At 33.9% G+C, this 72,089-nt stretch overlaps 3 protein-coding genes, 2 long non-coding RNA genes and 1 pseudogene across 10 annotated transcripts; 4 read left to right on the forward strand and 2 right to left on the reverse strand.

Annotated features, from left to right (window-relative positions):
- The first annotated feature begins 28,908 nt into the window (after positions 1-28,908).
- On the forward strand, positions 28,909-31,064 carry LOC150036731 (uncharacterized). The gene is made up of 3 exons (XR_016529370.1): positions 28,909-29,870; positions 29,955-30,021; positions 30,826-31,064. It is a non-coding gene; the product is annotated as an uncharacterized LOC150036731 (long non-coding RNA).
- A 3,622-nt stretch (positions 31,065-34,686) lies between these two features.
- On the reverse strand, positions 34,687-38,483 carry LOC120075776 (sequence-specific DNA binding transcription factor). Of its 2 annotated transcripts, none has more exons than XM_090313053.1 (2): positions 36,426-38,483; positions 34,687-34,814 (listed from the first exon to the last, which is right to left on the reverse strand). In XM_090313053.1, exon 1 carries the CDS (start codon positions 37,805-37,807, stop codon positions 36,458-36,460), a length of 1,350 nt encoding a protein of 449 aa, XP_090169179.1. In that variant the 5' UTR covers positions 37,808-38,483; the 3' UTR covers positions 34,687-34,814; positions 36,426-36,457. The 2 variants fall into 2 exon arrangements, with proteins under 2 accessions (XP_090169179.1, XP_038885368.1); XM_039029440.2 differs by having other exon boundaries at positions 34,687-34,880; positions 36,426-38,482.
- A 1,675-nt stretch (positions 38,484-40,158) lies between these two features.
- On the forward strand, positions 40,159-42,383 carry LSM3A (Small nuclear ribonucleoprotein family protein). The gene is made up of 3 exons (XM_039030430.2): positions 40,159-40,455; positions 41,214-41,309; positions 41,853-42,383. The coding sequence occupies exons 1-3, from the start codon at positions 40,339-40,341 to the stop codon at positions 41,931-41,933; spliced, it is 294 nt and encodes a 97-aa protein (XP_038886358.1). The 5' UTR covers positions 40,159-40,338; the 3' UTR covers positions 41,934-42,383.
- Positions 42,384-42,533: 150 nt separating this feature from the next.
- Positions 42,534-55,601, reverse strand: LOC120076563 (uncharacterized). Of its 2 annotated transcripts, none has more exons than XR_016529178.1 (3): positions 55,417-55,597; positions 48,784-49,057; positions 42,534-42,944 (listed from the first exon to the last, which is right to left on the reverse strand). It is a non-coding gene; the product is annotated as an uncharacterized LOC120076563 (long non-coding RNA). The 2 variants fall into 2 exon arrangements; XR_005481572.2 differs by lacking the exon at positions 42,534-42,944 and adding an exon at positions 48,444-48,704 and having other exon boundaries at positions 55,417-55,601.
- On the forward strand, positions 43,582-47,894 carry LOC120076561 (protein WHAT'S THIS FACTOR 1 homolog, chloroplastic). Of its 4 annotated transcripts, none has more exons than XM_039030428.2 (3): positions 43,594-43,934; positions 44,028-44,094; positions 46,301-47,894. In XM_039030428.2, the coding sequence occupies exon 3, from the start codon at positions 46,358-46,360 to the stop codon at positions 47,612-47,614; it is 1,257 nt and encodes a 418-aa protein (XP_038886356.1). In that variant the 5' UTR covers positions 43,594-43,934; positions 44,028-44,094; positions 46,301-46,357; the 3' UTR covers positions 47,615-47,894. The 4 variants fall into 4 exon arrangements, with proteins under 4 accessions (XP_038886355.1, XP_038886356.1, XP_090168983.1 ...); XM_090312857.1 differs by having other exon boundaries at positions 43,608-43,934; positions 44,028-44,277; XM_039030427.2 differs by lacking the exon at positions 44,028-44,094 and having other exon boundaries at positions 43,582-43,934.
- On the forward strand, positions 51,679-52,782 carry LOC150036732 (protein WHAT'S THIS FACTOR 1 homolog, chloroplastic-like; annotated as a pseudogene).
- Positions 55,602-72,089: the final 16,488 nt, after the last annotated feature.

Raw genomic sequence — 72,089 nt, forward strand, 5'->3', positions numbered from 1 at the left:
ATGTTACAAAATAGATCAACCATTTTGGAATATATTTTTTGTGTTATAAACTTTCAAAGTATTATATTTTGTGTCAGTTGAACTATGTTCATTTCGACAATGTCATGAGTTGACATATAAATAAAATATTTACAGAACATCACTAGCGTAGACCTAATATTATCCTATTATTGTATCAGCCTCCATATGGAAACTATTTATTTTTTTAGCACTTTATCATCATATACCATTTTTATAGATTAAATAATCGATTTTTCTATCCCACCTATTATTGAGTCGTAGTGCAAATCAAGTGCAAAATTTACAGAGCCATTGAGAAAAATACACTAAGGGTGGGATGAGATGTGAGAGGTGTACAATCTCATATCCTAAGTCAAAATTGTCAGTATAAACCACTTTCTCTTGTAAATGGTTTACAATATATCCAATCATCCATCTCCATCTCATACCTGTTTTCAAAACAATATTTTACTTTTTAAAAAATATATATATTTCTTTAATTAAGAATCATGATAAAAAGAATATAAAAGAAAAGAAAACTTGTATATTATGGTAACAAGTTAAATGATTTTAAGAAATATTCATTTCTGAAATGATAATGGAAAAAAGGTAAGGCTTTTTTAAGAATAACTTTCAGAGAGTTTTTTCTCTTAAAAAAAAAAAAAAAAACTTGTTTTCCCTCCCTCGTCTTGTGATTGATTCTGATGCTAAGGAGGAGATAAATTTGATCAATAATTGCTTGTTGGACTTCACTTCGGACTTTTATTGAGGTGAAGAATATAGTTGATGAGATTAACATTTTAGTAAGAGGTGTATGAAAATGTCGTCTTAAATCTCTCTCTATCTTCGTGTTCAGAATCAGACAGCTCAATGTGTTACTTGTTTTGCTGCCAACTTCTTGAGTTCAGAAGACTTTGGGAGATACTGGGTCTTTGATATTCTTAATTGGATTGGTGATGTAATTAAATGCTAATGTGACTCTCTTGTTGCTCTCTTAGTTTCTCTTAGTTTTTATGTTATTGTATTCTAGCTAAAAAAAAAAAAAAAATTCTTGTTATTTATGTTTTTATTATTATTATTTCTATGAATATATCAATTTAGAGTGTGTTTGATTTAACTTTTCAAGAGTTTAATTTTGAAAATAAATTGTTTTAGAAAAAGTTAAAGTGTTTGTTATCACTCAAAATAGTTTTAGAAACATTTTCAAAACACATTTGAAACAAGTTTTATCAAAATAATTTAAATAAAAAATATTTTTTTAAAATAAACATTTTTTTTCTAGTCATTCTGAACAAGTCCATACATTTTTATGTTAATTATAAGGTTGTTTTCCAATATAAAAAAAATGAACCAAAATATTTAGAAATATAACAAAATGTCATTGTCTATCTATGATAGAACCTAATAAATACCAATGGACTATTACATTTATCAGTAATAGATATTGATGGACACCACCTCGCTAAAGCATTATACCTATAATTGATAGACCGCAATATTTTGTTATCTTTATAAATATTTTTAGTAATTTTATCATTTTAAACAATTTTCTTTAATTACATATCGAGTTAAATCAACCAAAAAAAACTGCCAATAAGCATGTGTAGAACTGTTAGTTTTTATGTGGGATAAGATTTTGTAATTATCTATTAAAATTAAAAAAAGAAAAAAGAAAAAAGAAAAAAGAAAAAAGAGGGAAAGAAAGAAAGAAAGAAGCATGTGTGTAGAATTTTTTTTTCTTTTTCTGGGCACATGTGTTGAACTATTACATGATAGTAATTATGTAACTTATGCGTTAATCATTTTGTTTTTTAAAAAACTAAGTCTATAAACACTATTTTCACCTCCAAATTTATTTATTTGTTATCTAGTTTTTACTAATGGTTCAATAAATCAAGCCAAATTCTGAGAACTAAAAAAAGTTGTTTAAATTTTTTTTTTGTTTTAGAATTTAGCTAAGAATTCAATTATTATACTTAAGAAAAATACAAAATAATATAAGAAATATAGATGAAATAGACTTAATTTTTAAAAACAAAAAACGAAATGGATCTCAATGTTTTCTATTTCAAACCAAACACTATTCAATGGCAAAAAAATCCAACTCCAATCACAAAATAATAATAATTAGAATGAAAAAAATTAAGAAAGATTTATTATGTGACAAACTAAGATGGAATTTTATATATAAAATACACGAAAACAAATATAATTTAAGATGTACAGTTAAGTATTTTTCTTATGAAAATGATGATTAAAAAAAAAAAGAAGATAATTTTCATTTGATGACTTTTACTAGTATCTATTCATTAGTGACAATCGAGAGAGCTGAATTAAAGTTCAGTTTATGTTAAAAACAATTTAAGATATGAATTTGAATTTCTCCCTATCCTTATTTTTGTACATGTAAAATTAATTAATTAGACTCTCTCAAACTCTACACCAGTACCCATGCATGTCTTTCCTAAAAGTACAATATATATATACACACATTTTCTTTAAATTTAAAATTAGTTGGGTTGGCGCTCAGATCTCATTTGCGTTGGGCGTCAGTCCAACCTACTACTTTTCGATTTGATCTCGATTGCTCTCGAGCTAACCAATGTAAGAGATCCTCGCATCGGTGTGGTATCAAACCTGTTGTATTCTAATACTTAAGTTAGTAGAAACAATATTTGGTTCAGATAAGTATTATAGAAGTCAGAACTCTCCTATAAAAATTCTTACTATTCTCCGAGATGATCAAATGGGGTTATTTATAGGCCCTCCTTTTGACACTTGTCTTTGGTTACATGTAACGTCGGTAGTGTTAGGAATGTTTCCGACATTTGAGGTTGCAGAGTACCAATCTGGATTCAGTTTGGTTATCTTTCGATTGATATATGTTCATGCATGGTTGGTGGTCTAAATCTCGAGATATTGACATTTATCTCGAGATATTGACATTTTTCTTTTAGAACAAACGCTTCTTTATGCCTTCTTTCGATATCCTATTGGTTTGGACCCACCTAAGTCTTCCTTGAACAACACTCAACAGGTTATAAAACAAAAAGAATTTCATTGTTTTTGATAATGATTTTAACAAATAACAAATAGTACTGATTGATATGTGTTTCAAATGATGAAGGATTATTTTTTTTTCTGTATTTTACTCCATACAAAGTGTTGACACTGTTTCTTTACTTTATATATAAATTAAATTAATTAATGTTAGATATTGTATGATTCTTTTTTTCTATTTTGTCTCTTGCTTATTATAAATGAGCATATTTAATAATTTATCCAATTTTTACTTTTCTAAACATGATAAATATTCTTAATATTATATATATATATATATATATATATGAATATCTATACTATACGTTAGCGGTAGGGAGAAACCATCCGGACCTTTAATGTTAATATTGTTGTTTTCAAAACTTATTAGAGAAATATTGTTGTTTTGAAACTTATTAGAGAAATATTGTTGTTTTGGGATTTCGAGGCTAGAATTCGAGGGTTGAGATTCGACTAATGTAGAGGTCGAACGTTGAAAACTCGACAAACAGAGAAAAACATGGAAACAATACGTAAATTAGGGTTGTCGAGAGTTGAAGTTTCGACATACATAAGTCGAAGCTTCAACCCTTGACAAGGAAAAGGAAATCTCGCTAATTTTGTAATGAAGATCTTGCTCTAGAAGGGAATCTCGAAGTGAATCTCGCTAATTTTGTATATTAGGTTGTCGAAGGTTGAAGTTCTGGCATACATAAGTCGAAACTTTAACCCTTGACAAGGAAGATAATTGGGTGAAGCAGATTGTAAGAGAGAGCGAGATTGTAGGAGAGAGCGAGATGGAAAGCGAGATTGTAGGAGAGAGTGAGATTGAGAGAGCGAGATTGAAAGCGAGATTGTAGGAGAGAACGAGATTGTAGGAGAGAGTGAGATTGTGAGCGAAAGCAAGATTGAGTCTGCCACATGGATCAAATAGCCAACCAGTCAGCTGACGTGGTCTGCCACATGAAAATCGTCTTCACTTTATTTACTTTCCATAAGTCTGAAAAAGTGCATATATATCACCAAGTTGCCCCTGCTCCGATTTCCCTGCACGATTCCCTGCATGCATTGACGTTATCCAATTCCATGCATTCATTGACGCATTCATGCCCCTCTGCCATAGCCTTAATGCCTTTTCAACCACCCTAAACCCGTGGGTCGAGTGTTCAACACTCGACCTACATCCTTTTAAACCACCATCCTCTTCATTTTTCCTCAATCACTCCCTCGATAATTTTTGAAGACTCACTGCCCTTGATTTTGCTCACTCCTCTCCCCTTGATTTTCTCACTGTCCCTTCATAGCTCACTACCCCCTCACTGCCTTCGAAATAAGCCTTCGAAATCATCTTCCTCTCCTCCCATTTCCATTTCCATTTCTCTTCTTGTATTTCGTTTAATACAAATTATTCTCACACAACTATACTGGTTCGTTACTCTACTAATTTTTTATTTTTTAATAATAATTATAAATTTTATTTTTGTTCTTATATTATTATTTTTTTTTTTTTATAGATTCTAGGTTTTTTTTTTTTAATTATTTGTAATTGTTGTCAGATAACAAATAACAGGAAAAAAGGGCGAACATTGTCACTTTGAAGGAAAAAAGAGAACTACCGTCGAATCTGTGAGTTGAACTTATGATATTTGAAAAGTTTAGTTTATTCTTATGATATTTGATTTATTTAGTATTAACTTTGATGTTTATAGTGTTAAAATGTTTAGTTTATTATTATGTTTAAGAAGTTGATATTTATAGTTTAATACAAAATTATTGTGATAGTTAACAAGTTTAGTATAGTTTCAAAAGTTTAATATAGTTTAAAAATTTTAGTTTATTCATATGATATTTGATTTCTTTAGTATTAACTTTGATGTTTATAGTGTTAAAATGTTTAGTTTATTGTTATGTTTAAGAAGTTGATATTTATAGTTTAATACAAAATTATTGTGATAGTTAACAAGTTTAGTATAGTTTCAAAAGTTTAATATAGTTTGAAAATTTTAGTTTATTCATATGAAAATTATTGTTGTTATGTTTATTGTGATAAGTTGATATTTTCTAGTATTAACTTTGAAAATATAGTTTAAAATAGTTTGAAAAAGTTTAATTTAATTTAATTTTTTATTTTGTATTAAATTTGAAAAAATAGTTTTAAAAAGTTTACCTCATTTTAATTTGAAAAGTTTAATTTGTTGTTATTTTTAAAAATAGTTATAAAAAGTTTAATTTATTGCTATGTTTAAAAATAGTTATAAAAAGTTTAATTTATTGTTATGTTTAAAAAGTTGATGTTCATAAAACTTAAAAAGTTTATGTTTATAAACTAAAAAATTTAATATTTTTTAATATACTTCTTATAAAAAGTATAATACAAAAAATTGATGTTTGTCTTTTTTTTTTTTTAGAAAATGGCAGGAAAATGCTTGGGATTTTTGTTGTTTACAAATGGTAATATGATTGATGGTATTGATGGAGTTGAGTATGACCAACCACCAAGTGGGAGTTTTACCATAAATGTGAATAGTGGAATTGTATTTAAACAATTCATTCAAATGATTTGGATGTTACTTAGTGTAGATATGGGAGCAAATCAGATAGAAATAATATATAGACATCCTAATCTAGAACCAGATCAATAAGATATATGTCATTCCCTATTTCGAATGCACAAGCTATGAACTTGATGTTCTCAATGGCAATGCCAGTGCCAAATGTAGTGCATTTGTATGTAAATGTAATATGATAGGGGTGGATCCTGATACATCATTTAACCAGTTTGAAGATCCAACTCAATGTATCGATCCTGATCCAGAGTCATTTGCATCGCCATGTGATAATGAAGATATGGCGGCTAACAACCTATACAGAGACTTCAAAACAGAAACGGATGACGAATTTGAAGAGTTAGATTTCGATGGTCATGAACATGAGATGCTTTCAGATACATTCAATGATTTGGATATGAATGTATTGGATAGCATTCGGGAACATGACCCAATTGTAGCTCCTGTGGACGTTGACAATATACAATCGTATAAAGGAATGATTTGTCAAGACAAGGAAATGCTACAACACGCGGTCAAATATTTTGCTATAAAGTGTCACGCACCATACGAGGTTGTTGAATCTACACCGATGATTTGGACAATTCGGTGTAAGAAGTGGGAGGAAGGTTGCAAGTGGAGACTTCATGCAATAAAGAAAAAATCGCATGGCTTGTTCGAGATCACTAAGTATGATGAGCAGCATACATGTTTTTATTCAAAATTAAGTCAAAGTCACGTGCAATTGGATTCATTAATGATTACACTAGAGTTCTGTGACACCGTAAGAGAAAAACCATCTATCAGTGTGGCACAACTGCAGTCCGACATCAAATCAAAGTTTGGATATCATGTTTCTTACCATAGGGTATGGGAGGGAAAAAGAAAAGCGTTGGCTAAAGTGTTCGGTGATTGGGATGAGTCTTACAAATTGTTGCCTAGGTGGTTATATATGGTTAAGCAGACCAATCCCGGAACACGAGTAGAGTGGAGAGTTAAAGAAACGCTTATTGAAGGTCATGTTATCCTAACTTCTGTTTTTTTGGGCATTTGGTCCTTGTATAGAAGCTTTTAATAAATGTCAACCGATCATTCAGATAAATGGTACACACTTGTACGACAAATATAGAGGAAAACTGTTGATTGCTACATCAGTTGACTCGAACGACCATCTACTTCCACTTGCATTTGTCATTGTTGATGAAGAGTCCGCAGACTCATGGGGATGGTTCCTGAAACACCTGAGAGAAATTGTAACACACGAAGAGGTTTGTTTAATTTCAGATCGACATGCTGGTATAATTGCAGCAGTGAACAACCCAGTAAATGATTGGACAAGACCGAAATGTCACCATCGTTTCTGCTTACGACATATCGTGAGCAACTTCAATAAAAAGTATAAATTTAATTCATTGAAAAATTATGTTTATCGTGTCGGCTGTCAGTTTCAAATTCGAAAGTTCAACAAAGCAATTGAAGATATCAAAGGAATAAATCGGAGCTGTCTGAGTTTTTTTGACAACATTAGTTTAGAGCAATGGACTCAAGCACATGATGGAGGATTCAGATATAGGTGGATGACGACAAATCTATCAGAGTGCATAAATGGAGTCCTCAAAGGAGCTCGAATGTTGTCTATAAATGCTCTTGCTCAGATAACATTCTTCAAATGCGTGAACTATTTCGAGAAAAGAAGAGAAGAGCTAAGGGATGCATTGGAGCGTCAAGATAAATACACCCGGTAATATTATATATATATATATATATATATATATTATTAATAATTTATTTCAAACATATTTTATAATACTAAGTGGAGTAAAAATCCAGGTATGCACACGACAAAATAAATAAATGGGTTGCACGATCTAGTAAACATGAAGTACAATCATACGATCGGTATGAAGGTGTGTTTCATGTAAAGACCGGACGTCATAGTCTCAATGCCAAAGGAGAAAACGTTCAAATATTGAGGCTAAATAGGTCCGAGCGGTACTGTTCATGTAACAAGTGGCAAGCATTCGGCAATCCATGCTCGCATTTTATGGTCGTTTGCCCACATTTTAACATGAACTACGAAGATTTTATTAAGGACTACTAAAAATTGTCAACGTATGCTGAATGTTACTCTCCTCAATTTCAACCTGTACCGCATGAAGATTACTGGATCATGCACCCTAATATGTCCGTCTTACATCGTAATCCATTGTTGTTTAGAAAATCTGGTAGACCGAAAAGTTCACGTTATCACAACGAGATGGATTGGACAGAACCAGCCACTCGACAACGATGTGGATTTTGTAACCAGTTAGGACATAATCGAAGGAAGTGTCCTTCGTTACTAAGACGGGCTCCAGATAGTTAGGGATTGAAAAATAAATAATTTTGTTATTATATATTCATTTTAGTGTATATTCAATTTTTTAATTATAATTTATTGTATATTCAATTTTTTTATTATAATTTATTGTATATTCAATTTTTTTATAATAATCTATTGTATATTCAATTTTTTTTTATTGTAATCAATAAAGTTTTACATTATTCTTTACCCTCACACTTTTCTCTACTATTCAATTATAGTCAATTTTAATATATATTTTTTTTTCAGATCATGGCTTTAAACCCAGGACCTGTTGATCCCGATGTTTTGTACGACCAGTCCATTCATCGATCATATGTTGTATGGCGAGATCGTACTACTGGAGAAATATCTTGCAGACGTCGAGAGGCAGTTCTCCAGCGCACTATCCCGCTCCACCCTCGAATACTACCGCTACTGCGCACATCTGGATTCTATGGGGTTGCCAGATTAGGATTTATTCAGTTGGACTGGCATCTGATCACAGCCTTGGTCGAGAGATGGAGGCCCGAGACGCATACATTCCATATGTCTGTTGGAGAGTGCACTATCACTCTACAAGACATAGAAGTGTTGTTGGGGTTACCTGTTGACGGTGAGCCGGTCACCGGAGTGATGTACGATGACTGGTTAGAAGTTTGTCAACTGTACCTCGGTGCGACCCTACCTGCCGACAAGATTAAAGGATCGAGGTTAAGTTTAATATGGTTAGGAACACAATTTCGTGAGCTCACAGATGATGCAGACGAGGAAACCGTCATAAGATATGCGCGAGCATATATACTACAAATGATGGGTGGAAGTCTGTTTTCAGATAAATCAAGTCATTTTGTTCACTTGATGTTCCTGCCACTGTTAGCTAACCTCCATGATGCGGGGCGGTATTCGTGGGGTGGAGCATGCTTGGCATGGTTGTATAGACAACTATGCAAAGCAACAAGACCTGAGGTTCGAGAGATAGTTGGGCCTCTCATACTTTTGCAACTATGGGCTTGGGAGCGATTTCCAACAATGGCTCCACAGCTACATCATGTTAATGACGCTCAGTTAGTTGGACGAGCCTACGGTTCTCGGTATGTTGTTTTAATTCAATTTAATTTTTATATCACTGATCTAGTTAATTTAAATTCTAAATTATCAATTTAAAAATTTAGGTGGAGAGACAAATTTTGTGTGACTAGGACAGCCACACATGTAGTCAACCAGTATAGATACATGTTTGATCTGCTTCAACCTGAACAGGTACATTACACTAAACCTAATTGATTATTTTATTCACATTTTTATTGTATTTGTCTTTAATATTCTCTAATATAATATTTTGTGTTTCAGGTTATTTGGGAGCCGTACAAAATTATTGTGCATACTTTGCCTAATTTTTGTACGAATGGTCAAAACATATGGCGGACGATGAGTCCTCTCATATGTTTTCACATTGGTGAGTGGCATCTTCCTGACAGGGTGATGAGACAATTCGGTTTTCAGCAGGATGTCCCATCGCCTTGTAATACTGAACCCGTACTGCATGATATTGACCTAAGGACTGGAGATTGGTCCGAAAAAGTTGCACATTTGGTAGTGCGATGGCACTATCGTGCAAGGTTTATTGCAGTGGGGGTTTCTCTTGAACAGTTTGACACAGATGTCACTCCAGAATATATTCATTGGTATAATAATATCACAAGGCGCTACGTCACTCGTCCGGGAGCAGCTGTGGGTCATCTGGTAAATGAATGAATATTATCTAATTTTTTTAATTTAAATTTATTTTAAATATTGTCTAATTGTTTTATAATTCACAGAGATCGAACAACAGTAGACTCCGTGAGGTTGCGAATGATCCGAACCAGGTTCTTGCTATATGTAGTGACAACCAAAGCTATATGGAGGAAATTCATTATATGTACGATATACCTATTGTTCCTCCACCAGCTCCTAGACGTAGAGGACCTGTTCGAGAAGAGGATGAGTTTGATGAGGTTGCACATAATGTGGAAGAGTTGCCCCCTATGACGCAGACGCAGAGTCAAACTGATTATGTTAGTCCGATGATGATGATGCCAGCATTTGGTTCAGGACATTATGACTCAGAGACTGGTCCTTCGTCTTCATACGTGCATGGACATGGTCGGGGTCGTGGAGAGCATAATGAATATTTATATTATGAAGCGCCTGCAGAGGTACCAGAGCAATATCAAGAAGAACCCGAGCAACCTCAAGTTCGAAGTCGACGACGACAACCAGCTCGAAATCGACAACGTCCGCCTTGTAGTATATAAATGAGATATTTAATTTACATTTTTTTTTATTTTTATGAGTTATTATTTTTTTAACTTATTTTTTTTAGATTTTAAATAAAATAATAAATATTTTTAGAATTTTTTTTTATAAAATGGAAAATTAAAAAAAAAAAAGGATTAAAAAGCAGAAGGTGGAATGTGTAATAATTAAAAAAGAAAAAAAAAGAGATAAATTTGTACGGTATTATCGCTCTCTATCAAAATCTCGCTCTCGCTCTCGCTCACGCTCACGTGCTTGCTCAAAATATCGCTGTCTCTCATAATCTCGCTCTCGAATTTGATTGGGAAGTTCAGTGGCAAAAAGAAGGAGATTCATTAGCTCGTTATTTAGTCAGACTTGCTGAGATGACAGAATCTGTAAAAATTATTCAACAAGCTTTGGAAGGAATTCTAGGGGGACCTTATGAAAATTTAGAAATACGATCTTTTGATAGAGGAAGGTCTCTAGAATGATAATTAAAAAGACTCAATAATAATGTTAGGGAGGGCAAGGTCGAGGGTTCAAAGTTCGACATACAAATGAAAGGATAGTCGAGGGCTGATTGTGTCACTCACCACTTGCAAGCATGGCACCTACAACAGGCGGCATCTGAAAAGCTTCCAGCAGCAGGCGACATCTGAAAAGTTCCCAGAGGTCAGGCAGCCAACCAGGATATGGAATTTAATGCTGACCAGGGCATGGACTTAAATGCAGCTCATCCTCCAAGTGGACGAAACAAATGCCTATAAATACTTGAAGACCCTCCGAAATTAAAAGTTCAGACAATTAGATACTTCATACTCTTTGTAAACTTGTAGACTTAATTTTAGTTGTAGAAGTTGTGCCACGGTGCAAGCCGATCGAATGAGCTGAGAACTACCACCACCACTGACTAGGGAGTGGAGAAAGTCATTCTTGAGATAGATACTTTGTCCACTACTCTTAAAAGTGATTGTACACAAAAAAAATTGAGCCAAAGAGCTACAAGAGATTGTATTCTTTGGCTTGACGTAGTTTTCCTTTGAATATCATTTCCATTTCATCTTGATTGAATATAGTTCTTTGTAAAGACTCATTTGATCCTTTATAAAATTCATATATTTGATCATCAATTTTGCTATTGTTTATCCTCTGTTTATGTTGAATGCATTAATACTTCATGCATAATTCTGTCCTAACGCCTAAATCAACTTGACAACTTGGTGAAAGAATAGCTAAGTTGCATTAAGTAGATAGCCTAGTAGAGATAGACTTACTGGTGTTTCTTGCATTCTAAAGTTAGACACATACATCCTAGAGATAGACTTGTATGTCATTTGCATTGAAAAATGTTAAATGAAGTCTAATGCATGAACAGAAAGATAAGTAAACCATCCCATTCCATCCACATCATTTAAGTTGTGTGCAATTATCTTTAACCGGCGTGTCCACTTACTAAAATTCCATCCTCTCATGAACCATTATTTCCCACTTAACTCTTTTGACTCGTGTTACACAGGCATAGTATGTTAGTGTAAATAATACCTCTTTTGCATTTATTTAGGAAAACCCCATACTGCAAGTACGACGCATTCTCTGTATTTAGTGAACTGAATCCCTGTGTTCGACCCTGGACTTTCCAAGAACCTAGATTAGATTTATACTTGGGTTTAATCTAGGAAGACTTGAATGCCATTTTAAGGAGTTGTGTGCTCTCTGTGTATAATTCTAACGCCCCAACGCGTTGCATATACTTGAACGCATCAAGGGATAATGTAGCACCCATACTTAGACTTTATTCTGCCAATTTGTTTTACTATAAACACTCCTAACGCACCACGCGATAGAAGGCGAATAATTTTTTGGCGCCGTTGCCAGGGATTCAGCAACAAGAACTAACCAGAAATTTCGTTTGTATTTGTTGTAGGGACACTTCAATTAACGGAAGTATTGCAAGCTACGCCTAGACTTGTGAACGTGTATGAACAGGGAGGATACTCCTGAATTCGCATACGACCCTGAGATTGAACGGATCTTCCGACGTCAGAATCGATCCAACCGTCGATGAAGGTTAAGGCAACAATTACTCAGACAACAAGAAGGGGAAAGGGCAATGGCAGAAGAACAACAAAATCGGCAACTGGCTCATACTGCACAGAACCCAATCCTGATGGCAAACAACAACACACGTCCTATGAGAGAATACGCATCCCCTACGCTATATGATTTCTCTCCAGGAACCATGTATCCAATGCCTGATGGAACAAGGCTTAAGATGAAATCTGTGATGCTTCAAATGCTTCAGACTGCTGGACAATTTAGGGGTGGACGTGGCAAAGAACCTCATGCCCATATGAAGCGTTTCCTGGAAACGTGCAACTCCTTTGTGATTCCTGGAATCACACCAGAGACAATCAAGCTCTCCCTGTTTCCCTATTTTTTGCGAAATGACGCAAAGCAATGGGTGAGTTCGTTAGAGCCTGAGGAAATCACTACATGGGAAAAGTTGGTGGAAAAGTTTATGCAGAAATATTTCCCACCCACCACCAACGCAATGAGGCATCGAAAGATCATGAACTTTGAACAGGAAGACACTGAGACTTTGAACGCCACATGGGAGCGTTTCAAGGGCTTGGTCAAGAACTGCCCGAACCACAGACTACCTTTGACAATCCAGATGGAGACATTTTATGGCGGACTGAACAGGGCGTCACAGATGGCAGCAGACATAGCAGCAGCCGGAGGACTCATGGATAAATATATACTGAAGCTAAAGAAATTTTAGACCGCATTGCCAAGTATAACATGGAATGAGTAGATAACTCATATGAAGGAAGAAATGACAGGAGACAAAGATCTCAGAACATTAACTCAGTTGATACAAACGCGATAGCCACACTCTCTGCACAAGTGGTTGCAATGACAAGCCTTCTGTAGAACATGACAATGGGTAACGCGTCAATCCACTAGAAGGTAAATAAAGTGGAGGCATTTGGGCAACCCACGATAACCTGTGTGGGATGCGGAGATCTTCACTCATATGCTGAGTGTCCTCACAACCCTTAGTCAGTATGTTTCATCAAGAGTAACCCATTTTCTAACACTTATAACCCTGGATGGAGAAACCATCCAAATTCTTTTGGGATAGGGGGAAATCAGCAAGAGCACCACCCAGGTGCGAGTAATCAGCAAAAGAATGGGCCGCCGCCTGCCTTTCAACAAACACATCAACAAGTGCATCAACAGCCTTTCAATCGAGGTGGCCACGCATCGACCTCTGAAACTCTGCTGGAAAACCTATTGAAGGAATATATAACCCAAAACGACGCATTGCTGAAAAAGCCAGGCGTCATCAATCAGAAACCTGGAAATCCAGGTGGGGCAGATTGCCAGCGAGTTGAAAAGCAGGCAGCCAGGTGTCTTACCTAATAATACAGAGACACCTGGGAATAATAATGGGAAAGAGAATGTCATGCATTGACGTTGCGGAGTGGAAGAGCCCTTGCTGAAAAAAAGATGAATCCAAGAAACAATAGTCCTTCAGAAGAACGCATTGCATGTCCAACGGATCAAGAGAAAGAACGCAAGAAAATACAAGCCATTATGAACCCAACACGTCCAATGTGGGAAAGTAGGAGGTGCCTCTGAATGCACCATTCCCAGGCGTCTGATGAAAAAGAATGATGAACCTCAGTTTAAGCGCTTTCTCGAGCTCTTAAAGCAGTTGTACATCAATATTCCACTCATTGAAGCTTTAGAGCAGATGTCAACATACGTGAAGTTTTTTAAGGACATCTTGACGAAAAAGAAAAAAGTCAGTGAGAAAGAAGTAATAGCTCTAACGTAGGAATGCAACGCGTTAGTGAGCAACAAGCTACCGCAAAAGCAGAAGGACCCAGGGAGCTTCACAGTTCCTTGTTCAATTGGAGGATTAGACGTGGGTCATGTGTTGTATGACCTAAGAGCGAGCATCAATCTTATGCCCCTCTAAGTTTTTAAGAAGTTGGGGATAGGTGAGGCACAACCTACTTCTGTCACCCATCAACTCGCTGACAGAACAATCAAGTACCCGAAAGGGAAGATCGAAGATGTTTTGGTGAAGGTTGACAATCTCATATTCCCAGCAGACTTCATTATCCTGGATTATGAAGCAGACAGAGAGGTCCCAATCATTCTTGGACGCCCTTTCTTGGCTACTGGGAAAGTGCTAATTGACGTGCATAAAGGTGAGCTAACCATGCGTGTAGATAATGAAAAGGTGAAATTTAATGTGCTCAACGCATTAAAATTCCCAGACAATGATGATTGTCAGCTAAACAATGTTGATTTGACTGAATAAGAGACTCGAGTTTGTGAAGTTCTCGCGTTGGAGGGAACCTTGAAGGAATCTGAGCCGCCAAGTCTGAGTGAGTGGCAGACAAGCTCAACACGTCTTTCACTCGAACAACCACCTAAACTTGAATTAAAACAGCTACCCGGACATTTAAAATACGCTTTTCTTGGAACTAATAATACATTGCATGTTATCATTTCCGCTAATCTCACTAAGCCTAATGAAGATTTACTCTTGCAAATGTTGAAGAAACATAAACACGCAATAGGGTGGACGCTTGCAGATATTGTTGAATAAGTCCATCTTATTGTATGCACAAAATTAGTCTGAAGGAAGGGAAGACGGGGTCAATTGAGCCTCAAAGGAGGCTTAACCCCATTATGAAAGAAGTGGTTAAAAAGAAGATTCTGAAATGGTTGGACGCAGGAGTTATCTATCCAATATTCGACAGTAGTTGGGTTAGTTCAGTTCAATGCGTTCCCAAGAAAGGGGGAACGACTATGATAGTAAACAACAACAATGAACTTTTCTTTCAAGAACTGTCACAGACTAGCGAATAGCATGGATTATCGGAAACTCAACGCAGCAACAAAAAAGGACCATTTCCCTCTTTCTTTCATTGATCAAATGTTGGATAGACTGGTAGGAAAAGAGTACTATTGTTTTCTCGATGGATATTTTGGTTACAACCAGATTTTAATTGATCCGGAAGATCAAGAGAAGACCATTTTCACTTGTCCCTTTGGCACTTTCGCGTTCAGACGCATGCCCTTTGGGCTATGCAACGCGCCAGGGACATTTCAACGCTGCATGATGGCCATCTTCTCTGACTTCCTGGAGAAGATCGTAGAAGTCTTCATGGACGACTTTTCAGTCTTTGGAGACTCCTTCCAGTCATGCCTGGATAACTTAGATGTCGTCCTCGCTTGCTACGAGGAAACAAACCTAGTACTGAATTGGGAAAAATGTCACTTCATGGTGACAGAAGGCATTATTCTGGGGCACAAAATATCCAAGGCTGGACTGGAAGTGGATGGAGCCAAGATCGATGTCATAGTAAAACTTCCACCATCAGCGAATGTTAAAACACTAAGAAGTTTTCTAGGACATGTCAACTTCTACAGACAGTTCGTCAAAGGCTTTTCTCAGATTGCGCGACCTCTGAACGCATTGTTAGAAGCGAACTGGCCCTATGTGTTTAACGAGGACTGCACTGACGCATTCGAGACCTTGAAGTATGCGTTGACAACAGCCCCAGTGTTAATAGCACCGGACTGGATGCAGCACTTCATCTCATCGCCTATGCGTCCAAGACCTTAAACGACTCTCAGGAACACTATATAACTACTGAGAAAGAGATGTTGGCTGTAATATTCGGTATTGAGAAATTTCGTTCTTACCTAGTTGGTGCGCTAGCCACCATTTATACCGACCACTCAGCCATTAAGTTCCTGATGAGCAAGAAGGACGCGAAGCCGAGACTGATAAGATGGGTTCTACTACTACAGGAATTTGAACTTGACATCCAAGACAGAAAGAGGACAGAAAACCAGGTGGCTTACCACCTGTCAAGGCTTGAAAATCAAGAAATGCAAGTCCAGGAAAATGAAATCAATGACGCATTCCCTAATGAGAGCCTATTCAGAATTGAAGGAAGGAAACCATGGTATGCTGATATAGTCAACTACTTAGCCACCAAGCAGTTCCCTAAGAATTTCAATTCCCAACAGAAGAAACGGCTAGTTCATGATAGTAAGTTATATTTCTGGGACGAACCGTTTCTGTACAAACAAGACCTAGACTCTATTTTGCGTCGATGCATCCTAGAGGAGGAAAACAACGTATCCTGGCCGAGTATCACAATTCTCCTTATGGTGGCCATTTTGGTGGGCAAAGGACCGCGGTGAAGGTTCTTCAATGAGGTTACTTTTGGCCCACCCTTTTTAAAGATGCACGAGAGTTTGTCCAAAATTGTGACCCGTTCCAACGCATTAGGAATATTTCTTCAAGGGACGCAATGCCCTTGAATAATATTTTTTAGGTGGAGTTGTTTGATGTCTGGGGCATAGATTTTATGGGCATGTTCCCTCTGTTTTGTGGTCAACAATATATCCTGTTAGTCGTAGAATATATCCAAGTGGGTAGAGGCAGTAGCCTGTGCCAAAAACGATGCGTCCACCGTATCTAAATTTCTTATCAGGAACATTTTCACACGTTATGGAACACTGAGGGCTCTGATCAGCGATGAAGGTACGAATTTTATCAATCGCATCATTTCAAAATTACTTGCAAAATACAATGTCAGGCACAAGATTGCTACCGCCTACCACCCTCAAACAAACGGTCAGGCTGAAATTTCAAATCGAGAAATCAAATTAATTTTGGAAAAAGTCGTCAGCACAACGCGGAAAGATTGGGCGCAGAGGCTGGATGAAGCACTCTGGGCCTATAGGACTGCATACAAAACGCCAATAGGTATGTCTCCTTACTCACTTGTATTTGAAAAAGCATGTCATCTGCCTGTAGAGTTGAAGCAAAAGGCATTTTAGGCACTAAAGAAGTTGAACATGGATCCGGACGTTGTGGGCGTTCAACGCAAGCGAGCTTGAAGAATGGCGAATGAATGCGTATGAAAACAACAAGATATATAAGGAAAAGACAAAGTGTTGGCATGACTAACGCATCAACAAAAAGGTACTTTTTGTAGAGCAAAAAGTCTTATTGTTCAACACACGTTTGCGACTCTTTCTAGGAAAGTTGAAATCAAGATCGTCCGGGCCTTTCATAATCAAGACGATCTTTCCTTATGGTACTGTAGAATTAATGCGAGAAGATGGCATTGATGCATTCAAAGTGAACGACCAGAGGGTTAAGCCGTACTTTGAAGACGAAGTGGAATGCCAAAAGTCATCTTTCGCGCTACGCGAGGCAAATTGAAAGCTCGCGTCGAGGCACCCCTTCGTTTGCAACGCCTCATCTTCCAGGGACGCCTCTCTTAACCCTATTCTTTTGCGTTTTATATTTTAAGCTTTGTTTGAGTTTGTTAGTTTAATTGTTTGAAGGTTTTAAGTTGTTTGTTTGTTTTACCTTTGATAAATTTGGATATTTAATTGGTGTATAATTGAAATTGGAACATTGGACGTGTTAGTCACAAGTCTAACGCAAGGGGAAGAGGAGCAGTTGAAGGGACGCGTCTCGAAAAACACAAAACACTCGAGTGCTTTGGCTAATTGAGGCGATCCTTCAGCTTCACATTAAATGCAAACATTAGGCACCGCCTGACGTCAACCTCGACTGTTCCCCTTCCGCTTATAAAAACGTCATTCGAACCAGCTTTCCTTTCTTCTTTTCCTTCACTGCGCTCGCGAAACTCCCAAAAATTTCTCTGAAAACCCTCGAATTCCAGAACCTCCATTTGCCTTATTCACTCTGTTCTTCCTCCGGTGAGCAATGTCGTCAGGATCCGACTCCCAGAACCAGAGCTACAGTCTCGGTCATGACTCTCTGGTAAGCTCCTTCTTCTCATCTTCATTTTTAAGTTCCCCTCCACCAAGCCCTAAGAAATTTCGCCCCTACCAAGTCAAAAACCATTCACGACGGCGTTACCTCTGTTCAGCGACCAACCGCACTTACACTGTCCTCAAGAACTTTGGCCAAGAGCTCCAAGTAACCTACAAACCCTAAGGCCAAAACCTCTCTCCCTAGGGCCAAGACTCCACAAAAGCCCAAGTCTAACCCTAAACCAAGGGTGAAGACGCCAGCCAAGCCCAGGATGCGTCCATCATCCACGGTCGCGTCCAAGCCTTACACTAAGCATGCACCACCACCATTTATCCCAAATATAACTATGGTGGGTACAACGTATGAACCCCTTCCTACCCTTGCCCATACCGCACCATCTTCAGCAGTGCATCTACCTCCACCTTTATCCATCCAACCTTTAGCCACAATCTACCCGGTGGAGTCAGATGCGTCTAGCCAGCCACCACCTTCACCCATCCTGATATCATCTCCAAGGACGCCTCACACCCCTATGGGCACCTCTCTATTCACCCTACCTATCCCAGCTTCTGACAATCCCGCGTCAGAACGCAACCTTGAAGACTTGGCATAGTTGGTTAAACGCGACGAAGAGGAAGTGTTTGAAGCAATTTTAGCATCGCTAAACCAAGAGGAAGAAGCAACCCAAGTGATGCGTTCAGATCCACCAAACGCATCACTCGAGTTGGATGAAACAGAACGATATGTGGAGATGTTGGAAGAAGAAATTGAGAATGAAGAAAGAGAAGAGATTGAAAAAAGAGAAGAAGAAAGTAGAGAAAGGGGTGTTGGCCTGGACACGGCATAAACACGCCTATCGGACGCGAATGAAGGGCCTAAAAATCCAAACAGAGTATCAAGAAAAAAAAGGTTGATACTGGAGGAGGAAGAAGAAGAAGATGAAAAAGTTGCACCCAGACCTGAGGGTGTAACGCGTAAAGAAAGACACAACGCATTGGAAAGAGAGTTGGAAGATTACGTGTCTGCGAGACAAGGGCGAAAGAAAACTAATCTCTAGAAAAAACTGAAGAATGAGTTGAGAGAATTGGCTAAAGAGGCCAAAGAACACGCGGCTGGGAAACGCAAGGTAACGGAGGCGTTACCTAAAAGAACCAAGGGAAGGAAGCGTCAGTTCAGCGACATCTTAGTAGAGAAGGGCTTCTCCCCTGAACGCCACCCTTTGCCAGTTTATATCAAGGAGACCATCAACGCATTAGGGTGGAGTCAATTTTGCGTTGGGCATGATCGCATCTGGCCCAACCTTGTCCGCGCGTTCTACAGTAGAGAATTCGACATGGAAAGGAACACCGCCCTTGTTGAAGGGGATTTGGTTCGCTTCTCAGCAGAAAAAATTAATGAAGTGTTCAATATAAGCAACAATCCTGACGCAGAGGGGAATCACATCTTGGAACAACCAACGCCTAGTGAGTTAGAAGATGCGTTGAAGGCAGTGGCCAAACCTGGAAGTAAGTGGCAGACATCAAGAAACGGATTCAAGATGCTTGCTTCTAGGAATTTGAATCCAGACGTTAATCTGTGGTGTTACTTAATCAAATGCAGCATCATGCCTACAACTCATGATGAAACATTAACCAGAGAACGCGGCTTGGCCACCTACTGCATAATGCAATGTATCCTATTGGACATTGGAAGGATCATTAGGGATCAGATCAAGGCCATCAAGAACAAGCCTCGAGGGCAACTATATTTTCCATGGCTGATCTGCGCATTATGTGAATGCGGGGGCATCCCTCTAGGGGATGACTATGAAACAGTCGATCGTCTGATAGATATTAAGGCAGTAAGGCGTCTACTTTGAGGATCACAACATCAGCCCGTCTTACTAGCCAAGGAAGTAGCACGAAGACCTCGACCAACAAAACGTGCCCCCAAGAAACGACGCGTCACAGTAGTTGGACACAACGATGAGGCTTCGGAAAATGAAAAAGTTGAAGCTAAGTCAGAAGCCTTAGCTGAGGAAGTGCAACCTGCTCTAGAGTTTTTCCATGATTCGCCACTAGCCCCGCCAACAAGAAGTCCTGAGCAAATGCATCAAGAACACATTTTCATAGATCAAGACTTTTCTCATTCATTTCCTTCGCCCCACCAAATTCCGATTCACACTTTTGTGCCACCTCCAGTAATTTTCGAGCCAACTGGGTTAGGAACCAGTAATATGGCAGCAGTTGAAGACCCAATTGGACGTGAGGAGCCAACACCCCAACGTAGCAGCATAGACTTGGAGGAGTTGAAAACATTCATCATTGATCAACTCCGACCGTTGGCCGCATCAATTGAAGATCTTCAACAACAGAACTGGGTACTAAGGGATTACCTGAGGCAGCAAACAAGACGCATGCAAGACCAGTTCGTATACACAACGCAGTACATCAATCAAGTATTGGTGGGTATGTTTGCCTTGCCTCCATTACCAGCACATCTCAGGAATCCTCTGCGTTTCATGGACGAGAACCCTGAAGAAGAAAAACGCAGAGATGATACGCCAGCGTAGTAATATTTTAGAGCGTTGGGTTAAAAGTTTTTTTTTTTGTAATTTTGAGTTTATTTGTTCTTTTACAACTTTTTGCTATGTTAATGAAACCCATGTTAGAATATGAAAAATGAATGAAGTTATCATTTTGAATCCTTGCGTTTGTCTTCAACATACTTTATTTTTGTTCTTTGATAATTTTCTAAGTCTTGTGCTCAGCATACTCAATGATATCAACTATATGAACTCATAAGCATAAGATAAGCGTTAGGAAAATGACAAAGCTTGAACTTTTCTTAAAAAAGATTAAGTTTACTTTCTAACGCGTGCAAGCTTTAGGTCTTAAACTCCTTTCAATTTCTCAAAGCTTTTTAAAACTTTGTTTCTCTTTTAGCAATGAGGATTTAGCTTGTTTCTAAATTTGGGATGAGTATAGCTCATCTCGAAATTTGGGGATGAGGGAAATCCGAGTGTAGACGTGTTAATGAATATATCATGAAGAAAAAGGGAAACAAAATAAGAAGAATTTCAAATGCAGCTCCTCTGTCATTTCCTCAAAAGAAAAGAATCTTAATTGGCATGAGCTTAGTTGGAACAGGCACTTAGCCGTAGTTGGATATCCGCATGACACCCGTGGGGGCAAGCCAAAACAAAGTTAAGTCGCCTAGACCAACATGTCTCATAAAACTCCTTTATCTAGTCAAAAGAAAGAAACTATACTTTGAAGAAGGAATGAATATTAGATATAAGTTTAGTTGTGAAGGGTTCTCACTCGTAGTTGGATGCTCGCATGACACCCGTAGGGGTAAGCCAAAACGAAAGTGGGATACCTAGAGCAACGCATGAGTAAATAAGTACACAATCATTTTCTTTTTATCCAGTGTTTGTTTTTCAAAAGAAATAGCATCTTACGCATTGCTGGTTTAGAAAAGATTGAAATGTTTTGAGACATGAAAGGAGTTACGATGAAAAGCCTGTTGCACAAGAAACTAAATATGAATCCTTTTAAAGAACGCGTCAATCTAAGTCATATTTTCTCAACTCTTATTTAGCTTTGTGATTGAATATGATGAGAGGTGAAACTTGAGTATCTAAGGCAAAGAAGATAGCAAGGAATTACTTTAGAATCTTAAGGGCAAGCATTTTTCAAATTTGGGGGTGGTTGATAACTTGTAAAAAATACAAGTTATCTTTGCTCTTAAGTTAGGACAATTAGGGTTTTTAATGATAATTTCTCCTCATTTTTTATAAAAACGCATGGATTTACTTGAACAATAGCAAATTCATGTAAAAGAAGTTTTATCACTGATTATCGTGGCGCTAACGCACTGTCTTGCATGAATTGAACGCATAAACTAACATTAACGCATTAAGACAAGTGCCACAGGGAAAACTTAAATGCATGAGCCATCCGTCGGAGGGAATTCAACGCATAAAAGATTCATTGCTCCAGGCTGATTGTGTCACATCACCACTTGCAAGCATGGGCACCTGCAACAGGCGACATCTGAAAAGCTACCAGTCGCAGGCGGCGTCTGAAAAGTTCTCAGAGGTCAAGCGGCCAACCAGGATATGGAATTTAATGCTGACCAGGGCATAGACTTAAATACAGTCCATCCTCCAAGTGGACGAGACTAACGCCTATAAATACTTGAAGACCCTCCGAAATCAAAAGTTCAGACAATTAGATACTCCATACTCTCTGTAAACTTGTAGACATAATTTTAGTTGTAGAAGTTGTGCCACGGTGCATGCCGATCGAAGAAGCTGAGAACCACCACCACCGTTGGCCAGGGAGTGGAGAAAGTCATTCTTGAGAGAGATACTCTGTCCACTACTCTTAAAAGTGATTGTACACAACAAAATTGAGCCAAAGAGCTACAAGAGATTGTATTCTTTGGCTTGACATAGTTTTCCTCTTAATATCATTTCCATTTCATCTTGATTGAATATAGTTCTTTGTAAATACTCATTTGATCCTTTATAAAATTGATATATTTGATCATCACTTTTGCTATTGTTTATCCTTTGTTTATGTTGAACGCATTAATACTTCATGCATAATTTTGTCCTAATGCCTAAACTAACTTGACAACTTGGTGAAAACATCTTTAATTTAGTTGTTTGAAAGAATAACTAAGTTGCATTAAGCGCCTAGTACAGCTAGCATAGACTTACTGGTGTTTCTTGCATTCTAAAGTTAGACGCATACATCCTAGAGATAGACTTGTATGTTATTTGAATTGAGAAATGTTAAATGAAGTCTAACACATGAACAGAAAGATAAGCAAACCATCCCATTCCATCCACATCATTTAAGTTGTGTGCAATTATCTTTAACCGGCGCATCCAATTACTAAAATTCCATCCTCTCATGAACCATTATTTCCTACTTAGCTCTTTTGACTCATGTTGCACAGGCATAGCATGTTAATGTAAATAATACCTCTTTTGCATTTATTTAGGAATACCCCCTACTGCAAGTACGACACATTCTCTGTGTTTAGTGAACTGAATCCCTGTGTTCGACCCTGGACTTGCCAGGAACCTAGATTAGATTTATACTTGGGTTTAATCTAGGAAGACTTGAACGCTATTTTAAGGAGTTGTGTGCTCTCTGTGTATAATTTTAACGCCCCAACGCGTTGCATATACTTGAACGCATCAAGGGATAACGCAACATCTATACTTAGACTTTATTCTGCCAATCTATTTTACTATAAACACTCTTAACGCACCACACGATAGCAAGCGAACACGCAACTTCGGGACGATATGTCTATTGGAAATATGATTTCTTTTGACATTAAGGAGTTTCATTGTATTTATTCCATGTGACCATTTTGCTCATAAGATTTTGAAAGTCAACCTTAAACACTATCAATCCCAGAATGTCATTGTTGAAAACGATGTTCAAAGTAAAAAAAAAAAAAAAAATTAGGAAACATGTATGCGAGCGAAAAAGGTCAGTAACTTGCCGAGGGTGGTCATCAAAAGCTAGTCAAGACGATGGAATTCGAGAAAGGGTTGCTAAACCAACGATCGTAGACATGAGATTTAGAAGGAGAAAAAGAGATTTTGGGGGCGACTAAGTGAAGATAAAAAAAAAATGAGATTTAGGGTTTTTTTGTCATCTTATTTGAATAATAATAAAAGTGATGATAATGACAATGATAATAATATTAATATTAATAATAAACTGAACAATGTTACAAGTATTTAAATATGTTTCTTTTCAAGTACAACAAGTCATTTTTTCGTGTTTCTATATGAAAAATTAAAAACATTAAAAATATGAAGAAAAAAGATCAAATTAATTTGACAACAATATGTATAAAACGATGAAAAAAATATTTAGATACAATTGAATTTGTAACAAACATTTAAACAAATCGACAATTAGTTGGATAAAATCAAATTTGATAGTAAAAGATAAATTCAAATATAAATTGGAGAAAAAATTAGAAAGTTTTTGTTTATTGTGATTAAATCTAGTTTGATAACAAAATATAAATTCAATTATAATTCAGGAGAGAAAAATCGGAAGTTCATTTATTTACAATTACACTGTTTTCATAATTTTCATTTTCATTTAAGCTTCAACAATTATATTGTATTTATAACTCTGTCAACCACAAAACCTAAGAAAGAAGTCTAACTCATTGTAGAGGTATAGCAAAAACAACAAGATTGCAAAAGCCTTTGTTTGTCAAAAAGATAAATTAATGGTATAATAATATAATAAGATGATAATGAATAAAAAAGATTAAAAAATACAGAAAATGATGAAATTTAAATAAAATATACAATTTGTTAGATGATAATATGTATAAAATATTAAGTAAATCCTAATCAGGATAAAAAAAATTTAATCCAAATTTAAAATAATAAAAAAATGAACAAAAAATGTAAAATAAAAGATATATTATAAATTAAAACAATGGTGATAAATAAATTAAACATGAATTAATTCTGAATATTTTTTAAATGTGGTTAAATCAAATAAAACAAATAGCCAATTTGAATCAATTAGAGGGAAAAAATAAGGAAGATGTTGATTTATTTTAAATTAATTCATGAAGTAGTTATCAAAAGCTAATTTGAATAATAAAATTAAATTAAAATTCCAAAAAAGAGTGAAAATTATGGAATGATGTCCATTTTCAGTTTTAAAATTGGATCTGTTAGATTATAATATGATTACTTTGGTTATTAATCAAGTTCTCAATTACATTGTATTTATATCCTAGTTATTAATCAAACTCTCCACTTACAGTGTATTTATATCTTGGTTATTAATAAAACTCTACATTTATAACGTATTTAATATTCAGACAACAACCAACTAAGGGCAAGTTAGGTATTATCAAAATGTCAGCTAAAATAGTGACTAAATATGAAATGTGTACCATTGAATCTAATAACCTATACAAAACAATTTAAACCTTAAAAAATATGAAAAAATGTCGAGTTAATTAATTAAGAATATGTATAAAATAAAGAATAAAAATTCAAATATTTGAATAAATTTAAATTTTGATTAGATAAATGAAATTTGATAATATATAGATATTTAAAATATAAATGTGGTAGAAAATCTGGATATTTAATTCAAGTGAGATTAATTCGAAAAGTGATTAAATATAATCTAAATTAATAATAAAATATGCATTAACTATGTGAGGAAAATCAGAAAGCACGATTATTTTGAGGAAGACATTTATTTTTAGTTTTTGAAATGATTCGATTAGCGAGAAAGTGGAGAACTAAAACATCAACAATTATCCTGTATATAGAACCTCATCATTGTTTATGATTTTACACTTACCATGTATTTATAGTAGCTACCAACTAGACGAAGGATAAAACAATATTTGAAAATTCATAGTCATATGCATGTCATATGAATTTCCATACTAATTTTGTCATTTTTTAAAACGAAACCCTAAAATCTGTTGTACACTCCAATTTCCCATTTTTCTTCATACATTTAGCCTAGAATATCCAATATAAAAAGAGACCACAGTCTTGAAAGTTGATATTAAAAGTTAAAAGAAATACCCCATTAAAATTCTCATATGTTTTCCTTTGATTGAATTCCAAGAATGTGACCTTTCATAAATCAGAAGAGGACAGCCATTACTAAATTGGATTGGATCAAGACGTTCCAACCTTGGTGCTAAAATGACTGAATTCATTTCAATATGCAATAGGACCGAGAAAAATATCAATATATACTCCTAAACTTTAGAATCTTTATCAAATTAAGCTCTAAATTAATAATTGTGTCTATTTAAGTCCTAAATAAAATCTCGTGTGAAATTTATAATGGTATAAATTAAAAATTCTAAACTTTCATAAATAAATTAATTTAGACTTTTGATCAGAATTTTTTTCGAGAATCATTCATGCATTTACTCTAATAGTCTATTTTATAAAATTGACATTTAAAGAAATCTACACATGTTAGAGAATTAATACATGAATGACTTTCAAAGGCAATTATAGTGAAAAGTCTAAATTGATTTGGCTTAAGAAAACTTAGATGTTTAATTGACTCAAATCATAAATTTTACATAACATTGATTGAACAAAATCTGGAAGAGGATGTAAAATTAATACATTTTTAAAGTTTCAAGATTTAAATTGATACAATTATTAGTTCAGGTTTAAATTAAAACAACCTCTAAAATTTAGGAGTATAAATTGATTTTTTTTTTTTTTTTGCCCGAACTATGATTAAAAGAAAAACATTTTGTGCCCATTAAGGTTATTATAGACAAAAAAATAACAGCATTTATTGGCCAGGAATAGTGAAAGAAAGATAAGGGGAAGAAGCGGGGTAGAGAAATTGGTCGACTCATCAGGCCCATGCTCATTGGATCTCGGTTGTTCTTAACAGCGATGGCTATTCATTTAAGTCTTCGGGTAGCACCACTAGATCTTCAACAAGGTGGAAATTCTCGTATTCTGTATGTACATGTTCCTGCGGCTCGGATGAGTATTCTTGTTTATATCGCTACGGCTATCACGAGTTTCATTCCCTTCGCGAGAGTATCAAATTTCGCTATCTTATGCCCGTGCTCTTCTTAACCTGCTAGAAATGCTTGTGGGGGTGGTCCTTGACCCTACCTGAATAAACAGTAAATAAAGCATCAAATGAACCATCCCCAAAGTTTTCCTCCTTTTTGTCCCTTCGCCATTACAATATGACCTGCTTCAATTCACAGGTTACAGTTCAAAATGTTCACCATCACAAGCACAAACAATACCCTGAGGTAAGGCTAATCTTTTATGTAGTTGATACTTTGACCTTTAATATTAATATTGTTGTTTTCAAAACTTATTAGAGAAATATTGTTGTTTTGAAACTTATTAGAGAAATATTGTTATTTTGGGAGTTCGAGACTAGAAGTCGAGGGTTGAGGATTCGACTAATGTAGAGGTCGAACGTTGAGAACTCGACAAACAAACAAAAACTTGGAAACAATACGTAAATTAGGGTTGTCGAGGGTTGAAGTTTCGTCATACATGAAAATCTCGCTAATTTTGTGATGAGGATCTTGCTCTAGAAGGGAATCTCGCTAATTTTGTATAGTCTTGACATACATAAGTCGAAACTTCAACCCATGACAAGGAAGATATGTGGGTGATGCAGATTGTAAGAGAGAGCGAGATTGTAGGAGAGAGCGAGATTAAGAGAGTGAGATTGTAGGAGAGAGCGAGATTGAGAGAGCGAGATTGAAAGCGAGATTGTAGGAGAGAGCGAGATTTATAGAGCGAGATTGTAGGAGAGAGCGAGATTGAAGGAGAGAGCGGCCATGACTAATGCTCTTTACACAATCAGGATAAGCTTAGTCTAATTAATCCTATGCAATCATCTCATATCCTCAACATTTCTCATACATACGTTGTTAAAAGGTTTTAACTAATTTAACCATAAGAACTATCATTAATGGATGCTATGTTATCATTAATTAGTACACTTTGAATTAACTCAAGATGTTACATATCTGTAAGGTAAAATGTTCAAACTTCCATCTTTTATATAATTAAACTAAAAACAAAGGTTTAGTTATGCAAGTTACCACGCTCGAGAATGGACTTTCATCTAACATGATTTACATACAAACAAAATAACCAAAATTCTAAGAAAATAATGATAAATTCTCTCAGTAGGAAACGACTGAGATAAATTCAATGATCTAATAAAATGGCGAAAGATTGATTCTCAGAGATGGGTTTGTATATTACTTCCATTGAAGCTTCCATTCTCAGAGATTATAGGAGAGAGCGAGATTGAGAGAGTGAGATTGTAGGAGAGAGCGAGATTGAAGAAGAGAGCTAGATTGTAGGAGAGAGCGAGATTGAGAGTATCTCGCTGAACATCTCGCTCTCTCCTACAATCTCGCTGAACATCTCGCTCTCTCCTATTGTATATTCAATTTTTTTATATTATAAAGTTGTACATTATTCTTTTAATTAAATTGTACATTATTCTTTTAATTAACTTGTACATTATTCTTTTAATTAACTTGTACATAACTTTTAATTAACTTGTCTTGTACATTATTCTTCTAATTAAGTTGTACATTATTCTTTTAATTAAGTTGTACATTATTCTTCTAATTAAGTTGTACATTATTCTTCTAATTAAGTTAAACATTATTCTTTTAATTAAGTTGTACATTATTCTTCTAATTGAGAAACAAACATTTTTTTAATTGAGAAATAAATATTTTTTTTTTCAGATCATGGCTTTAAACCCAGGACCTGTTGATCCCGATGTTTTGTACAACCAGTCCATTCATCGATCATCTTTTATATGGCGAGATCGTACTACTGGAGAAATATCTTGCAGGCGTCAAGAGGCAGTTCTTCAGCGCACTATCCCACTCCACCCTCAAATACTACTGCTACTACGCACATCTAGATTCTATGGAGTTGTTAGATTAGTATTTATTCAGTTGGACTGGCATCTGATGTAACATCCCGCGCCTTTTTATTTAATAATAATGTAATTGTTCCCTTTTCAGTAATTATCCTTAGTGGAATGGCACGTTTGGAATTTTTGAATTTAAAGTATAAGTGCGAGGATTTAAGTGTTGGCGTGAGAATTATTCAAATTATTTTCAATTGTCAAACTGAATTTGGAAATTTATGGCAAGAAATTATTTTTCTTGGAAAAGGAAAGAAATTTAAATGGTATAAGGTGGAATAAGGAAAGGATTTAATTATAATTGTACTATTTTTCTTTTATTATTATTATTTTAAAAATAAAAAGAATAACCCTCTCCCTCACACCTCACTCTCCTGCGAACCCCCCCTCCCCTTCGTTTTTCTTCTTCCTTCAGTCACCGTTGTTCGTAGGTTCCGGCTAGCCAGATCCCGCCGATCAGACACGCCGCCAGTCGTCTAGCTCTCCAGACTGCCGCCGCCTAAGCCCAAGCTGGTCTCCACCGCCGCTCGCCGTGTAAGCTTCTGCCTAGCCGACTCCTTCATTACACGTTCACCGCTCTCAGCCCGACCAGATTCGAGCCGCCGACGTCCTCCTCCGCCCAGTCATTTGATCCGTGCGACCCACCGTCGAATCCAGCTGACCGCCTCCCTCGCGCCATGCAACGCCGCTCACCATTCGTAGGGTGCAGTCGCGCCACCGTGAGTCACCTAGCCTGTCAACTGCCAGATCTGAGTCGAAGTTCCCCCAAGCACACCGCCCAGCCTTCAATCGCCAACCCGCGCTGGTCTCCATGGGTTGCAGGTCGTCGCCCAAAGTCTCAAGTTCCGCTGTCATTCACGCCCAGATCCAAAGACCCACACCCAGATGGCCACCACTACGCCTCACATTTGAGTCGCTCGTCGTCAATCACGTAAGAGTGCTTCGGATTCGTCGTTTCTCATCGTTTGTGCTGCACAGTAAGGGTCGTCGACACTTGTGGATTTGGGGTAAGTTTGTCCTATTTTAATTGGATTTATTGAGTAATGGTGTTTTGCTTCAATCTATTGACACATATTTGTTTAGGCTTTAAAATCAAGGCTTTGAAGTTAAAAGTGTGTTGTCAAGAGGATTTGGATGTGATTTCGACAAGCTTTTGGGTAAGTTTTGGGGTCTTTGTTGATCTTTTTTTTTTAATTCTCACTAAGTAATAGCTTATTTATTGATTCAGTGGTGATATAAAAGATTGGAATTGAAGGTTCAAAGCAGCTGTCCATCGAGAGTAAAGGTTAGATTTGTGACCAGAGTTGTTGGGTTGTTTTTATTTTGTAGCATGGGGTGATGTTCGAAACAACACACTTTGGGTAAGATTATTGGGGAATTATTTGGTTAATTTGGTTATTGGAACTAAGTTTTTTTTATTAATTGTAAATTTGGATTATATTTAGGCCTGATTCAAGATTCATCTAAGCTAGGAGGAAGATTATTTTGCTTGTCGCTTAGACATAATTTTGAGTAAGTAATCTTACTACTGGAACTGCCCACGGGCCAGGCTTTAGTTGTATGCTAGCATGATAAGCGTATGTTATGGTAAATGTTAGCATATTGATTGACAGTATGACTTGAATCAAAGTATGTTCTGGCACGAATTCTGATTTGTTTACATACACACCTAAGTACTTGATCGTTAGTATGTGATAGTATGTGTTTTCATATGTCGATATCTGATCTGCTGGTGTTGAGGCATACTTGCATGTTGTGGATTTATGATGTAAGTTATACATGGATAATGTATAATATGTTATTAAGAAATATGTGTATGTGATGAAGCCATGGTATCTAAGAATTTTTATGTATGTTTTAGAACCGTACAATGTTGAATCTTAGCACATTAAGACTGTGTGAATATCTTCATTGATTAGTTAGATGCTCACCAGTTTGTATTTCCTTTGGGATTCACCAGTTTGTGTTTCCTTCGGGATTCACCAGTTTTTGTTTCCTTCGGGATTCACCAGTTTTTGTTTCCTTCGGGATTCACCAGTTTTGTGTTTCTTTCGGGATTCACCAGTTTTGTGTTTCCTTCGGGATTCACCAGTTTGTGTTTCTTTCGAGATTCACAAGTTTTGTGTTTCTTTCGGGATTCACCAGTTTTGTGGGCATACTTAACTACAATAGGATAGGACTCAGTCTCTTATTTGTTACATGTATTTATGTGCCATAGGCGGGGTATCTAGAGGACATAGATGCCTAGCCTGACCCCAGTGGTGGGGTTACTTAATGAGTATTTCATACTCATTCTTTCTTATGTTGATGTTTCAGGTAAGGGTAGAGATGCACCAGCGATGGCGTAGCGGAATTTATGATCGAGCCACTGGGACTAGTTTTTACGCTTCCACATCATGAGATTTAGAGTTCTTTTCATGTTTCCCTTAATGTTTAGTTTTGATGTTTGAAACTTATTATTAAGAATTGTTTTTCTTATGTATTTATTAACCTTTAGGATTTATGGGTACCCTATTATTGTTTTTAACAATTGCATTTAATAAATATCTTTTGAACTTCTCTTGTTTTAATTAGCATTTATTTCAAATAACTAAGCGTCGTTTTAAATTCTTTGCATTCATTTATTTTAGTAACGGCCTTACCTAGGTCCTAGGGGGTCGGGTCGATACATCTGATCACAGCCTTGGTCGAGAGATGGAGGCCCGAGACGCATACATTCCATATGTCTGTTGGAGAGTGCACTAATACTCTACAAGACATAGAAGTGTTGTTGGGGTTACCTGTTGACGGTGAGCCGGTCACCGGAGTGATGTACGATAACTAGTTAGAAGTTTGTCAACTGTACCTCGGTGCGACCTCACCTGCAGACAAGATTAAAGGATCGAGGTTAAGTTTAATATGGTTTGGAACACAATTTCGTGAGCTCACAGATGATGCAGACGAGGAAACCATCATAAGATATCGCGAGCATAATACTGCAAATGATGGGTGGAAGTTTGTTTTCAGATAAATCAAGTCATTTTGTTCACTTGATGTTCCTGCCACTGTTAGCTAACCTCTATGATGCGGGGCGGTATTCGTGGGGTGGAGCATGCTTGGCATGGTTGTATAGACAACTATGCAAAGCAACAAGACCTGAGGTTCGAGAGATAGTTGGGCCTCTCATACTTTTGCAACTATGGGCTTGGGAGCGATTTCTAACAATAGCTCCACAGTTACATGTTAATGACACTCAGTTAGTTGGACGAGCCTACGGTTCTCGGTATGTTGTTTTAATTCAATTTAATTTTTATATCAATGATCTAGTTAATTTAAATTCTAAATTATCAATTTAAAAATTTAGGTGGAGAGACAAATTTTGTGTGACTAGGACAGCCACACATGTAGTCAGCCAGTATAGATACATGTTTGATCTGCTTCAACCTGAACAGGTACATTACACTAAACCTAATTGATTATTTTATACACATTTTTATTGTGTTTGTCTTTAATATTCTCTAATATAATATTTTGTGTTTCAGGTTATTTGGGAGCTGTACAATTTTTGTACGAATGGTCAAAACATATGGCGGACGATGAATCCTTTCATATGTTTTCACATTGGTGAGTGGCATCTTCCTGAAAGGGTGATGGTAATTTGGTTTTCAGCAGGATGTCCCATCGCCTTGTAATACTGAACCCGTACTGCATGATATTGACCTAAGGACTGGAGATTGGTCCGAAAAAGTTGCACATTTAGTAGTGCGATGACACTACGTGCAAGGTTTATTGCAGCGAGGGTTTCTCTTGAACAGTTTGACACAAATGTCACTCAAGAATATATTCATTGGTATAATAATATCACAAGGCGCTACGTCACTTGTCCGGGAGCAGCTGTGGGTCATCTGGTAAATGAATATTATCTAATTATTTTTAATTTAAATTTATTTTAAATATTGTCTAATTGTTTTATAATTCATAGAGATCGAACAACCCTAGACTCCGTGAGGTTGCGAATGATCTGAACCAGGTTCTTGCTATATGTAGTGACAACTAAAGCTATATGGAGAAAATTCATTATATGTACGATATACCTATTGTTCCTCCACCAGCTCCTAAACATAGAGGATCTGTTCGGGAAGAGGATGAGTTTGATGAGGTTGCACATAATGTGGAAGAGTTGCCCCTATGATGCAAACGCAGAGTCAACCTGATTATGTTAGTCCGATGATGATGATGTCAGCATTTGGTTCAGGACATTATGACTCAGAGGCTGGTCTTTCGTCTTCATACATGCATGGACATGACCGGGGTCGTGGAGATCATAATGAATATTTATATTATGAAGCACCTGCAGAGGTACCAGAGCAACATTAAGAAGAACTCGAGCAACCTCAAGTTCGAAGTCGACGACGAAAACCAGCTCGAAATCGACGACGTCCGCCTTGTGGGACACATTGATTTTTGTAATTATTTTTATATAAATGAGATATTTAATTTACATTTTTTTATTTATATGAGATATTATTTTTTTTAATTTATTCTTTTTTATATATTATGAATAGTAATTATTTTGATATAGAAGATTTTAAATGTCACTGACATAAATAATAACATCAGATAGTCTAAATCTAAAAAGTTAGGTAAAAAAAACTTCAATATTCAAATTTACATATTTTAGATAATAATTTGGGGACATAATAAATCAAATCAACACTCAAAATCTTCACATGCAAGTCTATAAATAAGACTAATTGATATAAAGAACAGAAATTTTAATCACAGTAGTAAAGTCAATAGTTTAAAAAATTTTACAATAATGATCTTGGATTCCTTTTGTACATTTGGTACCAAGTTCTTCTTTTTTAAAAAAAAAAAAATATTTTTAGAAATTGTTTTTATAAAATGAAAAATTTTAAAAAACTGAAAAAAAAAAAAAAAAAAAAAAAAAGAAAGAAAGAAAGAAAGAAGAAGGTGGAATGGGGAATTAAATAAAGAAGAAAAAAAAAGGAAATTTTGTACGGATATCTCACTCTCGCTAACATCTCTCTCTCGTTCTTAGGATCTCGCTCTCGCTCTCAAGATCTTGCTCTCGTTCTCAAGATCTCGCTCTCTCTCAAATCTCGCTCTCTCTTATTCTTCCCTCTTTCATTCTCTCCCAATACAAAATTATTTATAACACATTAAATAATTATGAGTGTTATGAGGAAGGTTTTTCGTTCTCTCCATATCAAATCACTTGAGATGAAAAAACTACCATTCATAAAGTTTCCAAAAAAAATTAGACCAAAAAAGAAAAAAACTGGAAACTCCCAAGTTAAGAAGCTTCGTGCCAGATATGCACCAATGAATGGGTTAGAAAAAATAACATATCAAGCTGGAAACTCCAAAGTTAAAAAAAGAAAAAAACTGGAAACTCTCGCTCTCTCAGATCTCGCTCTCTCTCAATATATCGCTCTCTCAGCTCTCTCTCAATATCTCGCTCTCTCAGCTCTCTCTCAATATCTCGCTCTCTTACTCTTCCCTCTTTCATTCTCTCCCAATACAAAATTATTTTTAACACATCAAATAATTATGAGTGTTATGAGGAAGGTCTCCGAAATGAGGAAGGTCTTTCATTCTCTCCACATCAAATAATTACGAGGAAGGTCTCCAGAATGATAATTAAACAGACTCAATAATAATGTTAGGACAAGGTCGAGGGTTCAACGTTCGACATACAAAAAATACGAAAGGGAAAGGTCGAGGGTTCAAAATTCGACCTATGTAGGTCGAATTTTCAACCTTGGACTTATTTAAAAAAAATAAAAAACAACAATATTTTTACAAATAGTTTGAAAACAACAATATTTTCCTAAATAGTTTCTAAAAGGACAATATCCTTTTAATTTTCCCGTTGATACTTCTTTTAACTCATAATTTTCAATCACAGTCATCAAGGTTTAGTAAACTATGCGACTTTTAGGTGGTTAGACTTGTTCGAACTCCACGGTGTTTGTTTTTAACAGTTCCATACCGTAAACTTCAGCGTTTGCACTTGTAACTGTTGAATCGATGAAGTCTGGTTCATCCAAGATTCCAGTCCTTCCATGTCAATTCATCATTTCATGATTGTCATATGGATGCTGCATCAAACAGTGCCAAGAAAGGAAACACTGAACTACACTAATTGTTGGGATTTTCGTATGGATATCATAATTCGGGCCAAAAAGGATTGAATAAATAAATAAATCTCCATAAGAACATTCTTTTTTCATAAGAATATAAGAATACAAACAGTTGTTTCCTAGGCAAGAATCCCCAGAGCGATCGAGCGAGCTCGAACCCTTCAAGAAGCAGGGAGTTCGGTTATTCTATCAGAATTGCTGATCATCGACATTTGCACAGGTATGCTAGAAGTAACAATGTTTGTAGGATCAGTATACACAAAGGGGAAAAAACAACCCCAGAGTCAGAGATGTTGCAACTTCAAATATAAGATACCTTTTTATCTACAAAATGAAATTCATTGCACAAACTAAGTAACCATCAATGCCCCTCTTTATTAGTTGAAACACCTTCTGATTGATTATAAATCTCAGACTGAGTTACGAAAAGTTTTTTATGACAGGAACATCAGAGTCCTCACAGATTCCAACAGTCTAATTCTCCTATCCAAAATAATAGTATTAACAATAATAATTCTGCAGATGTCTACCAATGTTTCGACTAAAAGCACAAAACTGTGACTAAAAAGTCATCACAGATTATCAGAGAATGTTTCAAGCCAATGCCTCTCTAATTTGTGGGCTTTTGATCCAGTAATTGGTTTTGGACTGTGTTATGAGATGAACATAAACTGATAACTCACTCTCAAACTAAGGGGAAAAAAAGGTAGGTTTTTTTTTTTTTTTTTTTTTTTTTTTTCTCTTCTCTTCTTTCTGGGAGGGGAGTAAGAATTTAGTCCTATGGTTTGTAATTAGAATTTAGTCCCTATGATTTGATGAAACCTCATAAATTGTCCCTATGGCAGGAACAATTTATAAGGTTTCATGAAACTATAAGGACTAAATTCAACTTTCTCCATATCATAGGGACCAAAGTTGTAATTTAATCTATTTTCAAAGTAGAATTTAGTCCCCATGGTTTGTAATTAGAATTTAGTCCCTATGGTTTGATGAAATTTCATAAATTGTCCCTATGGTAGGGACTATTTATGAGGTTTCATAAAACCATAAGGACTAAATTCAAGTTTCTCCATATCATAGGGACCAAAGTTGTAATTTAATCTATTTTCAAAGTAATTTAACTAAAAATTCAATTTTTTTTTTAAACAAAAGGCGGATGAAAATGGGAAGGAAAGAAACATAATTTCAAAGAAAACTAAAATAGAAATTCTTATCAAATGGAGCCTTAAAAACAAAAACTTTTGCTTCTTGGAGCTTGAAGCCTCTCTATGAATTAGAGAAGATGACCCACAAACATAATGCAGACTGGTGCTCCAAATATTTTATAACAAAAAAATGATAAAATGTAAAATGAAGGAAGAAAGCACCACTAAGTCCACAACATTGAGAAATAATAGTATGCAATTCTCCACTGAATGAGCTCAATAATCCAGTAGTACATATACTCATCTGTATGCTAAGTTCGCTAATTTGAATGTGTGACCAAAACTGTAGAATTAGTTCAGAGAAATGGCATCAATTTGACACAAAATATCCGACCATTTTTCAGGTTACTCAACCAAGATAGATTCCACATAAATAAAGGGAAAACAGTGAAAAGCAGCAATTTGTATTGTCACCTTTCTAACTTTACATGCTAGATGTAAGCAATGTAAAAAATAAAAGTACTCGAATAGAACTCTAACTCATTACTCGCATAACCAGAAATATATAAACAACAGCAGCTTTACGATTCAAAGTAGTGGCTTAATTAAAAGCAAATCTTCCAACCTGATAGAATTAGTTCAGATCATAGCAGCCAATTAATGAAATCCTGATCCAATTTGCTTTTGCTTTAAGTCAAGTGCAAGGCGCTTGTTTTCAAGCTTCATCCTCTCATTTACCATCCTCATTGTTTCCAACTCACGGTCCTTTTTCTTGTTAAATCTATCCCACTTGAACTTCTGTTTCTCCAGTTCCAACATTTCAACTTGAATTTGAAGCTTCTGCTCTTCCAATTGAAGTAAGCGAAGCTCCATCCACTGCTTTTGCGATGTAGAAGCTTTCATACTTTCAGTTTCTAAATGAGCTGTATCAGCTTGAGCAAATGGTGCTTGTGAGTGACCATGAGAACTTTTGTTGCAATCAAGAGAACTCAAGGAATTACCACAGGCATGAGCATCATCATGGTCTTGGCCTCGTTTTAGCCTCTTCACTGACCCTCCTAATACCCCAAGTGATCGCCTATTGTCCGTATGGGGTAAAAAATTTTCCTCAAAATCATCATGTTCATCAGTTTCACCATGTTCTTGTTCATCAAAATCATCATTTTGATGTCTCCTTGGCTCGTCATTATCATGATCATCCCTTGCTCTAAAAGCCAGCTGCAAAGAACGCTGCAAAGCAGGATCATGGGGCAGATGAAGTCGATTTGAATTATGATAAGAACACATCTCCTCATAGAACAGTTGCTTTGAGTTTAAAATTTTCCTCACATCATCCTTCTCTTTGTCTGTCAAATAATCAATGACATCAAGAAGGGCAGGGTTCTCAACAACCTGACAAGAAGTGCCTCTCCCAATTATATCATTGAGCCTCTTATATCTCTTATTAAGATCATTAAATTTATCCTCACATTGCTGGGGTGAAACTTGATAACCCCTTTCAGCAATGACCTTTGATATCAGTTTCCATTTACCTTTCTTCTGTATAATTTGGCATTTCTTTCTTCCACCCCCATCAAGATCTGACCCAATATCATCTCCTATATAAGACACTGCTGTAATCAGAAGCTTCACCATTTTATCTGTCCATTTCACGCGATGCCACATTGATCCCTTCTTCCCCTTACTATTCTCGTTATGACCATCAACACCATCCTCAGTAAAACTCGGCTCTTCGTCACTAGCGGAGTTTTTACACCTTTCTCCCTTGTTATACTCTACCAAAGGCATGGTATGGTCACAATTTCCTACAACTCCCATGGAAAGTGAAAATCCCTCCTGAATGGAAGGATTAGCTGAAGATCCCTGACGAGTATGAGGATGATGATGCTGATGTAAGGCATGAGAGTGCTGTCCCTGATTATGAACCTTAAACGGTCCTTGCAAATCAAGACCTCCATAAGAAGTCCCTCCTGGAATCAACCCTCCTTGTGATAAATTCCCTTCCATATATGTCAAAAGAACATTTCACCTCATACTTAAAAACACATACCCCAGAATCCCATCTTCCATATGATCTTTAAACTATTAAATCACCAAATACTCATCCCTAAGATTACAAGACGGAAAAATCAAGCAAACCCACGTCGAAATTTCTCAACTAGACAATAGGAAATTTCTTTCAAACAAACCCCATTTGCCCAGAAACCGAAAGAACCAAGAGAAACCCTTCAAACATTTGATAAGAGCGATTAAACTGGAAAAGGGGGAAGATAAGAGAAAAAACCCTTCAAAGCAAAACACAATCAACAATCAACGAAGAAGCAAAATCACTTATCTGAGCAAAACCCGCCAAGAGCTGAAGACCCAGAAAGGAGGAAACAGATCCAGGCGCTTATTGGCTGTATGTGGCGATCGAGAAGGGAAAAAGGGAAGGAAGGGATGTGGGTTTTATTGTATTTTAAGAAGGAAAAATGGAAAAATGTCAAATGGGTGGGCGAAAGAACCGATCAGAGAGGCCAATACGAATGTGTAGGTTAAGTTTTTATGGAGGTTCGATGAAAGAATGGGAGGATCATTTAAAATTTGACGTCACAAATGCTGACAAAAACTACTTGTGTTAATCGTATCAAATATGCCATGTTTGAGCAGCATCTCCTCAATATGTATTGACGTCCGTTTCTTTGATTATGGCATCTTCAACTTCAAGACTTTGATTCCCAAATTTTTCATCTTTTTTACACTCTCTAGACTCAACTGCGTATTGAAAAGCGATTCCTTTTTAGGAGTAAAGTTCTGTTTTTCCATTCTTGTTCTCAAGAGGGAAAAAGAACTTGTCTTTTTTGAGTTAAAAGGGTTTTTGTATTTGTTTATTTCACCATCACGTTGTTATGGATTTTTTATTATAATAAAAACGAGTTATTTGGAGTTATATTCAATAAAAAAAAAAAAAAAAAACATAGTTTAACCGACACAAAATTTATATTATCAACTTTGAGATTAGATTCGATTCTCTACATATTTTGTCAAAAAACTGCAAAAATCTCTTACAGTCATTGATTTTGTGGAATTTGTTGAAGTTGTTGCTGTCTACCAGGTGGTGTCATTATAATTGAGGAAGTTACATTTATCCCTTTTGAGTCCGGACAAATTCTTTGGCTCTTAAATCTACTTGAATTGAAGGCCTTGATGATATACTAGCTTTCTATAGCCGAAAATTCATTATGGAATTCTTTTTTAGTTTTCAGAGTGATAATTCAATTAGTCACGGTCAAATATGTCATGCTTGAAAGAACAATCTCTCGAGTGTATGGATTGAAAGAACACACTCCATGAGTAGGTGCCAGTATGTCTCGTGACATGTCAAATTCTTTAATTATGATTTTTGTCACTCTTTAGTTATGATTTTTGTTTTAGTTAAAGAAAAAAGAAAAGAAAAAAAGCAATATATATGTATGTGTGTGAATATATATAATTGAGAAATAAATAATTTCGAGCAAAAATAAAGTATTATAGGCATAGTTTAAAATTTCAATTTTCCCTCAATTTCTTGAAATTTCAAAAGTTCTATCGATGTTTTAACATTTCCATGAAAATTTCAAAATTTCAAGGTTTGGTTTTTGTTTTTGTTTTTGTTTCTTTTAGCAATATTCTATTTTAGCTCAAGGAAAGGGCAAAATAATTTTTTTTTCTCTTTTACTATACAAAATCTTTATTTTTAAGAAACCATATATTTTCATCAATTATTTTCCATTTAATTTTCACATCATTTCTCCTCAAACTCAATTAATGTGAGTACTCTAATATTCCTCTCATTTTCTCTCAAGTTATATCTACTTGTAGAGTTTTCTTTTTCTTTTTCATTTTATTGTGTTAATTTTTCTATTATTATTATGTTAGGTTAGGTCAGGTCAACCCTATGATTATTTATTTTTGTATCAATTTCATTTTATAATAGATAATTTACAATTATTTTATATACACATATTTCATGTCCTTTAATTTTGTAATTAAATTCCAACATTTGATATTATTTTGTAATCAATCATTTTTTAAAAATTTATACTATCGCAACTATATTTACACAGATAATTTACAATATACATCTAAATGTTGAAATACTTTATAGAAATAATGATTACAAATGTTCTATTATAATATAATCTAACCGTAATCAAAGTTTCATTAAATAATTATAACAATTTCCAAATATTTCTATAAAGTTCCCTAGAATTCCTATTCATATGGATGTTTGATATTTCCATAAAATCAGGATGTGAATATTTTTATTATTTTGAAACTTGATTATAGGAATAATAAGATTCTTTTTTTAAATAATAATAATAATAATAATAAGGTCCTTGGAAACATACGTAGGTCGGGTCGGGTCGGGTCTAGAAAGAGAGTATTGGGCCATCGGCGTTGGCATTTGATTTTGGACCGTAATTCGATTTCGACCCCAAAACCGATGACTGTGGGGATCGGAAACTCATAAACCCCACTCTTCAGTTTGCGATTTCAGAGCTTCCAACGCACCCAAAATGGCGACCGAAGAAGAAAGCACTGTCAAGGAGCCATTGGATCTCATCAGGTTGAGTCTTGACGAGCGTATTTACGTCAAGCTTCGCTCTGACCGCGAACTCCGCGGCAAACTCCATGTACATCCTCCGAAATTACTTCTTCTTTTTCCCTTTTTTTTCTCTTTATCTTCACTGTTTCTTTTCTCTAATTAATGTCGTCTCTCTATCTCTCTACCCCCTTCAATCGAATGCCCCCAATTGTTGGTTTTTGTTTAATGTCTTGGAGAATTAGGGTTTTGTTTTCGCTTGAGTTTCTTGATGGGGTTCCCTTGAAATTTGTTTACACTCATTTTGTTGAAAATGACGATACTTTAGTTGCTTCCAGTTAGCCATTAATATATCTTCAATTGAGTTTTTGCGTTCGGGATGGGGTGGAGGTTGGTTTGAGCTTTCTCTATTCTTGGGGAAATGGAATTGGATGAACCCGGAAGAAGTGCCCTAATGTTGGTGAAAAGTATCAAAGTTATAGCAGAGGCTTTCCCATATAAATCTGTGGTCTTACCCATTGGAGATTAAGTAGAAAGACGACTATTTTATCATGATCTGCTTCTTATTATCTATAGAGACGTTCCGTTATGAATGTGTTTCTTTTCAACAGAGATTCCTAATATGACAAATATTTAACTAATATGGTCAATTGTTCTAGGTTTAAGATGTTGATTATGATTAGTAGCTGGTCTGTCCATTGCATTTCTTTTAGTTTCAAGATGCTACTGTGAATGCAAAATTTTCAGCTTGGATTGAAATATGTCTCTTTCATTTTTATCATCGATTACCGAGATTTTCCTTTCCTGGAGTTTTAACTGCTTTCTGTTGCTGGCTATCATGTTTGGCAGGCTTATGATCAGCATCTTAATATGATTCTAGGTGATGTTGAAGAAATTGTTACTACAGTAGAAATTGATGATGAGACTTATGAAGAAATTGTTCGGGTACGCTCGTTTTCTTCATTAGGGTTGTTTGTAACTTTGTACTGTTCTTGGTCTTTAAGTCAAATGTAGTAGTAGAAGAGTTAAATAAATGTCCTATGAGAATAGTCGAAATTGAAATGCACGCAAGTTGGTTGGAAGTCTTGGTATTTAACCTGAAGCATTCATCTCCATGCTATAAAACAAATATGTACCACATACTGTAGTCCATTCCATATGCACTTAATTTACTACCATGACTAGAAACAACTACCATGCAGAAGATAGTTTTGAATACTCTAAGTTTGTCTCATTTTCAAGTAAATCAGGTGAGTTTACAAAAGTGAACACTGGATTACAAGTGTACATTGAGTTTTTAAAGGAAATAAATACATATTGCTTAAAAGTTTGATCTTTAGTACCAAACGAATGAAAGAAAAGATGATACCCTGTGGCCCTCAAGCTGGTTCATTGAGTCTATATCCCATACTTGATATGTTAACTCCAAAATTTCTCTTGTATATGCTTAAATTGAGATTTCACGTATTTTTCAATATTCCTTTCCAGACATCCAGGCGTACCGTTCCGTTTCTTTTTGTTAGAGGAGATGGTGTCATATTGGTTTCACCTCCACTCAGGACCGTTTAACTAAACTATCAGACATTTGCGTGCATTCTTAATGGGAACTTCTTATTCGTCTTCTCTACCAAATTGACTGGAGCTGGAATACTGTCAAGTACTCAACCCCATTCATAGACTAGGCTTTATCCTTTAGTTGTTATGCATATGTTGTTATATTGCATAAACTAGTTGTTTTGATATATTCAAGTTGTAACTGTAGTTTTTGACATTTTAATTGGCTGCACAGTTTGTTGCCTTCAGATTTTGAATGCAAGGCCAAGTAAACGAAACTTGAAATTGTGCATCTAAGCCATAGAGAATCAAGCATCGCTTGTTTTCTTATCCATTTTTATTTGTCTTCATCCTCATCGAAAAGCTTGTTTTGTTGGATTGATGGATTCTTGAACTCGTTCATTTTCTCAAGTAGTTGAAGAAATTTGCTGTATTTGTTAATGAATATCATGAATTGATCTCAAATGAGCTCTGGAACTGTTATCATTATCTTATCTTCATTGTATACCGGTTTCTTTGTGTCGATTTGTTTCAGCACAATGACATGAAATTATTATCCTTTTTCTTTATTCCCATCACATCTTGATCTTCCTTACCTTGGTGAAATTTATGGAATGGTAGACGTAATGAAATGTACATCTTAAAACTGTGTGCTTGAATAGCTTTTCAAACCATCCAGATTTTCTTTTTTCCAACGCACAGGAATTGATTTATTCATCTCTACTACACATTAAATTCAGGATGATATAACGCAAAAGTAAATGGCCTAACCTGAAAAACTTGCTCAACTTCCATATTATTATTCCCATAGTTTTCTCGTTATATCACAATTTTCTCTGCGGCACTTCAAAACAACTTTCAAAACAGCTTCAATTTGCTCACGACGGGGAAGACAATTCAGATACAATACAACTCCATTGGCTTCTACTTCACTGATGCCGAACTCATTGCTTTGAACAGCTTCTTAAACCAAATACTCCACTCCCCCAAACTTCAGCCAAATCATTAGTTGATACATTCCATATCCTGCATTGCCAAAATTCAGGTCAGACGGCTCTTGTAGTCATTTTTATCTAACATTCGATGTTAAACAGCAATTCATTATACAACTTGAACAAAAAATTTGGTGTTTACTAAAGATCTGGTCAGATCGAACCCAAAATCGAATCGAACTCTACTATTTATACATACACACACATGATACACGTTATATGTAAAACTGAAAACTTAACTGAATATTTGTAGTTGTACAGCCTATCAATACCATATTTACCTTTTTCCTAATTGGAGTAAGAAACTAAACTTTCACTAGAAAAAGAAGGAAATAACGTACAAATGCAGACAAAAGAACGAGTACACGAAAAGAGTCTTCAATTTAGGGTTGGCAAAAAATACCCACAAGGACTCGCCCCGTTCGGGTCGGGGATTCCCCGGTTTGACCAGGGATGGGATCAAATCGGGGAATTTATTTGGGGCCCTATTCGGGAACGGGGACAGTATCCCCGCCCCAACCCCGAATTTATATATATATTTTTATAAATAAATATATATATATAAATGTTATAAAATTATTATAAATATATATAAAAAAATCCAAAATGAAAAAGCCCAAAAGCCCAAAAACACAAAATTAATAAAAGCCCAAAAATATTTTCTTCTCCTCTTTCCTTTTTCCAAAATATTAAAATTAATAAATCTTTTCTTTTGCTTCTCCTAGGCCAAGACAAGACAACCCACAACCGCCAAAATCCCTAATTCCTAATCCAGCAGCCCCGCCGCAGCTCTTCTGCTCCGTCCGGCGTCCCTCACCCTCTGGTCTGCTCCGTCCGGCGTCCACCAGCGTCCCTCTGCGTCTGCTGACCGTGACCACCAACGTCCACTGACCGTGACCACCGGCGTCCGCTCCAGTTCCAGCCGAGCGTCCCTTCCACTTCCGATTTTCAGTTCCAGCCAAACATATTCAAAGCAGCGATTTGACGTTTCCTCAACCCAGCCTCAACCATTTCAGATTTTCAGGTAAACATTCAACGCCGTCCGTGTTGTTTTTTTATATATTTTGACTGTTCCAACTCTATGTTGTTTTTTTTTTTTTTTTTTTGAAAAAAACAGATTTGTGCTATTTCGATAGACGAGACCTATTTCGTTCAACTTTCAAGATTTTAAAGTTCAAGCCGGTGTCAGTAAAAATTTCCTTTCGTTCTCTTGTTTAACCGTTTGATATTTTTGAAAATTATGCTTGAAATTAGTATGTTTGTGAATGCTTGAAAATTATGCTTGACATTAGTATGTTTGGCCGGTAAAAATTTCCGGCGACAGAAGCAAAACCAACTACCCTACTTCTACGATTCTACTCATACAGGTACATACAAACCAGAATTTCTGGTTCTTCTTGCCCTTTTTCTATCAGACGCTTTAATTTTTACTTGGAACTTTCATTTCCACGAGCTTTCTCAAGCTGCTTAATCTTTTACTTTTCTGAGTTTTTAATTATAGTTGTCATCTTTGACTTTGACACGTGCATATCGAATATCTTTTGCTAGAATTAATATTTACACTGATCTTTGATTATGTGTATGTTCCTTTGGGGGATTCTCGAACTCTGTTATACTGTCTTGTTTTAAGTGTGTCGGCTCTGGGTTTGAGTTTTCGGTGTCTCTTTTTCCCTTGTATTTGACTGTCATTATATGTTGAACTTCATCATTTGCCTTATATTTTGTTACGTACTGAATATTCTTGATGGGGTTGTGATTATTTTTGCAAATGTGGTTGATATTCTTTGCTTTTCATCCCGATTAACTTAAATATAGTTCAACTGGTTAAGACATAACTTTCAACCAATAAGATTAGAAGTTTGGATCCCGACAAAGTATAGATATCTTTGTGGGAGAAGTTGAGAGTTGAAGTAATAACTGATTACTAAATATAATTTTCTTTTCCAGATTATAATTTTCAAAAGTGATCCGTGAAATTCTATGGATATCATTTCTTTATGCAGGTTAGAATTTTCAAAAAGAAAGCCATGAAATTCTATGGGTGCTTTGTCCCATTTTGACTACCATTGTGTAGTGCAAAAAGAAAGAAACATATAACTATTTGTAGTTGTACGATTAGGAAGAGAAAAATCTAGAAGAATGGACTATGTCAGACCAGGATATAACAATCATTTAGGGAGTGTTTGATTCAAGAACTAGATTTGTACAATTTATGATTAAGAAACTTGAGTTTGCTCCATTGGCTGCATAAACTCAAGCTTATAAAATTTACATTATAAACTGCAAGCTAACTTTTATGAACACATTACCAAACATAGATTTCATAAACTAGGTTTCTGAAATACATTTCTTTTACAATGCAAACAGACTATGTGAACCCAAACTCGTGTTACGAGGCTTTTTAAATAAAAAACGAGTTGTAAGGGAAATATTCTCTTAAGAGTTCTTCAAGTCTTTGTAGATAGTTAAACTCTTAAATAAATTCTTCTTTCATACCGAGCTGATATTCATATCCACTGTTTCACATAAAGTTTCAGAACTGGATTAACTTGCATGAAATCCATTTTTTGGTTTGCTTGAATGTTCTGTTAGCTGTAATTATTATTTATTCCTTTCAATTTCACCATATTGGAATGTTTCAGTCACTACTGCACTAATACAGAAATGTTAGTTCTTTTAACTTTTTGTGTAACGTCTCGTGTTTTCAGATAAACTAATTTAATTGTTTGAACATATTTAAGATTTTATCTTATCTAATTAAATTGGAGTTGATTGGATTAACTAGAATTGTAACTTGGAGTTCAATTTGAGAAAGTAGATTCGAGTGAGTTACATCTTGAATTAATTAAACTTGAAAATTTAATTGATGAGAAATTTTTAATTACGTCTCAAATTCATTATTTTGGAAATTTAATCATTGGTTGGATTTTTTATCAAGTTTGGAAAGTTCAAATTTTATCGAGTTTTTTCTTAAGATCTTGCTCAGATAATTTTGGAGCTTTTGATTTGAATTTGGAAAGGAAGGGGGTAGAAAACAAAACAGGCAAACTCTTTCAAACGGTCACTTAACAAAGCATTGATATGACTTGCTTTCATTATCACCTGTAATATAACTTTGTGGCACGTCCTATCATTGAATTTTTTGGTGTACTTGATCTTGAACCATTTGACTTGCCATTTTTATCGCTAATTTGATCTTTGGGATAAGAAAAATTAATGTTTTCAGTTCTTGATGACTAAAACTGATGGTAGTGTGCCAGGTTTTTATTCTCTCCATGATGCATACCCTACTTAACACAACATATGATCATTTGTTTATTTGCTTTTGTTTACTTCTTTTCATTTAGATTCTTTTAATTTGTTTTGTTCATTTCAATCATCTTCCCACAGATTTGTCTCTACTAAGAGAGTCGAGACATACGATGGTATTCAAACCATAGAAAAGGGATGTCTTATAAAGTACTGCAGAAGTTGAGGTATTGGGATCCAAGGTTCTCTTCTCCTTATGTCCTCAAATACTTCCTTAGGAACTTTTCTCTATGGTCAATGAAGAAAGATCCAGACCTTGAATCAGCTCTATCTCGTAATCGTCGATGGATTGCCAATAACCAAATCAAGAATATTATCCTTCGTTGTCCTGATCAGGCAACACCTGTAAAATTTCTCCAAAAGAAGTTCAAAACCCTCGACCTTCAAGGAAAAGCCCTTAATTGGCTGAAAAAGTATCCTTGCTGCTTTGAAGTTTATCTCCACAATGATGAGCGCTACTTTCGGCTAACAAAGAGGATGATGGCTTTGGTTGAAGAGGAAGAAGCTGTCAAAGATATGCAGGAGCCTGTTGTTGTCAAACGGTTGGCAAAGTTGCTGATGATGGCTTCAAATCAGAGACTAAATGTCGTAAAACTCGGTGAATTAAAGCAGAATTTTGGGCTCTCGGATGACTACTTGATAAGAATTGTACCCAAATATTCAGATATGTTTCGAATTGTAAACTATACTGGGAAAAAGAATTCAATGGAAATAGAATTGATCTCTTGGAAACCCGAGCTAGCAATTTCCAACATAGAATCTTCAGCTTGCAAGCATGGGGTTGAGCCAGCTTTCTCTTGCTCACTGCCAACAACTTGGGTAAATTCATGGGAAAAGTTCCATGAATTTAATGCTTCTCCATATGTGTCACCATACGAAAATCCTGCAGGCTTGGTGCAAGGTACAAAAGAGATGGAAAAAAGAATAGTGGGATTGATTCATGAGATATTGTCATTGACATTATGGAAGAAAGCATCAATTATAAAGCTTGGACATTTCAGCAGGGAATTTGGTCTGCCATTGAAGTTGAATGCATTGCTGCTTAAGCACCCTGGCATATTCTATGTCTCAAACAAGTATCAGATTTACACTGTTGTTCTTAGAGAAGGGTATAATGGATCAAAATTAATTGAGAAAGATCCACTAGTGGTTGTAAAAGAGAAGTTTGGAGAATTGATGCAGGAAGGACTTCATGAATATAACAAGCGACATCATTTGATGAATTTAGAAAAGAAGAGAATGAAGGGAATGCTTTTGGGTAGATCAGAAAAGAACAAGAGGAAAGATTTTGAACCAGATGATCCTGATGGTCAAGGAAACAATCTAGGAGGTTTACTTGAGCCAGAGGAAAGGAAAAGATTCTACCAGTCTCTCTTTGATGATGGTCTTGCATAACTTGTAGGTGCTCGCTAGAACTTCATATGGTTCTAAACATTCAACCGTTTGGTAATTATTTGGTTTTTTATTTTTGTTTTTGAAAATTAAGCCTAGACATTACTTCCACCCTCTAAATTTCTTCTTTAATTATCTACATTTGATACTAAAAAAAATAACTTTTAAAAAATTGTTTTTGCTTTTGGAATTTAGCTAAGAATTCAACTATTGTATTTGATAAAGATGCAAATCATTATAAGAAATGAGGAAGAAATATGCTTAATTTAAAAAAAGAACAAAATAGTTATCAAACGGAATCAAAATTCCAAGAAGAGATGTTTAAAAACAAAGATAAAATAGTCATTAGGATTCCAATTAATCAATTATTATTATTATTATCATCAATCGGCCCTCATATTTTTGAACAAGGGTACTTTCTAGTTACTTGTAATTGAAGTAGGGTTGGCAGGGTCAGGGCGCGATGGGGGGCGTCCCCTGTCCCCAGTCCCATGGGGGAAATTGTCCCCCATCCTCGCCATTTGAAGGTGGGGATGAGGGCAGGGATTCCCCATCGGGGAAACGGGGTCCCCGCGGGTTCCATTCTTCGTTTTTCCGCGGGGATTCCCCATTTTTTTAGTTAAAATTTGATTAGTTCATGAAAAATCTATTAAAAAAGTTTATCGAATTTCTCATTTTTTAATTCAAGTGATTTTATTTGAAATTTGACTAATGCACAACAAATGAACAGAAAACAATAGACTATTTTAATTGACAAACAATTTAAAAGCTAACAAATCCATTAAATAATTTTATAACTTAAAATTCAATAAAGTTTGAATAAGAAAGTTAATTCAAGGCAAACGTTTTATGCATTCAAATAAGTATATAACTTAAAATTCAACAAAACTTGTCCTCTCTTCAACGATTTTACAATCAAATCTTTCACTTTTCTTAGTATCATCCCATCCTTAGTATTCATTCTTACGTTTAAAATGTAATAAACAAATAATTCCTTGAGTATATCTTAATCACCACGCCATCTTCAATAGAATTGTCTGCATCTTCTAAAACGGTTGCTAAATGTGTAACAATTTCTTTTTCGTGCTAGTACCTTACATTGTCAAATATTTGTAATAAATGAAAATATTTATTAATATATTAAATGATAGAAAGATATTAAACAAACTAACCTGTCAAAACTTCCGTTGCGATCCAATTTTGAGCGCACATCAAAGCCTTTATCGTCTATATCTTTGGATGAAGTTTGTTACGATGTGGGCTTACAATCGTACTAAAAGCAGACTCTGATGCGGGATGGCTAAGATGTCTCTTGCAATTTTTTGTAAAATTGGATACTTGACACCATTCAATTTCCACCAACTCAAAATGTCATAATCAGATGTTCAAGGTGAGGTTCATCGAAATATGCATCAAACTGTTGCTTCTGATTCACATTATTGGAATCTGATACAAAAAGGCATAATCATTAAAATCACCAAATTCGATATTCTGTGAGGTTCCATTATTCAAATTTCTAACGTGATAATTATCACTTTCACCTTCATGCTTTATATTCTATTTCCAAATCTGAACAAATTTTTTTAATCCTTTCCACTTCAAGAAAAAATTATCTTCATAAATTATATGAAAGTAAAATTCAATCAACTTTAATTTGTAACATGGTTCTAAAAGTCTCTGATCTCTTGAATGCCAGAATTAGTCCACTCAGAAATAGCCAATTTCAATTTACAAATTTTTGGGAAAAAAAGATTGTAGGATATTTGAATCAAGAAAATATTTCAGTTACGTGATGAAATATTTTCAATTTCTCACATATTTCTTTTGCTAATACCCAATCTTGATCCAAAGGCAAATACTTGTACTTTGGTTCTCGTTGTTTTAATCGATAAAAAATAGCTTTGTACTTTAATGCAGTGGCTAACATAAAATAGGTGGAATTTCACCTAGTACAACAATCAAGACTCAATATCTGACCATCATAAACATTCAACTATCGAGCAGTTTCCTCAAATTTCTCTTTCTTTTTTTGTGTATGCACCCAAAAAGACACACTACTACGTACTCTTTCGATCCCATCTCCTATCACTACTAACCCATCTTTCACAATCAAGTTTGGAATATGTGCACAACACCGCATATGAAATAAACTCCCATCCAATATTAAGTTTCCACACAAACTAACAACAAGCATATTAACCATAGAGTCATTGGTACTACAATTATCTATAGTTACTGATGACAATTTTCGATCAATATTCCAATTTAACAGACATTCCATTATTTCTTCAAGAAGCATCTCAGAAGTGTGTAGAGAAGGGACATATATAAACCTGATTATTTTGTTTTGCAAAACCCAACTATCATCAACAAAATGAACAACCATATAACCTTTTGTTTGGTGGTTGGAAGTTCACATATCCATTGTCAGGGCAATCTTTCCTTTGATCTCATTCAACAATGCCATGGTTTTCAAGTTTTTAGTCTCCTAAATTTTCAAAATCTCCTTTATTGTGTTTCTTGACACTATCTTAAATAATGGTTGGATAACATTACAAAATTCCCTAAAACCTTCATGCTCAACCATTGAGAGAGAATATTCATGTCTTATTATCATCCTAGCTAATGTTTTTTTTGTAGTTTCCCGATCAAAGTTATATAAACTCAATGTATTGTTCTTCTCTCTATTAGGATTCAATAAGGATTGTCGTATGTCCTTTTGTCCTTTATATGGGCATATCTTAATATGATCATGCAAATGTTTGATTTTATTTTTACTTTCACCCCCTAATTTTCGTTTGCAGTAATTACAAACTGCCTTGACTACTCCATCTATTTTTTGTTTTTTAAAATGATTCCAAACAACCGATGTCAATCTCCTCTTTAAAGATCCCTTCTCAATATCCTCATCAAGAATAACACAATTATCAACATTCAAATTATCATCATTCGATGAGCATGGAGTTAAATTTGGGGTTGAATTTTAGGTTAAATCTGGGGTTGGATCTGGGATTGGACTTGGAATTTGACTTGAAGAATCTTGATTTGTAGAAGGTGATGAAAACATTGTTTTCACCCTATTCAAAGCATTCAAACATTTAATTTAAAAACCTCTCTTTAGACTTGGACTTCATTTTCAAAATATTCAAACATATTCAAAGCATTCAACGATTCAACCCCAAAATTGAAAGCATTCAAATTTCAAACATATTTTTCAAACATATTAAGCCTACAATCCAAAACATTCAAATACCAAATATACACGGACATATTTTTCAAACATATTCAAGCTTAAAATTCAAAACATTCAAATATCAAACATACACAAACATAATTTTTACCGACCAAACATACAATTTCAAACATACATAAACATACTAATTTCAAGCATAATTTTCAAAAATATCAAACAGCCAAACAAGAGAATGAAAGAAAATTTGGTGGTCACGGTCAGTAGACGCAGAGGGTAAGGACGCAGAGGGTGGTCACGATCAACAGACGCAGAAGGACGTTGGTGGATGCTGAAAAATCGGAAGTGGAAGGAAACCAGCAGAGGGACGCTGGTGGACGCCGGACGGAGCAAACGCAGAGGGTGAGGGACGCTGGACGGAGCAGAAGAGCTGCGGCGGGGCTGCTGGATTAGGAATTAGGGATTTTGGGTTGTCTTGTCGTGGCCCAGGAGAAGCAAAAGAAAAGATTTAATTTTAATATTTTGGAAAAAGGAAAGAGGAGAGGAAAATATTTTTGGTTTTTTTTTTTTTTTTTTTTTTTTTTTTTTTTTTTTTTTAATTTTGGGTTTTTGGGCTTTTGGACTTTTTCATTTTGGATTTTTTTTATATATATTTATAATAAGTTTATAACATTTATTTATATATATATATAAATATATATAAATTCGGGGTCGGGATTAATCGGGGTCGGGGTCGGGGCGGGGATACTATCTCCATCCCCGGATGGGGCCCCGAATAAATTTCCTAGTTTGACCCCATCCCCGGTTAAATCGGGGAATCCCTGACACGAACGGGGCGGGTCCCCGCTAAGAGAGTTGAGACATACTATAGAAAAGGATGTCATATAAAGTACCACAGAAGTTGAGGTATTGGGATCCAAGGCTCTCTTCTCCTTATGCCCTCAAATAATTTCGTAGGAACTTTTCTCTATGGTCAATGAAGAAAGATCCAGACCTTGAATCAGCTCTATCTCGTAATTGTTGATGGATTGTCAATAACCAAATCAAGAATATTATCCTTCGTTGCCCTGATCAGGCAACATTTGTTAAATTTCTCCGAAGGAAGTTCAAAACCCTCGACCTTCAAGGAAAAGCCCTTAACTGGCTGAAAGGGTATCCTTGCTGCTTTGAAGTTTATCTCCACAATGATGAACACTACTTTCGGCTAACAAAGAAGATGATGGCTTTGGTTGAAGAGGAAGAAGCTGTCAAAGATATGCAGGAGCCTGTTGTTGTCAAACGGTTGGCAAAGTTGCTAATGAAGACTAAATGTCATAAAACTTTGTGAATTAAGGCAGAATTTTAGGCTCTCGGATGACTACTTGATAAGAATCGTTCCCAAATATTTAGATATGTTTCGAATTGTAAACTATACTGGGAAAAAGAATTCAATGGAAATAGAACTGATCTCTTGGAAACCCGAGCTAGCAATTTCCAGCATAGAATCTTCAGCTTGCAAGCATGGGGTTGAGCCAACTTTCTCATATTCAATGCCAACAACTTGGGTAAATTCATGGGAAAAGTTCCATGAATTTAATGCCTCTCCATATGTGTCACCATACGAAAATCCTACAGACTTGGTGCAAGGTACAAAAGAGATGGAAAAAAGAACAATGGGGTTGATTAATGAGATATTGTCATTGACATTATGGAAGAAAACATAAATTATAAAGCTTGGACATTTCAGCAGGGAATTTGGTCTGCCATTGAAGTTGAATGCATTGCTGCTTAAGCACCCTGGCATATTCTATGTCTCAAACAAGTATCAGATTTACACTGTTGTTCTTAGAGAAGGGTATAATGGATCAAAATTAATTGAGAAAGATCCACTAGTGGTTGTAAAAGAGAAGTTTGGAGAATTGATGCAGGAAGGACTTCATGAATATAACAAGCGACATCATTTGATGAATTTAGAAAAGAAGAAATGCTTTTGGGTAGATAAAAAAAGAACAAGAGGAAAGATTTTGAACCAGATGATCCTGATTGTCAACGAAACAATCTAGGAGGTTTTCCGAGTTTTAATTCACCGAGAGCCCAAAATTCCGCCTTAATTCACCGAGTTTTACGACATTTAGTTTCTGATTTGAAGCCATCATCAACAACTTTGCCAACCGTTTGACAACAGTAGGCTTCTGCATATCTTTGACAGTTTCTTCCTCTTCAACCAAAGCCATCATCCTCTTTGTTAGCCGAAAGTAGTGCTCATCATTGTGGAGATAAACTTCAAAGTAGCAAGGATACTTTTTCAGCCAGTTAAGGGCTTTTCCTTGAAGGTAGAGGGTTTTGAACTTCTTTTGGAGAAATTTTACAGGTGTTGCCTGATCAGGGCAACAAAGGATAATATTCTTGATTTGGTTATTGACAATCCATCGATGATTACGAGATAGAGCTGATTCAAGGTCTGGATCTTTCTTCATTGACCATAGAGAAAATCTCCTAAGGAAGTATTTGAGGGCATAAGGAGAAGAGAACCTTGGATCCCAATACCACAACTTCTGCGGTACTTTATACGACATCCCTTTTCTATGGTTTGAATACCATCATATGTCTTGACTCTCTTAGTAGAGACAAATCTTTTGGAAGATGATTGAAATGAACAAAACAAAAGAATCTAAATGAAAAGAAGTAAACAAAAGCAAATAAACAGATGATCATATGTTGTGTTAAGTAGGGTATGCATCATGGAGAGAATAAAAACCTGGCACACTACCATCGGTTTTAGTCATCAAGAACTGAAAAACATTAATTTTCCTTATCTCAAAGATCAAATTAGCGATAAAAATGGCAAGTCAAATGGTTCAAGATCAAGTACACCAAAAAATTCAATGATAGGACGTGCCACAAAGTTATATTACAGGTGATAATGAAAGTAAGCCATATCAATGCTTTGTTAAGTGACCATTTGAAAGAGTTTGCCTGTTTTGTTTTCTACCCCATTCCTTTCCCAATTCAAATCAAAAGCTCCAAAATTATTTGGGCAAGATTTTAAGGAAAAACTCGATAAAATGTGAACTTTCCAAACTTGATAGAAAATCCAACCAATGATTAAATTTCCAAAATAATGAATTTGAGGCGTAATTAAAAATTTCTCATCAATTAAATTTTCAAGTTTAATTAATTCAAAATGTAACTCACTCGAATCTACTTTCTCAAATTGAACTCCAAGTTACAATTCTAGTTAATCAAATCAACTCTAATTTAATTAGACAAGATAAAATCCTAAATATGCTCAAACAATTAAATTAGTTTATCTGAAAACACGAGACGTTACACAAAAAGTTAAAAGAACTAACGTTTTCGTATAAGTGCAGTGGTGACTGAAACATTCCAATATGGTGAAATTGAAAGGAATAAATAATAATTACAGCTAACAGAACATTCAAGCAAACCAAAAGGTGGATTTCAGCAAGTTAATCCAGTTCTAAAACTCTATGTGAAACAGTGGATATGAGTATCAGCTCTGTATGAAAGAAGATTTTATTTAAGAGTTTTACTATCTACAAAGACTTGAAGAACTCTTAAGGGGATATTTCCCTTGCAACTTGTTTTTTATTTAACAAGCCTCGTAACACGAGTTTGGGTTCACATAGTCTGTTTGCATTGTAAAAGAAATGGATTTCAGAAACCTAGTTTGTGAAATCTATGTTTGGTAATGTGTTCATAAAAGTTAGCTTGTAGTGTATAATGTAAATTTTATAAGCCTGAGTTTATGCAGCCAATGGAGAAAACTCAAGTTTCTTAATCATAGATTATACAAATCTAGTTCTTGAATCAAACACTCCCTAAAGGATTGTTATATCCTGGTCTGACATAGTCCATTCTTCTAGATTTTTCTCTTCCTAATCGTACAACTACAAATAGTTATATGTTTCTTTCTTTTTGCACTACACAATGGTAGTCAAAATGGGACAAAGCACCCATAGAATTTCACGACTTTCTTTTTGAAAATTCTAACCTGCATAAAGAAATGATATTCATAGAATTTCATGGATCACTTTTGAAAATTATAATCTGGAAAAGAAAATTATATTTAGTAATAAGTTATTACTTCAACTCTCAACTTCTCCCACAAAGATATCTATACTTTTTCGGGATCCGAACTTCTAACCTTATTGGTTGAAAGTTATGTCTTAACCAATTGAATTATATTTAAATTGATCGAGATGAAAAGCAAACAATATCAACCATATTTGCAAAAATAATCAAAACCTCATCAAGAATATTCAGTACGTAACAAAATATAAGGCAAATGATGAAGTTCAACATATAATGACAGTCAAATACAAGGGAAAAGGAGACACCGGAAACTCAAATCCAGAGCCGACACACTTAAAACAAGACAGTAAAACAGGGTTCGGGAATCCCTCAAAGGAACATACACATAATCTAAGAAATCAGTGTAAATATTAATTCTAGCAAAAGATATTCGAAATGCACGTGTCAAAGTCAAAGATGACAACTATAATTAAAAACCCAGAAGCTTGAGAAAGTTCGTGGAAAGGAAAGTTCCAAGTAGAAATTAAAGCGTTCGATAGAAAAAGGGCAAGAAGAACCAGAAATTCTGGTTTGTATGTACCTGTATGAGTAGAATCGTAGAAGTGGGGTAGTTGGTTTTGCTTCTGTCACTGGAAATGGCGATCGCTTTGAATCGGACCGGCGTCGTTGGTGATCGAAGCTGCGTTTTAGGCGAAGGAAGGAGAAAAGCCTTGTGCCCAATTTCGGCCCACCAAGTATTTGATCCAATTTCATTCAAACCCATTTAAGACAAATTCAATCTTCAAAATAATAATAATAATTATAAAAATAAAATAAATAAATAAATGTACTTAGAAAAAAATAAGGGCTAAAATTCATGAATATAGTGGGTTTTCAAACTATGACAAACATGCGATAGATGGGAAATGATTTTAAAAAATAGGTGGGAATGGAAAGTGTTACAATAATCATGTACCCAGTACACGATTAGCTTTTAATCTAATCAGCATCATGTTATAGCACCATGTTAGCAATGGTGGATTGGCCAAAGGCATACTCGTGTACTGGGTCTACGATTTACTTTTGTTTTTTTTTTAAATTCTGATTTTTTACGGTTTTTTTTTTAATTTTTAACTAACAAATTTCTTCATTACTAAACTTATTTATATATTTAATTTGCAATGAAAACTTAATTAGTCTGCACCCATATTAAAAAAAATTTTTTGACTTGACTAAGTAGTACATCTCTCTACAAATATATATAAAAAAAGATCTCATGTATATGGTAGAGTCTTATTTAGAAAAAGAGAAATTAGTTCTTTAATTTTAAAATAGAAGTTTATATGAAATTTAAAGATGACCCTCCTGGTGTTTACCCCATAGGGGGTTGTTTTTATGTGCCGCTAAATTGGCTTTGCCTTGTTGTCGTTGTCGTCGAATACATCTTTGATCAGTGTCAGCAACATTGAGTCGTCTTGTTTGTTGAATAATACTTTCGACGACGTTAACCAATATTTGGTTACACATTAAACCCAACTCTGGTAAATTGTATTGTACTTAATATTGTTGTATCTCTTTGATAAAATTATTTTGTACGATGAAAAAGTTAATATTAAATAATATTCATATCATATATTTGGGAAATGTAAGATTATAAATCTCTTACCATGCAATAATAGTAATCGTCTTCAAGTGTGATAAATCGCCTCATGATTGAATCGTACTAGGAAAAATAGTCATCTAATACAGTTGTCCATTTGTTATTTCTCCCTATGCACAATGATCATGAGGTGCATGCCAGTAGGATATATATTCTGCATGAATTCGACGCCAGTCTTGGTCGTGCTTACCTCTCAAATCAATCTGGTGTAGTGTCGGGAGTGTATAGCACAACGAAGGCACCATTTTTCGCAGACTGAACAGTCTCAACACACGATTTGGATGATGCCACTCTACTATATGGAAACATATAAGAAGGAAAACGGTCAATCAGATGTCTTGACCATCACAATAGTAATCAGGTAGTGATGACCAAATAACTTGCATGTATGGCATCCAATTAATTTGACAAAAAAATTATTATATACACACAAAAAATTTAAATATTAATTTACATATACATTTATTACCTGATTGTGTATCAGTCTATCAAATATTTGTAGGTATACTAGCAACATATTTGTTGATTGTTCAGAGATAGCTAGCTAATACACCACTCCATCTAAAATTATAAAAACATATCATTAATTTATATTATTACATAAAATAATAATGAAATAAATATATAAATGAAATAATACCGACATTGAGTGGATTATGACCTAGGGCCTCTAACTAGACTTTGGTGCTATAATTAGCTATTTCCAACGCTTATATATTAGTACCAAAAAATTCCTCTATAAAGCCATACAAGACAGGCACCATTCCACAAGTACGTACCAGCATGCTCGAAATCAGACAGTAAAAGGAGAAACATAAGATGTACCAGAATGTTTGACTCGTTAGCGAATAAAAATCTTCTAATAAGCTGCATAATGTATGCTCGTGTATACTTACGTATGCTGATGTCATCGACATTGGGAAGAAATTCTGAAAATTGGGACGCTAACCACAGGATACTTAATCTTGAACCTTTTGGTAGAATGCCTAAGGGCTCATCACAAACATTTTTTCAATCATAATGTAATGAACCTGTCAAATGTTTTCTGTCCACTCGTAACCCAAACTGAATAGCAACATATGGCAACGTAATTGTACATTCCCCACAAGGCAAGTGAAATGTGTGGGTTTTTGGTCTCCAATGCTCTACTAAAACAGTAATGAGGTGTCAATCAAGTTTGATAAATCTAATTTGTGCAACCCCAAGAAAACTAGCTTGTTGAACGTAAGAAGTAATGGATCAAACGGAATAATATGTTGTACAGAAGTCTCTCTTCTCTGATAACTCAAAACTACGGTAGAAAAACTATCTAATATCTCTATTTTTATGAACAAACTCATATATTGAATAAATAAACAAAACTTTACCTAAGGCGGACGGTAGATCGGCGGGAAAAAAGATAGCATGTGGTAGATCGGCTCATGTCGGCAGTAGCAAGAAGATCGAAGACGGCGGTAACTGATCGGTGGACAGCGACAGAGTAGGCGATCGATGTGAGAGAGGAAGAAAGTTCAAAAGCTTCGGATGGGAGGAAAGGGAAGGGGTCGTGGGGTTTATGAGACCACTAAGTCGTGTACCCGGTAAACAACTTAGAGTAATCATGGATCCCATGCACGATTACCTGGTCCACAATACATGTCTGTCCATATGGCAGCCTGCGTGTGTCAAGTCACTGCCACTTCATATGCTCTGAAGGAAGTCAGGTACCAGGTACACGATTTTAAGACCTATTTTTGACAATAGTTTCAACCCAACCTTATTTTTGTTAATAATTATTAAAATAACATTATTTTAAAGAAAATAAAGAATAAGAGTTATTTTCAAATATAGAAAAATGAGCCAACTTATTTATAAATATAGTAAAATGTCACATTCTATTACTGACACTGATAGATATATATCATTATTATTTATTATTGATAGATAGTGAGATTTATCATATTTAAAAATATTTCTAACAATTTTATCATTTAAAATAATTATCCAATAAATAAAACAAAATATTTGGTTTGATATGATAACCATTTCATATTATTTTATCTTACTATCTACAAAGGAGCTAGAAAAAGAATCTTTACCTACACATTTTATCTTTTATTTTTTCATATGTGTCTATTTTACCTTCAACTTAATAATTGGTTATTAACATTTCATTTTAAAATAGTTGCGAATTTCTAAACCAACTTAAATATGTAAAAGTTACATAGATTTTATAGTATGTATTGGCTTCTAAACAACATGTAGTTCGAATTTCACACCTCCTATTATATTAAAAAGGTAATTGCAATAGGTAGTACTTCTGGGATAATAATTAAGTATACAATAATATTTTTAAATAATTACAAATATAATAAAATCTATTAGTGATAAATTCCATCATCAATATTTTGGCAAAATCTATATATTTTTTTACATATTTACGTTTGTTTAGAAATTCAAAAAGGCAATTGCAATGGATAATACTTCTAAAGATAATAATTAAGTGTATAACAACATCTTTAAAGAATTACAAATATAGTAAAATCTATTAGTGGTAGACTCCTATTAATAATAAACTCTTATCACTAATAGACTCTGAGCTAGATCTAAATTTTGTTATATCTGTAAATTCTTTTGTATTGTGCAATATCTGCTAATAATTTGGATTAATTACTATATTTGCAACTGCGCTATTTTATTATTTAGACTAAAAAATTATCTTTACCAAAATAAGTAAAATATAGTTATAAATGACTATTTACAGATTACTCTAAATTTTATCTTATAGATGTACCTAAATTGCTTAAATAAATCTAAAATGAGCAAAACAAGTAGGGATAACAATACATAACACCTTAATAAAGGTCCTATATTTCAATTATGTTAACCTTTTCTATTATTTTCACAAATGTCCGAGTGGATTGGTTAATTATATAAAAATTAGGATCCAATTACCTTTTAATCCCAACCTACGATTATTTCTTGTTGTGGGTGATTGGAGAGAGAAAAGGCATTTATGATATATTTTCTATATTTACAAAACATCTTTGTAGAGAGAAAATGCATTTAATACATTTAGATGTATCAAGCAACTAGTTTTCTGACAGATTCATAGTTATTTTAAATATATCTTAGAATATTGTTTTAGATGTTGCAAATGTTTTAGCCAATATATGAAACATACCATAGTATATAAATTATAAATTGACTCAATGTTTGACATAAATTTCAGTATATGTCATAAATTTCTTTGGTATCATAATGTATATAATTCTAATAAATTAAAATTTAATAATAGCTCCCTAACAGAAATGTAATTCAAAATTAATTTAACAATTTCAATATACCACAGTATATAAATCACTCAACGTTCAACATAAAACATACTATATATCATAAATTTTCATTTATATCATAGTATATATCATAAATTCCATTTAAGTAGTCAGAAATTCACATAAATTTCATTTATATTATATATTATTAATTAATGAGATTTTTTCCCATTTGAAGTTAATGTGATTTTTTGTCCCCAAGTTTGACTTCAAACATAAAAATTTATATATGCTCTGATATATATATTCATATATATCTTTGTTTATTTGAAAATATGAAATGTATGATATATATTATGATATAAATAGAATTTATGATATACCGTGGTAAATTGAAGTTATTAAATTAATTTTGAATTGCACTTCTGTTAAGAGGTTGTTGTTAAATTTTGATTTATTGGAATTATATATACTGTGATATAAAAGAAATTTATGATATATACTGAGATTAATGTTGAACATTGAGTTAATTTCTGATTTATATATTATGGTATATTTCATACATTGGTAAAAACATTTGCAAACATCTAAAACAATGTCCTAAGATATATTTAAAATAACCATGATTTCGTTAGAAAATCAGTTGCTTTATACGTTAAATGCATTAAATGAAAAATAGAATCATATATATTAAACGTATTTTTATTTTCTCTCTCCAAATGAAAATGGAAAGAAATATCAAATAATTAATAAAATATAATAAATACATTCTCTCATATTTCTTAGATATGGAAAAGTATATATTAAACGCACACTCCTCTTCAAATTTCTCTCTCCCACTGCCCACCACAAGGAGTATTTTTGTCCAAAATAGCATAAATTTCTTATATGAAAATATCCAAGTCTTTAGATATTTATTAAAATAAGTTTTTAAAATGGATTAAATCTATAATAATCCCAAGCAAGTAACTAATATTAGACTTATATCCCAAACCTTTTAGTTTTGCAAAAATAGCAAAATACAAGCCTAACCCATGATTTAAAACAAGAAATGTTAAAAGCATACGGATACACTTAATACACACTTGATACCTCTCGATATACTACTGATGTACACTTGATATTTATAAGTTACTAAATAAATATTGATTGTTGTTAGGTACAATGTTTTAGTTCCTAATACACTTCAAGTATTTTATATTCTTGCTCATTGATATTTAATAGTGTGTTGAAGGACTAGAGATTTAATATGTTTACTAATTGATTGTACTTGTCGAAAAATTAATATGTTATCCGATTGATCTTTTTTTAAGTACAACAATGGTAGAGATGGGAGATCGAACCTCCCACTTCTAAGATGGAAGATCACGACAATTACCGCTAATCTAAGCTCACTTTAACTTGTTGGTTGATATATAATAGAAAAATTGATAGGTTAGAAAATTAAAGAAGAAAAAAAGATTGAAAAACTAAAACTTGCTGGTGAAGAAATAGATGCGTAGAAGAGAAAATAGTAAAGAATTCTATTAGAAGTTTATATATAGAGAGAGAGAATAAAAGAAAAAAATTGTTCAAAATAATGAAACAAAATTTAATAATACTTTTGCTATATTAGAAAATATGAAAAAAAAAAAAAAAAAAAAAAAAGGCCAACAAATTTGAAAACAGGCCTTTCACACGCTACCAAGGAGGGTAAGTGAAGTGCTGCATATATGTTGCTTTTTTAAAACCAAAAAGATAATCTGAAGCCATATTGAGATAAAAATTTGATGTATTTTTGCCATAGAAGCAAAATTAAAAAGTTGGAACCATGATTGCAAATACATAAATATATTTTGCTACCCAATATAATTTCCCTAAATCTTAAAACCATATATCTACTAGTACAATTTATAAAACTTTTCTCTCTATTTTGTCATTTTCTTTTTAATTTATTTATGATAATTCCCTTTAAAAAATATATTTAAATAATAAAACTTGATGAATTAAATTTAATTCATTTAAGAGTATGAGAGGAGTTTAATTTTCATTAAAAATAAGTACCCAAATGTTCTTGCGTAATTCTATAAGTTAAAATAATTTCGAAGATTAGGATTTGGTTCAAATTTAATTTTTAAAAATTTGTAACTTAGACTTTTTCAATAAAATAAAAATAAAAATCAAGTGAAATCTTGAAGATTATCAAATGAGACTTGTTTGAAGACTTAAAATAAATATATTACAACAGAAAGAATAAGTTTTTTTTTTTTTTTTAATTATTATTATTACTTACAAAATATATAGAATCACTCATTTGTTTGTTTTCCCCTAACATGAACACAATAAAATAATAAATAAATGGAAAATGGCAGTGGGTGGCAAATCTAATTAATGGACTTGCAAGTATAGCTTGGGTTTCTTATTTTTGCAGAAATAGCAAAATCCTCACCCACATCCTTTATATGCGGACTCCCTCCCTTCTTAGTCTTCTTTCTAACTCTCACGACGAAAAGGACGGAGTAGAATTGAAGTTGGCGAGGACATTCAAGGACGACAATAAGAAGCCAGTTGTGCTTTACAATGTTGGGCCATTGGATTTGAACCCACCTTTAGTTTTTGAAAGTAGGGTTGAGGAAGGGGCAAGAGCATTCACGGACGACGAGAAGAAAACGATTGTCGTCGCTATTAAGTTCTTTGTGAGTTTTTTTTCTCTCTCTCCTCTCTTCTTCTCTGCAGCCCCTCCCCTTTCCAACATAAAGGGCCCATATTTAAAAAAGATCTATTTAATTACAAAATTATCAAAAGTCTTTTATCTACATAAATGCCCTTCAATTTAGAACATTAAAAATAACTAAGCATTTTCCACCATATATCAATAGTATATCAAACATATCATGTGTCTATCAATAGTTTAATAAGTGTATATTAGCTGTGTATCAAATGGTTATTATTCGAATTTGATCCACTTTTATGTCTCCACATATAGTTCAAGTATTCATGATATAGCTAGAGGTTTTTAGTTTATTGGATTTTGGAGTTTTAAGTGCAATTCACATATTCAGTAACAAATTTACTGAATAAACCTCAATAACAACTTTATTGGAAAATAGTTTATTGTTTAAAAACCACGAGTTTTAGGATATAAAACTCAACATTTATGTTGTGAGGATTGATTCATTGAATGTTAAATTTGTAAATCCGCTCTTTTAGAGAGTTTGTCGAGTGTGCTATTTAGTTTTCCAAACTATTGTAAGTATTACTCTTGATCCCAAAAAAATAGTCGTTGTAATGGTGTGATCCTCAATAATGGAAAGTATCGGTTTTGTTAGTGCGCCCGAAAAAAGAATGTTGTACAATTCGATTCTAACCCATGGAAAGAGTCAAGTTCGTAATGACATATCCAAAAGGAGCTTAGGAAGTGGTGGCAAGCTAGTTGTATCAAACCAGTCAATTTTTCTATACATCTCCTAATTAATTTTGCAATTAATTTATTATTATATTTTATTGCTCGAAATTAATTACAATTTTTTTCTTGAAATGAATTACTCATATTGGATTATTTTGATTGGTTGTTCTTGAACTTCTATATCCATTATCAATCTTGTTATTAAAATTAAATTGGTTGCTTAAAAGTATTAATTTTAATTACTTGGATGTTTTGGGTTGAATTTATTTGCATGAATTTACTATTTAAAGTACTTGTTAGCAAAATGTTTGTTAATTTATTTAATTGGGCCCACATTTAGGAAAAAGTTTTCATTAGTTTAATAAACCCTATTCACCCCGTCTAGGGTTGCCATATCAATTCTACAATTGGTATTAGAGCTGGTTCTCTTGTTTGTGATAAAAATTTTCATAAATCATTTTAGTTTGACGCCCATTATTTGAGTTTCTGACTCTTTCAATTGGTATCAGAGAGAGATTGTTCTTATTTTTATTCAAAATTTTTTATCAAAAGCTATTTTATTTGACACTTATTGTTGAGTTATTTACTCTAACAATTGATATTAAATAAGTTGCTCTTTTGATAAAATTGTTTTTCAAATATTGTTTTGATACTTGAAATATCTTATTAATATTTTAAAAAATTATTTGAAAAGCTTAATTGCTAGAGTTATGGCAACTTTAAATGGTGATTGTGTAGATAGACCTCCTTTCTTTGATGGTATTTATTTAAACTGAATTTGAATAATGAGTTGTTCACTTTCAGTGTTAAAGCCATAAATATCATCTATTGTGCATTAGATAGAAAAATATGTGATAAAATTTTACATTTTGAATATGCACATGATATTTTGAATTTTCTGGATAATTATAGTATAGAAAATTCTCCTTGTACTACTAATAATTTATTTGATGTGAAGGAAGAATAAAAATTCTCAAAATCAAGGAAAAATTCATAAAGTATAAAAAGAAAATGTGATGGATCCTCATTGTATTTAATGACTTGTTTGAAAAAAGATTCTGGAGATGAAAATGACAAAAATGAGGTAAATAAAAAATCTCTTTCTTATGATGAATTGTATGATGCTTTTGAAAATATTCAATTTGATTTATAAAAAGTTAGTTCTAGATATATGAAATTATCAAAGAACTTAAGGCATTGTCTATTGAGAACAAATCTTTGATAGATGAAAGTTCTTATTTAAATAGGGCAAATAACACATTGTTGCATAATTCTTATTGTGATGAGAAAATTGACTTGAATAATAAAATTATTTTTCTTGAAAATGAAAATGATGAATTTAAATCTTTATCATGTAACTTGAAACTCGAAGTGTGACTTCAGAGATGAAAATGAAAAACTTAGATCTTTCTCTTTGGAATTAAGTGATGAAATTGCTAGTTTGAAAAATAGAATTATTGAGTTGAAAATTAGCAATACTTCTTTAGAAAAAGAAAAAGTTTCTTTTGTGAACAAAATTAAATTTCTTGAATGTGATATTGATGAGAAAAATAATCTTTTGCTTACGCTTAAAGAGAAAGAATTGCTTGTTACTAAAAAGCTTGAAATTGCAAAAGAATCCATTAAAAAGTCGATTATTACTGCAAAAAAATTAGATAAGATTATTGATATGGGTAAACTTTTTAATGACAAAAAGGGACGAAACTATGTGAATGGAAATTCTTCATCTAGTTTTAAGACTACTGCTTTTAAAACTACCCCTTGTATGTCTCATAATGTTTTATCCTATATGTCTAATTTTGTTAAATCAAAAGTTGTGCATAAACAAAATCACACTAGACCAAAATATGTTCATAATGTGGATTTTATCTCTAAGCATGAAAAAGGTAGATCTTTGCATGAAAAATCAAATTTTATGCCTAAACATTTTCATGAAAAATCTTAGTGTATGCATAGTGCTAAATTTGTACCTAAACATGTAAATGCTCGAGAATTGCATGTAAAATCAAAATTTGTGCCTACTTGTCATTTTTGTGGAGTTGAAGGTCATATTAGACCAACTTGTTTTAAATTGAAAACTGCTCCTAAAAAGAATTTCTTGAATAAAAATAAGGTGTAAAATCAATTAGTTAAAAATAAAATTTTACCTAATGTTGTATGTTATTCTTGTGGCAAAATTGGTCATAAAATTGATGCTTGTTATTTGCCAAGAATGAATTCTAATAATGTCGGAACTAAATTTAAATGGATTCCAAAATCTTTGTTAACTAATGAAGGACCCAATAAATGGGCACCAAAATCTTTTAGATGAGCTTTCTTTATAGGTGTGATTGAAACAATTGTTACTTAGACTTCAAATGAGGAATTAATTTACTTGGAGCAACTTTTATGGCTTGCTTGAATCTAACAAAGGAAATAGTTTTTTTGTAACTTTATATTTTTTTATTATTGAGATAATTATTTTTCTAGTATCTTTATGAAAATTAGATTTCTTGAATGTTTTTTTTTTAAGATTGAATTTAATGAAATGAGAATTTAATGTATATCTGTCTATTTAACATTTGTCTTTATTGCTTATAGTTTTGGCATTTTAGTCAATTAGTTGCTTGATCTATCCTTGTGTTATTCTTGAAAAGTATTTAAACAAAAGAATATTAAGTCGCGCGAGAGATTGTCATTGTTTTGATGATTAAGATATGTTTATTTTTTGATTGAAATTGATTTTATTAAATGCCTCTCAAGCATGAAGTTATACATATATTCTATGGCTTACTTTGTTAAATTATAATCATTGTGAGCATGTTATATGTCCTATATTGAGAACAATTGATCTTTTGAGCATGTTGTTATCGAAGAATTGTTAAATTCTTTTTCATAGGGAGAGTATTATGGAATTGTTTTGTATTATGAAAATCATTTGAAGTTTTTGTTTAAAATTGGTACAAAGTTATTTGCTATGCTACTATGCTTGATAATATGTTCTCTCTTTAGGTGGCACTGAATTTGGTAACGTGACTTTGATATTATTTTGTATCATTATCTATTTTTCAACTATTGGTGTTTACTTTCTAATATTTGATATTTTAGTATCTCATTTGTCTTGAATTTTTACTTAATTTTATCTTCTTGGTATCTTATCTTTTTTTTCCCCTTATTTGAAGGAGAATGCTTGATTTTAGCCGGAGTTATATACTTTTATGTATAAATTTCATGTTCGAATGAAATTGATTCTTGTGTTTATTTATTGTTGTGTACTCCTCTTATGTATATTGTTTATCCTTTGGGGAGTTATTGTATTTGGAGTAAAATTATGTTTTGAAAATTTATTTGATATTTCTACCCACAAGTTGATATTAAATGCCTTTTTGTCCCTTATTAAAGGAGGGTGTTCAATTGATTTCAAAAGGGGGAAACATTTGTGAAATTGGTCAAAATAGAATTAGCTTTGAGTTTGGTTGATTTTTTGTGACGCCTCTTGAATTTGCATGTTGTTTATTATGTCATGTTGATAGGAGAAGAAATATGCAAATTATGTGTTCATATTTTTTAAGAACTCTCATGTCTTTATGTTATTTTTCATAATTTTTGTTCTTGAAATGAATTGCTCATATTGGATTATTTTGATTGGTTGTTCTTGAATTTATGTATCCATTATCAATCTTGTTATTAAAATTAAATTGGGTGCTTAAAAGTGTTAGTTTTAATTACTTGACTATTTTTTGTTGAATTTATTTACATGAATTTATTGTTTAAATTACTTGTTAATAAAAAATTTGTTAATTTATTTAATTAGGCTGGAAAAAGTCTCCATTAGTTTAATAACTATTCACCCCTTCTACCATATCGATCCTACAAATTGAATTATGATCTTTTTATCAAAGTTCAATAGGCTTAACTTAATTTATAGAAATTAAAAATTAAAAGTAAAAAACAATGTAGATGATTGTCTAATAGACCTACCTTATAAATTTACTCTCAAATTTCATTGATGGTACTTTCTTTTTTCCTTGGATGCATGTCACTAATATCATGAATAAATAATATTGGGTGTAACGTATTTATTGAGTTATTTAGATTTGTGGAGGGGGGAGGGGGTGGGATTTTGAACTTATTAATTTATTTTATTTGGTAAATTGATATATTTTTGTTATTTAACAAAGAATTAAGTTTTTGATAATTTTTACTGATTTTTTTAATGTTTATTTGTTTACTGTGACTATTATATTGAAGAAAAGTTCTTGTAAAGCCCGAACCCTAATTACTTTAAGTAAAAGTAAGTAATGAGATGCCTTCTAATGAGTTAAATGAAGCCATGATTTAGGAGGGTTAGAGGTTGGAAACAAGAAGAAATAAGCTCTTGTATAGCTAAGTGTAAACCTCGAATTCAAAGTGTCCTAAACAAGCATGTTTGGCTAAAGGAATATATATTAAATATCATATAAGTGAAAATCCATGTTATTTAAAGAAGTTGTAGAGAAAGGAAAAGAAAAACACAAAATAAAGAAACTTACTTATTAGCTTGGGTTGGAGGCATTAAATATGAGTTGACGTGGCGGTTACTCCTTGAATTCGGGAAGCGGCAGGAAGGTTAAAAGGAAGAAGAATTTCGAAAGTTTGGTTTCGGCAATTTACATGAGCAAATTTAGTGAAACTGGTGCCATTTGAAAGTTGGGAGAATCTAGTTTTCAAGGTTGTCTTACTGAAGAAAGATTGCAGAAGAAGAAGAATAGAAAGTGATGAAATTATAAAAGAGACACAATCTCGGGTTAATCAGGGCTCAAGGTGGAGATTAGAAGCTCTAGGCCAAACTATAAGGAATTTTTGGCTGAAATTTTAAAGTAAGAAAGTAACTCAATTCTAAACATGTTTGTAGAAGAAAGTTTCTTCAAAAGAGGTTTGGAATTTGAGTTATGAATTTTTAAAATTGTAACAGAGAACCTGTGTATAAGCAGACAACTGCTTGGGAAGAACAAGCAAACAGCTCACCGTGGAGATTATAGCAAGATTTTGTGAAGAGGATCTCACTAATAAAAGAGATCTCGCTAATTTTGTGAAGAGGATCTCGCTAATGAAGGAGATCTTGCTAGAAATTAGGCTGGTATCGCTGGCATCACTAGTAAGTCAGTATCGTGGGTATCGCTGGTAATGAGTCTCGCTGGTGTTGCTCGTGGTGATCTTGCTGGTGTCGCTCTAGGGGATCTCGCCAATAGAGCCGTCTGGATAAAATTCCTTTAATAGATGAATTAATTGAGGTATTCTACTAAGAATTCTAAGTAGTTTAACCGGGAAATATGTCCTTTCAGGCCAAGAAGAGCTAGGAGAAGCATATACCCCCATTAAGAGGCCAACAAGCTGTGAGAGACTATGTGATGAATTAATGTTTTTAATGATTTAGAAACTATGGTTTCCTTGCAGTTATTTCTCATGCTAAGTGTTGGAAATTATGATTTCTTTGAAGTTATTCTCATGCTAATTGTTTAGATGAAGTGCCAAGCAACGTAATTGTGGAATTGTCTCTCATGCTAAGTAAAGCATGTTTTCCATGGAATTGATATGATTTGAATATGTTATCTTTTCCAAATGCTTTCAGCATGTTTAAGTAACTTCATTTTTATGATAAACTAGTATGATGGATGAATTAGAATGATGATTTGAGCACTAAGCCTTAGTGTTCAACTAAATGTTTATGACTAGTTTTACTTAAAACGAGGTACCGAAGGACACTTGAGAAGGTACCTAGCCAATTTGATATCAAAGGACTTTTGAGAAGGTATCTGGCCAATTTGATACCGAAGGAAATATGAGAAGGTATCTTAGAAGCTCGATACTGAAGGATAAATTTGAGAAGGTATCTGAGCAAAAGTACCTAAGGATACTGAAGGACAATGAGAAGGTATCCTAGTCAGGTACATAAGATACGACGGTACTCAGTTATAACCACGTACACGTAGATAATACGACGTCGAGGGATTGAGCAAAAGAGTTTTCCCCGACTAAGATTGATGTTGAGGGTTAGAACTATTAGTTCACTCTCAACTAAGGATAAAGGTAGTCATATATTTAGGCTAAAATGATAGTTTGAAATTTCTAATGCTTGTAAATGTTTATCAACGCATGATGTTTACTGATGTATGAGTTTTCCAAGTATGTTTTCCATGTCTAACGCATGCTAGTGGTTTTACAAGCTAGTTCAATATGTTTTAAGACAACTTATTTCACAAAATATGAAGCATGCGTTAGGGTTAAAGCTAAGGTTGAATGAAGCTTGATGTACTATGTTTTAAAAACCTAAGGTTGCCAAAGTACATGTGTTGGTATTTCTAAACATAATGAGTAGGGATATTGGTAGGGAAGATATCTGAATAAATGTACCCAAGGTGGTGACGGTACATAGCAAACTCTATGTGTATGTAGGCGGTCTGAATGAGAGGCCGAAGTATGGGTCTCTTGGCCGATAATAGACGTCGGGAGCTAGAACGGTGTATGCTCGTTCTCAACTAGGATGTAATGATGATTATTGATGTATAAGAGTTGTTATCAACGTTTATGTCTTAAGGATGTTGCTTGAGATGCCATTAGTATATTTAAAGTGATCGACGTAGGGATCTCTTCTAGCCATAGTTTAATGTGCACAGGTCGAGGTAGAGGTCTCATCTGGCCATAGTTTGACGTTGGGAATTAGAGCAGTGAATGTTCGTGCTCAACTAAGATTCAAGTTCCAGATACAGTGGTTTTAAAGGTTTTTATGTACACGTTTGCTTGGTATACTCTAGTTTTAGTATTATGTTTGCAGGCTTAAGGTTTTAAGCATGAGATTTTTTTTTTGTTAAGTCACCCACTGGGCTTCTAGCTCACGTTTTCGAATGTTTTTCTTTTTTAGTTAGCGGTCAATCTCCAAAAGACTATTCTGCTGCTACTCTGCCACTCAAGACACAGGTTGAAGCAAGCGTAATTGAAGGCCTGTATTAGTTAGTACACATGCGTCTGTCTAGTGACTAGTATTCTTGATGGGGGCTCACTAGGTTGTGTTATCCATGTAAGAACAATGCTGCGAAACCTTGTAATGTAAATGTGTTAAGCTTTGTGTTATTATGTATGTATTCAGGGTTTGAATATTATTTTAAGGTAAAATAGGCAGTAAGTGCCAGTAGAAGGGTTGGTAACTGCTGTAGTCACCATTCCATCCAGGTTAGGAGGGTAATGGGGTGTGACAGTTCTACAAACCATTATTCAAAGTTTTTTTTGGTAAGGTGCAATATTTTTATTTTAATAAGTTTATATATTTTTATAGTGGGTTATCATAAGGGAGAATTACATGTGATTAACATTATGCTACATATGTTAGGGATAAGTATTAAAAATAACTCTAATAAATATAACAAACTTCAATGTCGTCTGCTTTACTGCTGGTTGGTATGTCTTCTTTGGTTTTTATCTACTCCTTTAAAAATAATTACCTTGCAATTTTATTACTACTTTGGTAGTGTTTTTTGGAGGATGAACAATTTTATTGAGGTGATTTTAAATGGAATCAAACAAAAATAGCTACCAAATCAACAACGAAAATGTCAAAATTAATTTATGTGGAAAGAAACTTTGAAGATAAAATACAACATCTAAAATGACATGAAAAATCTTCCTAACATGTGTATGTTCATCCTAAATTATTTTAAATATGCATATAAATGTAGATCACTTCCTATATTTTGCAAGAAGCAAATTAAAATAAACCAACCTATTGTTCCTGGGAAAAAATTGTAAACAACTCACACTTTGTTCTAAAAGAAGTATAAATTTTCTAACCAAATTTATCCAAATTTAATCGCTTACAATGGTTGAAGTTTGAAAAAGAATTCAACGTGAGTCTTCGTATGCTTCGTTATTATCGTTGTCGTTAAAGAAAATCTTGAACATTTTAACAAAAACCAAATAATATTTCTTATGCATATCAAATTATGATAATTATTTTAAAAATATAGTTCAGAATGTTCAACTATGATATTTAAAATATTACATCATAATCTCAAATTATTTATGTTTAAACATATAAAAAAGTCATTAATAAAAAAAAATTACATAGTAAAAATAATGTTTTTTTCATACTTTTAGTAAAGATAATCCAACTCAAATTTTTAAAAATAAAAAATTATCTTTAATTCACGTTCAAAGAAAATTTTAACGAAATCTAAAAATAGGTATTTAAATATGTTCTTAATAGAAAAAATAAATATTTTTAAATGTAAAATTTATATTTAAATCCTTTTTCATTTTGTCAAAATTTTAAAATTATTAATAGTTTTTAATGTAAAATTAAGAATATGTTCCTAATGGAAAAAAATAGTGATATTACTTTATTTTGTGGAGAAAAAAAAAAGCTAAAACAAATTAAAGAAAGAATTTATAGTTAAGAGTGGTATTGGATTTAAACTAAAACGTTTTATTTTATAATGGATTAATTGGAAAATTTATTTTATAGTGCATTAATTGGAGACTTAATTTTATAATGGATTAATTGGAGAATTTATTTTATAGTCGATTAATTGGACGTTTTATTTATGAAATCAAACAAAAATGTAAAATGTCCATAATTTTGTATTTATTTATTTATTTATTTTTTGTTTACAATGGCTATTATTTCTGAGAAAACTCAACAATTAAGTCATTCAAAGGTTATGAATATATATATTTATTATTATTTGGAATGATGTATTGATTGTTGAATATTGAATGTTTGAATGTTAATGTTAATGTTATTGTTTGTAATATTATGTTGTTGTTGTTGTTATGTTTACTGTTTATCTAGTCAATTATTTTAGATTATTCACCTTAATATTGTAAATTTTATGATGATTAAAAAACAAAGATTCGTGTCAATATAAAAGAATATTTATCATTGATTTATAGTCAAATGATGATGCATGTCTTTAGTAACAATACTTATCATGATTTTGTACCTACTTTTTATTATTATTTTG

The sequence above is a fragment of the Benincasa hispida genome, chromosome 4, assembly GCF_027475165.1.
Source record: "Benincasa hispida cultivar pf3 chromosome 4, pf3_genome.v1.1, whole genome shotgun sequence".
NCBI lineage: Eukaryota > Viridiplantae > Streptophyta > Magnoliopsida > Cucurbitales > Cucurbitaceae > Benincasa > Benincasa hispida.

Coding starts and splice junctions, on each gene's coding strand:
- LOC120075776 (XM_090313053.1), bottom strand. CDS start 37,807: ATGGAAGGGAATTTATCACAAGGAGGGTTGATTCCAGGAGGGACTTCT.
- LOC120076561 (XM_039030427.2), top strand. CDS start 46,358: ATGTCTTATAAAGTACTGCAGAAGTTGAGGTATTGGGATCCAAGGTTC.
- LSM3A (XM_039030430.2), top strand. CDS start 40,339: ATGGCGACCGAAGAAGAAAGCACTGTCAAGGAGCCATTGGATCTCATC. Junction 40,456..41,213: donor AACTCCGCGGCAAACTCCAT/GTACATCCTCCG, acceptor CATGTTTGGCAG/GCTTATGATCAGCATCTTAA. Junction 41,310..41,852: donor CTTATGAAGAAATTGTTCGG/GTACGCTCGTTT, acceptor ATTCCTTTCCAG/ACATCCAGGCGTACCGTTCC.